General features: G+C 36.5%; 7 protein-coding genes and 2 long non-coding RNA genes across 10 annotated transcripts in view; 6 read left to right on the top strand and 3 right to left on the bottom strand.

The window, feature by feature from the left end:
• Window positions 1–6,679, bottom strand: part of LOC129805033 (jerky protein homolog-like) — a 6,961-nt gene extending 282 nt beyond the window's left edge. The window contains exons 1-3 of the mRNA XM_055852840.1: window positions 6,415–6,679; window positions 5,327–6,354; window positions 4,785–4,911 (exon numbers count right to left, since the gene is read on the bottom strand). Coding sequence (XP_055708815.1) covers window positions 4,785–4,911; window positions 5,327–6,354; window positions 6,415–6,679 — 1,420 coding nt within the window. The remainder of the gene's footprint in view (window positions 1–4,784; window positions 4,912–5,326; window positions 6,355–6,414) is intronic.
• Window positions 6,680–6,887: 208 nt separating this feature from the next.
• Window positions 6,888–7,480, top strand: LOC129802320 (uncharacterized). Its single transcript, XR_008751785.1, has 2 exons — window positions 6,888–7,093; window positions 7,310–7,480. It is a non-coding gene; the product is annotated as an uncharacterized LOC129802320 (long non-coding RNA).
• Window positions 7,481–8,287: 807 nt separating this feature from the next.
• On the top strand, window positions 8,288–19,306 carry LOC129802300 (putative ATP-dependent RNA helicase TDRD12). The gene is made up of 8 exons (XM_055848015.1): window positions 8,288–8,523; window positions 8,596–8,811; window positions 8,879–9,122; window positions 9,180–9,720; window positions 9,847–10,026; window positions 14,466–16,302; window positions 16,379–16,559; window positions 17,729–19,306. Exons 1-8 carry the CDS (start codon window positions 8,359–8,361, stop codon window positions 19,186–19,188), a joined length of 4,824 nt encoding a protein of 1,607 aa, XP_055703990.1. The 5' UTR covers window positions 8,288–8,358; the 3' UTR covers window positions 19,189–19,306.
• Window positions 19,307–21,740: 2,434 nt separating this feature from the next.
• Window positions 21,741–22,787, top strand: LOC129802315 (nucleoporin Nup37). The gene has a single exon (XM_055848038.1). It carries the CDS (start codon window positions 21,816–21,818, stop codon window positions 22,767–22,769), a length of 954 nt encoding a protein of 317 aa, XP_055704013.1. The 5' UTR covers window positions 21,741–21,815; the 3' UTR covers window positions 22,770–22,787.
• Window positions 22,778–32,776, bottom strand: LOC129802302 (neurofilament heavy polypeptide). The gene is given in 7 exon segments (XM_055848017.1): window positions 22,778–23,153; window positions 23,155–23,236; window positions 26,535–26,780; window positions 26,847–27,125; window positions 27,784–28,265; window positions 30,839–32,139; window positions 32,467–32,776. Coding segments are annotated over 7 exon segments (2,628 nt in total). The 5' UTR covers window positions 32,657–32,776; the 3' UTR covers window positions 22,778–23,105.
• Window positions 32,777–34,787: 2,011 nt separating this feature from the next.
• Window positions 34,788–35,443, top strand: LOC129802321 (uncharacterized). The gene is made up of 2 exons (XR_008751786.1): window positions 34,788–35,195; window positions 35,269–35,443. It is a non-coding gene; the product is annotated as an uncharacterized LOC129802321 (long non-coding RNA).
• Window positions 35,444–41,572: 6,129 nt separating this feature from the next.
• On the top strand, window positions 41,573–45,553 carry LOC129805031 (uncharacterized protein K02A2.6-like). Its single transcript, XM_055852839.1, has one exon. It carries the CDS (start codon window positions 41,573–41,575, stop codon window positions 45,551–45,553), a length of 3,981 nt encoding a protein of 1,326 aa, XP_055708814.1.
• A 4,493-nt stretch (window positions 45,554–50,046) lies between these two features.
• LOC129802303 (cysteine--tRNA ligase, cytoplasmic) lies at window positions 50,047–58,751 on the top strand. Its single transcript, XM_055848018.1, has 4 exons — window positions 50,047–50,437; window positions 50,578–51,785; window positions 56,803–57,573; window positions 58,645–58,751. Exons 1-4 carry the CDS (start codon window positions 50,259–50,261, stop codon window positions 58,701–58,703), a joined length of 2,217 nt encoding a protein of 738 aa, XP_055703993.1. The 5' UTR covers window positions 50,047–50,258; the 3' UTR covers window positions 58,704–58,751.
• A 3,755-nt stretch (window positions 58,752–62,506) lies between these two features.
• Window positions 62,507–63,506, bottom strand: LOC129802319 (uncharacterized). Of its 2 annotated transcripts, none has more exons than XM_055848042.1 (4): window positions 63,201–63,506; window positions 63,076–63,133; window positions 62,814–63,004; window positions 62,507–62,755 (listed from the first exon to the last, which is right to left on the bottom strand). In XM_055848042.1, exons 1-4 carry the CDS (start codon window positions 63,417–63,419, stop codon window positions 62,699–62,701), a joined length of 525 nt encoding a protein of 174 aa, XP_055704017.1. In that variant the 5' UTR covers window positions 63,420–63,506; the 3' UTR covers window positions 62,507–62,698. The 2 variants fall into 2 exon arrangements, with proteins under 2 accessions (XP_055704017.1, XP_055704018.1); XM_055848043.1 differs by having other exon boundaries at window positions 62,507–62,752.
• Between the last annotated feature and the right edge of the window lie 7,002 nt (window positions 63,507–70,508).

Genomic DNA, 70,508 nt, shown 5'->3' with positions numbered 1-70,508 from the left:
TGGGGGAATAATCTAAATCTAAATAAAAGTTTCCTTTTCATCTTTCGTCCCGTAACTGATTTTAGGTTTGTTTTTCTTGCATCTGCGGACCCAATTTTATAGCGTGCCACATCAAAAGTGAGGGAAATTATTGGAGTGCGCAATGAGATGGAGGGAGAAGGTGCTGGTCAGGAATTGGGACTTCTGGGCAAGATCAAGAATCTTTCAAATGTTTCAAATTACGTAAAATGGAAGAAAAACTGTTGAGGGTGCCAAAAAATACAAGAAATTAGTTAATAAATTAAATAACAATTCGATTGTTAATTTCAATTAATTTCAAGATGATAGGGTAAGACGGGGTAATTTGGAATTATGTCTAATTTGGAACTGTGGGATTTCCTAACAGTTTTAGATGATAAAAGGAAAAAAAACAACGAAGAAGTACTCTCGAATGTAAAGTCTTGTACTTCTTCGTGGTATTCTTCTCTTTGACCATCTGAAACAGTGAGAACATCTGAAAATTCTAAGATAGACATGATTCCAAATTACCCCATCTTACCCTAAGAAGGGTTAACACCTTAATTATTATATGATAAGCTTATCTCTAAAAAAATATTTCCGAGTGATTTAATTTAGTATCATATTAATGCTCTACTAGTCGCTACCAATTAACTCATTTATTTGCTGGCCTACAATTAATAGGAACATGTGCAAGTCTTCAGAATGATGATGAATTTTTGTTGTCTTTTCTGTGTAGGTAGAATAACGAAATTTCATAACGATTTTTTGTCATTTTTGCGATATTCTTCAGTGACTCTTGGGTGATTTGTTGGGACTCATCCAAGCTACTAATGAGGATACATTGGAGACATTCACTTTCTAATTTCTCGTAGCATCCGCGCAAGTCTTAGCTATGTTTCTTTTTTAGAAAAAAAGCAATTTTTTGCATAATTCCTTCGACCTTTTGTGTTTGTTCTTATGGAGTCATGATATCCTTTTAGTTAAGGAGCAAAACGAGCAAAATGAATAAATTTTATATCGCACTTCCGTAATTTTAATGGCACTTTGAGTCTGAGTATTATATTAAGATAAACGCCATCAAATAATTAATTAATGTTTTTCATATATATTAATAATTAAAATTTCAAGTGGAACTTTATATAAGTGACATGTTACGTTGGAGCAAGCTTAAAATACTCACAATAAAATTAACACAATTTTCGCTTTCAAAACGTTTATTTTTCCGTTTTTATTTTTAAAGTGTTACTATTATACTTAATTTAAGTCCCTGTCATTTGTTTTATCTGCACTGTTGTAGGTCAAAATTCTGTCAAAACGCGATTTTTGACGAAAAATGTTTCACAAAATGTGTAGAGGCCAGCTACTATTACACTTGAGGGAGTATCCTAAAAGGTAAAAAGAAGCCTATATTTTTTATTGCGTAAATAGATAGATAAACTATATAAGAACATACCATAAAAATTTTAGAAGCCAATTAGAAATATTTCCGAAAACACAGTAACGAAAGCAATGGGCATCGACTTTGCGTTTGGGCGAATACTCAAAACCTTGAAGCTCATTTTATTTATTTTACATTTTCACATTTTTACAAATGGGCAGGAAAGATTATGCAAAAAACTCATTGGCCGAATGAATTTAATAAAAGATTATATTCTTCAGAATTATATTCTCTTCTAGTTGAACCTAAATAATCTTTAAAAATCTAATTTTTAATATTTTTTACAGCGTGTTAAAGTCAATATTTCGTCACAAAATATGCTTTTTTGAAACCCTCAAAAGAGTTCTTATTTTACTATTTTCTCCCATTCTTTTTTTGTTTATAAGATCGTATACGGTGACATATTGAAAATTTCCTTGTATTGAGTCCATTGATGAGTCACACTATTGTAGATCAAACTTTACGAAAAAAATACTTAGAATCTCATCTCAGCATGTCATCGATGTATAAACTCTTCGGACTCTTCCAACAGAAATAGGGGTGGTTCGCACAGTGTGAACCTTCAAACGACGCTAATTTTCCCTTTGTTTGCAAAGAGCCAGTTCGTAATTTCTTATCTTATCTTATTAGGTTAATAATTATCTATCTTATGGCTATGAAATGAAGAACTAGCTCTTTGCAAACAAAGAGAAAATTAGAGTTGTTTGACGGTTCACTATGTGCGGACCATGCCTACATTCCCCTACCCAGATTCAAAAAAAAAAACACCGAAGCTGTTTACAGGAATGTCTTTCGGCTCCATTTTAATTTGTCTTTCCATAAGCCAAACAAGGATTTCTGTTCTACGAAGTCTGATGAAGTTGGGAAGGATCATCTGAAGATTCACAAAAGCATCTAAGCAATAATGCACAAGCAAAAGAATATAGGGACAAAGGCAGAATGATGGATCAAGAGACCACTCTGGTCTCATATGATCTTCAAAACACCATTCTACTACTCAAAAGCTTTGTAAGTACTTTCTATTACAAAAGAAAATTTAATGTATAAAATCAAAATGGACGATGCAACCTAAATGATGTTACCTACTGTGCAATATGGAATGAAACGATCGACAACACTGCTACAGATTCTTTACGACAATCCAAAGGACTAAACAGAAGTTTTCCGAATCAGGCCATTCGAGGATTCAAGATGTAGACGCTGTCCTTACTGTTCTCGAGCGCAGTCTTAAACATCACGAAATTCCCAGTCCAGATAATCTTATCCATCGCACACACTGAACTTCCCAAATATGCAGCTTAAAATATTGCAAATGGAGGTAAAATTACTTGAAAAAATTTTTTTTGTCATTTCCTGGGAACAGTTAATACATTGTTAGTTATTCTTTCAATATTTGTAATTTTAAATATATTACAGTAGACTCTCGCTCAATCGGCTCTTTCTCAATCGGGCGTCAAATTTTGTTGGCAATTTTCACGCTTAATTATGAAGCTAATTTGCTCAAATTCGCTGTAGTTCTTCCTATTTTATCGTGATCCTTTATAATTGAGCGCTTTTTGTGGAATTTACAAAGGCTTTGACTCCCAAATCTATCGATAAACCTGATGACATTTCACCCCATATTCCCGATTGAGAGAGAGTCTACTGTATTCGGCGCTCATTTTTCACAAACAAATGATTAATGTTAAAAAATTGTCTCCTGAAAAGTAGTCAAAATGCAGTTGGCACCGAAAATTTTATGAAGCTTTTGGTCCCTTTAATCTATTTCTTGTTTTTCAAAGAAAATCATGAAAAACAGCTAAGCTGTGGCCTCCTAATTCAGGCTTCCTTCTTAATATTTCTGAGGATGTAACTCAGATCTATCGTAAATGTGACACATTGCATAGATTATTTTAACAATATATTCTTTTAAATTAATTATAAAAAGATTTTTTTGTGCTTATCATCTTTTATTATCATAGTGTCGCAATAGGCAAGACCATTGGCTCTTGGGCGGTGAGATCTCTGACTCGACCCTCACAGCTGTGAGTTTGGGTCCCGCTTGGTGCAAGCAACTGAATGTCGAGAAAAAGACATTTTTCACTGTAATAAAAACGTAATAAAATGCACCGCCTCTGCCCAAAAAAAAAAATTCAGGAGCATGAAAAAAGCCTTCCTGGGCGATCTACAATCAGCAGATTCTTCCAACAAAAGGGGCACCTTGTAATGATTACATTGTAATAGCAATAAAGTGTCTCAATACGATTAATTGAATGAATGAAATTTTATTGTACAGCAGCCATACCCGGCCGGCTATCTACTATGTACAAACTCAGTATAAACTGAGTATAATACTTAGTACGAAACAAGTATACCCATACAAAATACATAGTAGATTTTGTATGAAATGTCCCAAATACTCATCATTAGTGTGCGTGAGTCGACATTTATACTGAGTATATACTAAGTACATTTACTTTGTATATACTTGATTTTCCTCATTAATTTTCAACAAATTTTCCGTGTATTTTTCTAATATTTATACTAAGTATTTTTCGTGTATTGGTACTGAGGTGGTACCTAGTATTTTTCGGTTATTTATACTAAGTAAAAACTATATTTTTTTTTTTAATTTCTATAAATATTTATTATCTGAACTTTTTTAAAATACATTTTTTACCAAGTATCCACAGTAGAGTAAACCTTGTAGACATCATTACAGAGGACTTCCGGTAACTGATCTCCGTGTAATGGTAGTTCCGGGACTGTAACAAACCTGGCGGATCTAGCAGAAACGTGATGCGTCTCAGCAAAGAATCTCGATCTTTTAATATTCTGGAAAAGAATGTAAACAAACAGGACGATAACGTACAATTTTTCAAGTCTAATTTAAAATTACTATGCTCAAGAAAATGAGAAAAATGGGAAATTTTCAACAGATTCTTAAATATATCTCTGTATATCACTTTTAACAAATACCGAACCCTGTCTAACAATATGTGGTTTATGATTTGATCCTCCAAAACCATCATTATAATTTCTCGCAGAATTTTCTACACGCACAGAATGATCTTTCAACAGAGATTATCAACAATACGACATTTGTTTTCCGTCTTAATCCCTATCATCAAGATGCTTAACTGAACGCGAAGGCTAAGTACATTGGATTCGAATGGTTTCCAGAACGAACATCAAGAAGCTTGAACACTTTTTTTCACTAAAAATGACATATATTTTTTCCTCTAATTTGTTCACGAAAACTACCGCGCATACTTATCTCCAGATTGTTTTTGTGAAATGGAACTGAGAGGCGTCCCTTTTGATTGAATTAACTGAAAATAACTAATATAAATTAAGGAAAACTTACCTTTTTCCACTGAGCGACGCAAATCTTTCACCATCAGACACGTCACAACTTTGTCAACTAGAGAGAAAATGGTCGACGGACACACCGACACAGCAAGGTTGTGTACAGCAGACTCTTCGATATCCGGCTGATTGGGGGACAAATGACATTTAGATTTTTTCAAACTGTTAACGGTTTTTATATTTTGTGCTCGTGTGCGCATTTCTTGTCTGTTTTTAAGAATAAGTAACATAATTAATGATAAAGATCAATTGTGGTGAAACAAAAACAAGAACATATTTATAGAATTCTTATTAATTGCATTTATTATCACTTTTACTTCAACAAATTCGTGTATATTCAATAACAATAATATAATCGTATCAATATTTCAGTGCTTTCAGTCTCAGAAATACATAATTTTGATATCTTTGGATAAATCAGCCTTTGATTTAAAGATTTCTATATCACATGTCCCGTTAAAGGTCTGTGTCGGTCACAAATTCTACAATTTGAGAATCACGGAACTCTGGGTTAGGATCACGATAAAGCCAGTCTTGCACCTCTTCTAATGAAATATGTTCAGAGATGGGCAAATTGTTCAACAAATGTTGCAAATTTGTCAAGTCCTCCATCTCTGCCACACGGTTATCACATTCATTGATATCATTGTCATCATCTGGTTTATAAGTTGTAAGAAAGAGTCCTTTCCAACTTCTTGCAATGGTGCTGGCATCCACATTATTCCAGGCATCAGCGCTCCAATGAATAATATTTAAGATATTTACAGACTTGATAGCGCTCCTCACATCCCTGTTATCTTCCAGTTGCTGGACAATAAACTCCAGAAAATTACGTCGATATTTTTGTTTCAAATTTTCGAGGACATTTTGGTCCATGGGTTGTACTGTTGCTGTGACGTTTGGAGGTAAATACAAAACCCTTATTCCTCCAGATACCAACTCCTTCTCATCCGGGTGGACTGGTGCGTTATCAAGAAGGAGCACAGCTTTCTGTGGCAAATTTTTATTTGCCAGATATTGACAAACCTGCGGGACGAAATCATTGAAAAACCACTCCTTGAAGAGATATCTGCTCATCCATGCGGATGGTTGATGCCCATATTTTACAGGCAGGTCAAACTTATTCACATGTTTGAGTGCTCTAGGCTTTTCTGACTTTCCAATAACAAAAAGGGGCAGCTTGTGATAACCTGTTGCATTAGCACAGGCAAGAATTGTGACCCTCTCTTTGTTCACTTTGTATCCGGCAGTTCTTTTTTGGATTTTTTCTGCCAGTGTCTTCTTTGGAAGTGTTTTGTACCATAAGCCAGTTTCGTCGGCGTTATAGATTTGTTCATAGCAGAGATCCTCTTCTTCTATCAGTTGTTGAAATTTCTCCATAAAAGAAGGGAGATTATGATCTGCTGATGACAGAGCTTCTCCAGACACCGAAAGAGCACGAATGCTGTTCCGCTTCTTCCAATGCGATAGCCATCCTTCACTTGCACAAAAATCTTCCGGGCCATCCTTGAACTCTCTGAAAAAGGCTAATGCCTTTGCACGAAGCATTATTCCATCGACTGGCATTCCTATAAATTCACACAGCTTCCAGTGAGTTAAAAAAATATTATAAAAACTTTTATTTTCACCTTTTTCTCTCATATAAACAAACCACACAAACAAAGCTTCTGATGTCTTAGGATACAGTGTCGATGATTGTATACGAGTTCTATTTGCATTATTTAAATGAAGAGAGCTTTCCTTGAGCTGCTCATATTGTTTCAGCCAATCCAGCAGTGTTTGCCTCCCAACATTGTAGGCAGCTCCAACAGAAAAAAGTGATTCTCCTGCCTGGAGGCGTTCGACAGCTCGAACTTTATCGAGAATTTTTGTCGTGGTGTGTTTACGTTTCATTTTTTATCACAATTTTGCAACAATTTTATTTAGAAGTTTGATAAAATTAAAATAACACTTCAATAAACACTGGAATTATACTTTCTCAGAATGTAAACAAAATTTTGAATTCTTCAACCGCCAGTGTTTGGCAGCTGTCACCCGGATATCGAAGTGCCGGATATCGAAGAGTCTACTGTAGTTGTAGGGACTTTAAACCAGACCCATCAACCCATCGATCCTCATCGAAAATTTTATCGGCATCGTATCGATTTTTCGATTAATTTTTGCCGCACTTTAACGGGCTTTCTCGAGGAACTGTTAACAGGAAAGCAAAGTGCGAGTGGAAACCGCGAGAGCGCGTTAGTTGCTCTTAACATTTGGAGCTGAGAAGGTGTTTTCCGTGGTGCTCTGTGTTTTCTTCCAATTTTTAAGGTAAGTTTTCCATTTTCATTCGAGTAAACTAGTGAAATATGTTACTAAAAGTTTCTCAATGTGGTTCACAAAGATATTTTTATTGTGAAGTGTTTTTCCTGCATCAATTTCGCGAGTAAAAATACTTTGTGCAATTTTTGACAGCTCGCCATCTTTATAATTTTCCGCTTGTGAATTTATTTTCTACAACTTTATTTTTACGTTTTGTACTTTCAGAAAGTCATCATCATCAAGTCCAGATGAAGATTCCTGAGCGTAAGCTTCCAGAGATGCACTCCCACTAGAGAGACTTTACATGGAGCAATCGTAATCCCAATATCCCGAGAGGAGATGTGTTGAATCATGTTGAAATATTATTAAAAATAAATCTGTTTAAATTGAAATAAAGTATTTTTCTAATAATTTTGGGGGCGTGGGGAGTGAAATATATGCGTAGACAGGCTACTGAAAGTCTCAGCAGATTTTCAGACGTTGTGTCTGCCTTAATACGCAAGAGACATACGCATAAAATCTGCAGACATATCTGCCGACTTTTAGAACAGCGTCGTGTTGCACTTCGAGAACAAACGTCGGCAGATAATATGAGGACGGTCGGCGTATTATCTGCCGACGCGCCGATTAAATCTGCCGATTTCGTGACGAAATCAGCAGACTATTTTTGATGGGGAAATACAAAGTTTATACTCGATATATTCCGGGCACTTCTTCAACATAGTATTTTTTGCGTAGAGATACAACGTATTACTTGACTATATATTTAAATTTGTATATCTTTCACGTAAATACATAGTATATACCTAGAAAGTATGGAAATTAGTACTTTCCTCACATAACTACGCTGTATATACTCAGTAGGATCTGTAAAGTCAGTACGAATAGCCGGCCGGGTACGGCTTAATGTATACTGTGCAGCGGTAACTGTTTAAAAATTCCATATTCTTTTTATAATCTTTAGAAGAAAATCTTGATAATAATCATAATCCAGGCTTGAAAAAATCAATGTTTTTATCCCAGCTTGGAAAAATCTGGGATAGAACAGGAATCACAAAATTCTCGTTCTAATTCTGTAATAAATCAAAAATTGTCAATGCCACTCAAATCGCGGAAGTGCGAAGTGCGAAAAATAATATTTCTGTTAGGCATTTAAATTCAAAATCTTCGCCGCGAAATTCGAATTTCGAACATGACATAACCTTAAAAAATCTCGCGGAGATTTTTTTAGACGCTGTTCAGTGGTGCTTGGCTTTTGTGATTTTCTCAGAAAAATGGAAAGGATTATCATTACTCACTTTGTTGATCCTCACAGGTTCTGGTTTCGGCTCGATGAGCCATTCCAGGACCAGGGAGAATTGTTGGATTTTCGAGCAAATTTGAACAAAGCAATCCAGCGAGCTGAAAAAAATGAAGGATGGACGCCGGCTGTTGGAGAGGTGAGAATTCTGGGAACTTGGGGGCTCTGTTGTGGGCTTTGTCTATTTGTTTGTCATTGTCTGGTTTGGTAGGTTGTAGCGTACTTCTATAAGCATTCAGCAATGCTCGAGAGGGCAGTGGTGAACAGCATTGGGTTGAATGGGGAACTGACGCTGTGGCTTGTGGATATTGGACATCCTCAGCGGGCAAGGAGGGATGAAGTCAGACCAATACCAAAGAATGTTAAACTGCCGGAGAAGAAGACTATTCGCGAGGGAGGAATTTTTCAACTTGCTCCTGCTAAAAGGGTAACAATGGAGTTTTTTTTTTTGTATACTGAGATTGTTCTGAAAAAGGGGATTTTCCGGGTTTTAGAAGTTCAATCTTCAGACGCTGAAGGTGGAAATGGTTGATTGTGGGAATATTTGGTCCCAAGATGCCATTGAGCTGATGAAGGAAGCTATAGAATTCGCAGAAAGCTTGAGATTTGAGGCAAGGAGCTTTCCGGACGACAATTTTGTGTTCGGTAACTTGACTTTTGTCATGCCAAATGGCCGGAAGTTGTCTGCAGTTGATCTCTTGGGAGACTACAGTCGCAGATCTGAGGACTTTCTCGAAAGTAAGTTGATTTACTCGCCCGCTGGAAGGATTTTTTTCTGAAGATTGACATTTTCAGTGATTTCTCGGAATTTGTGCCCAAAGCTGCGCCTGAAGAATTCCGGGAACGACTTGGAAGCTGTCCCGGCATCGCAGGATTACGTGAACAAGTGGATTGAGAAAGTGGTCGATGTGCAAAATGATAATTTTGACGAATCCGTAAGTACTTTTCACACTCCAGCCGTTCCAGCCACAATCCCAAAGTGTCCGGAAATGGACGAATGGGATCACATGGACCATCATCGATCGCGTCCTGCACACAAAGTCAGTGAGATTCTGGAGGAGGATGAATTCTCGAGTGTCCCTTCCAGTCACCAAATGAACGGTCGACCGGGAAAGGTCTCAGTTTCTCCATTCAAGAGCTCCTCTAGCGCTTCCGACGGCAAAAGTCTCGTGGAGGCTCGCAGAGCGCATTCTATGAAGCTCCTCGAAGAGAGTCTCAGTGAGAAGGATCTTGTGGTCCCTAGTGGCCGTTCCCAGCTTGTCCCTCAGCCAGCTGGAATGGTCAACTCTAAGGATGTCCCAATCATCAACAGACCCAAACGCAAGAACTCAAAAAGGTATTAAACAATTTTAATTTTAATAATTTTTCCTTGTAAAAAAAAACTCCCATTTTATTGTAATTTTAATTGTAAAATAAATCATTTCAATTTTACCTGGATTTTTCATTTTTTTTTCTTTTATAGTCCTTTGGAAGTGGAAAAGGGGGATCCTCGGGAGAAAATCAGGGCTCTGGGCGACGTTGCAATCGCCCCATCGGCCAAGAAGAGGTACCAGAGGCTTCTGGCCCATGGGGAAAATTCTGTGAAAATGATCGAAAAGATCAGCGACGTACCCTTCCGGCCAGAAGTTCATGCGAAGCTCAAGTAAGTTTTATTTTTAGGCTAAAATATTTTTGGTAAGTATTTTGGTAAAAACGGTAAGTTAAAAATTCACTTGGTAAGTAAAACATCAAAATTGGTAAGCAAAAAAAATCAAAAATGGTAAGTAAAAAAATCTAAAATAGTAAGTAAAAAAAACCAAAAATGATACAAATGGTACAAGATAATATTTTATAACTTTCCAAAATTTTCTCTTTGCCCAGGAAATTTGCTTTTGCTTCACAGGGTGAAACTAATAATTTCTCAATACATAGAAAATTTCCCTTTGCCCCTCTAGGGGCAGAACTAATAATTTCCCAAAACATAGAAAATTTCCCTTTGCCCCAAATGGCAGAACTAATAATTTCCCAAAACACGGAAATTTCCCTTTTCCCTAAAGGGCAGAATTAATATTTTGCCAAAACACGGAAATTTCCCTTTTCCCTAAAGGGCAGAATTAATATTTTGCCAAAATACAGAAAATTTCCCTTTTCCTTAAAGGGCAGAATTAATATTTTCCCAAAACCCGGAAATTTCCCTTTTCCCCAAATGGCAGAATTAATATTTTGCCAAAACACGGAAATTTCCCTTTTCCCTAAAGAGCAGAATTAATATTTTGCCAAAACACAGAAAATTTCCATTTGCCCCAAATGGCAGAACTAATAATTTCCCAAAACACAGAAAATTTCCCTTTGCCCCAAATGGCAGAACTAATAATTTCCCAAAACACAGAAAATTTCCCTTTGCCCCAAATGGCAGAACTAACAATTTACCAAAACACAGAAAATTTCCCTTTGCCCCAAGGGGCAGAACTAATAATTTCCCTTTGCCAAAAATGGCAGAACTAATAATTTCCCAAACCACAGAAAATTTCCCTTTGCCCCAAATGGCAGAACTAATAATTTACCAAAACCCGGAAATTTCCCTTTTCCCCAAATGGCAGAATTAATATTTTGCCAAAACACGGAAATTTCCCTTTTCCCTAAAGAGCAGAATTAATATTTTGCCAAAACACAGAAAATTTCCATTTGCCCCAAATGGCAGAACTAATAATTTCCCAAAACACAGAAAATTTCCCTTTGCCCCAAATGGCAGAACTAATAATTTCCCAAAACACAGAAAATTTCACTATACCCCAAAGGGCAGAATTGATAACTTCCTAAAACACAAAAAAAATTTTTGACTCATAAATTCCCAAAACACAGAAGATTTCCCTTTGCTCCAATAATGGGCAGAACTAATAACTTCCCAAAACACGGAAATTTCCCATTGTCCTAACAGTGAAACATTTTAACGTTTTTGATTTTTTTAACTACCAATTTTGTATATTTTACTTACCGTTTTAGATTTTCTTACGTTACCATTTTAGATATTTTTACTTACCATTTTAGTTTTTTCTTACCAGTTTTCATTTTTTTCTCACCATTTTCGATTTTTTTTACTTACCAAATTTGATTTATTTACTTATCAATCTTGATTTTAACTTACCAATTTTGATGTTTTACTTACCAATTTTGGTTTTTTTACTTACCAATTTTGATTTTTCACTTACCAAATTTAATTTATTTACTTACCATTTTTGATTATTTTACTTACCAATTTTGATGTTTTACTTACCAATTTTGGTTTTTTTACTTACCAATTTTGATGTTTTGCTTACCAATTTTGGGTTTTTTACTTACCATTTTACCAAAATACTTACCATTCTGCTGCAGCCTTTTATTTAATTTTATGCCCATTTAAATTCAATTATTATGGCTCTGGCACACCTTTTAGATCAGGAAAATTTCATGAAGTCTAAATTCGAGTTCCTTTCTGTCTCATACGGTTTGCATATGTCTGTCTCATTCTTTCAAACTCTTCTTCTTCTTTTAAACATCACTCCAAATTCAATTTAGCTCAATCAAATTTGGAGTACGAAAGAATGGGATAAACATATGCAAAACGTGTGAGAAAGAAAAAGATGTGAATTTTGATTCCATGAAATTTTACCGATCTAAAAGGTGTGCCGGAGCCATTATGAGCGAAATTTGTCAAGAGTGATATGAAAATAAGGAAGAGGGACATTTTGATCCTTGGGTTCTTGGGAAAGTGATACGAAAGCGATATAAGGGTCAAATTCTGGTTTTGAATTGGTAATTTTGTCGCGGAAGGGATGTAGCAGGTAACGTTCGATCTTCCTCTTCATCAGATTTCGAATTGAAACAGAAAAGGGGCGGTAAAGCATCCGGATTTGCAAAATGCTTGAACTCGTGACTTAGTTAGATGCTGTACCTCAGAAATTACTTTCGCATCATTTACCGTTTACCGGTTCTCAACCGATTTATAAATGACTCAAAAGTTCCCACAAAATAATTTTAAGAGTATAATAAAATTAATTTTCTGACAAAAAATTTATCGGTTCATTACCGATTTGAACCGATTTATAAATCACTCAAAATATTTGATAAAACACACCTTAGGAGTAATGTAATTGAATTTCGTATAAAAATTATTTATCGGTTATGAATCGGTTCATTACCGGTTTCATAACTGATTGGATTTGATTTGGACTTCTCACAAATTCCAAGACCTTTCCAACGAGCCCAAATATGATAGCATTAGGTTGAGAAGTACGCTTTCTAGAGCCTTTTTAACTTTAGACCTTGAGAAACCGTTTTAGGAAGAATTCAATGGAATTTAGATAAGGACTAAATGTCCGCCTGGACAACCTCTAAAACTAAGACATATCGTCGCGCGTCGTCGGTTGTATCGACCGTAGCAAGAACAGACGTCTGTATTCTAGCTTGCATCAAATGAAGACACAAAATAAATGCAGATACGACAACGATCGATGTAACCGATGATATCCAAAAACCAAAAAAAATGCAGGACACATTTTCGAGGCTGGAGAGGGTTCCAAGTCCGAAAATGACTGAACAGACTTCTGTTCGGGTACGTGATCCCAAGAAATTTTGTGTTTGTGCACAGAGAACGACAATCAAAACAAGTGAATCTCAACCCACAAATTTATCCCAAATAGGGACAGGGAAAAATCCCTGCCTCCATTGAAGCTTTAACTGAGGGCCTTTCGCTGTCTAGGCGAATGCTCTGCCAACTGAACTATAGGGGCACTGGCTCTGATTGCCTTTGCCACTGATCTTAACCAATTGCCATGTTGCCATAAGTTCCCCTCCCATCTTATATTCAAGTGAGTCCTTCCTGGCCCACTTGTGACGCAGATGGAAACAACTTACCTCTGTTTTAGAGGGATTTGGCTTTAGTTGATTCTCCTTGTAGAATTTGGAAAATTCCACAAGGCAGGTCTCAAGCTGGGACTCCACGTTTTGAAACGTGTTTTCCTTAACAGCTAGAGCCAAATCATCTGCGTACAAGAAGGCCTTGGAAGGAGACGGCAGTGGCTAATCATTTGTTTAGATATTAAACAAAGTGGGAGCCAGAACACTACTTTGCGGTAGGCCATTTTTTTTTGCATTCTCCATCTATTTTTCTGACTACGGAACTCAACAAAGAATCTGCGATTCTCTAAGAGAGCACCAATCCTCCGTGAGAGAACGTAGTCATTTATCAGGTTGTAGAACTTGGAAAGGAAAATTCTGTGGTTTACTGTGTCAAAGGCTACCGAGAGGTCAACCAAGGCAACACCTGTGATTTTGCCTCCCTCGAAACCTACTTACTTACTTATCCGGCGCTACAACCAATTACTGGTCTTGGCCTGACTCAGGACCCGTCGCCACTCGAGCCTGTTACGCGCCACTGTTCTCCAATTCCGCACCCCTAATGAGCTGGCGTCCTGGTCCACTTCGTCGGTCCATCTGAGGCTAGGTCGGCCTGGCCTTCTCGTAGCATAAAGTCCGCCCCTAAAGACTTTCCAGGCTGGGTCGTCCTCATCCTCAATACCATCTTCAATAAATTGAGTGAGGTTCAAAACTTGACCGAAGCTGGATTTTCCAGAAAGGTACCCAGCTTGGTGTCCGATCAGTTTGTCCTCTACGGCAGGTGCAATCCTTTTCAACAGCATACTTTCAAACATTTTTAAGAGATGGCACAAAAGAGAAATCGGACGGTAGCTCCTCAGATCGTTGACATCTTTTCCAGGCCTTGGAATTGCCACCACATGAGCTTTTCGTCACTCACTCGAAATCGGTTTATCGGTTAGAGGTCCTTTGCATAAACTCCCTTTACCTAATCCTTTGCTGTTAAATTGGAGGCGATGGAGGCTCAAATTTTCGACGATCAGACTGAATCTATTTAGGCCTTTAGATCCCATAAGCTTATCCTTGGGTTTATCACTGGTTTTTACCATACGTGATTCGTTAATGGGTTGTTAGTTCGTTGAATTCTCTGCCTATTGAGCTTCTGAGATCACTCAACTTTGCTAGAAAATTTTCATTTTTTGATGGGATAATCGAAACCGTTGAAATGATTAAAACGACGATTTCCAGGTGTGGCGATGTTCATCGCGTTCAGTGCCTTACATGGCCCCATATCTTCCGCGGGGGCTCAGTTGTAGTTATCGGACACAAGAGATCCGGGAAGACATTGGCTTATCTGCCGATGCTCTTCACTCGCATGATGAACGATAAAGAGAAGGAACAGGCTGAGATGCAGATTGGAGCTCGTGCCATTGTCATTTGCTCCTCCAGCAAGAATGTGTACAAGACTAGTAAAACCTTTGATGGTTATAATGACAAACAGAAGATGAAACTATCTGTACTGCCATCCTGCAATCCCCGGGACACTCGGAATCACGTCATTGAGTTGCAGAATGGCGTGGACATTCTGTTCACAACAGCTCCCGGATTTAAGAGACTATGGCAGTGTGCACAGAAGGAGACTGTGGATTTGCTGACGTTGGATGAAGTGAGGTATCTCATTGTGGATGACTACGATGAGATTGTCCAGCATTTCCGCAGTGAATTGAAGTTTGTGATGGACACGATAATGTCCAGGGTGGATGAGAATGATCTGTGCAGGGCTGAAGTTATGATAACATCGAGGAAGTGGATGCCGAAATTCAAGGAATTCTGGAAGAAATTCGACAATCCCATGTTGTGCATAGCTTCAGGAGTGGAAGCAGCTCTGTACGGAGGAGGTAAGTTTACCCTGGACATAATGGATACGGAGCAAAAGGTGGTGGCTATCAGAGAAATTCTGGCCACTGAGGAGTATTTCATTGAACCGACGATGATTGTCTGCAATACGGCAGATGAAGTTAACTATCTGGCGAGTGATTTGAGGAAGAATTCCGTGTCGGTGATGACATTTACGGAACCGAGTAGAGAGGAATTGATGGTGAAGGATCAGTGCGTGATCATCTGCACTGATGCTAGTCTAATGGACATCAATATGAGGAGAATACAGAATCTCATTCATTTCTCGCTTCCGGAGAAATGGAGCACATTCGACAGGCGTTTCGTCGTCTGCTTCGATTACTACGAAGATCAGGTAGTTTGCGAGGATGTTACAAAGTCGCCGGTGAAGGTGCACATCTTCCTGGATCAGCACAATGACAAGCAACTGCCCAAGATGATCTACTTCATGAAGACACGCTTCAGTAGCGTGGATATTTCCAATGAGATCCTCGAGTGTGCCAGAGCCACGGTAATTCGCCGGGAAGAGGGGAAGGTTAACCGGGGAGAACCTCTGTGCTCGGCCATGATGGAATTTGGCGAGTGCAAAGTTGATCAGATTGACTGTCCGTACAGGCATCGATTCAGCATTGACGATGCCCCGTCGGAATTACTGCCCAAGAAAGGCGTTGTACGCATGAAGATTCTGGCTGTCATGACGCCGCTGCACTTTATGTGCAACATCCTTCACTCCATGGAGTCGTACATTGATCCTTACGAAAAGTGGATCGTGGTGAATCAGAGCAATCGATTCAGTGTCTTCCAGAATGATCTCAATCGCCATATGATGACCAAAGAAAATCAGCTGACTCCTGCATCGGCAGATGTCCAGGAGCATGACATCTACCTCTTGCCATTTGATTACAGTTTCCTCAGGGTTCGCGTACTTAGTGTTCTGACAGAAAAGGGGCAGACATTTGTCTCAATCACCGGCGTGGATATTCACAAAGTTGTAGACAGGTTTCCGGCACAGGAACTCCTTGTTCTGCCAGAAGAATTCAGGGATTTCCCGCATCAGCTGATAAATGTGAGACTGTTTGGGTTGGTGCCGAATGACCACGAAATGATGTGGGATTCCAGATCGACGAACACTGTCAAGGATCTGGTGAAATCCGTTGAGGAGTCAGATAAAAAATTCTTCATTGGCGAGGTATCTCAGATAATCAATTTCATTAATTTTCTCAACAGCTGACTTCATGATCTTCCCTGGAACTCATTTCTTGCAGGTTGAATTGACACTGAAGAATACCATTTACGTAAAGTCGCTCCTTTGCGTAGAGTTCATCGATTCCACGCAGACGAATTTTGCACAATTCTCGCTAAAAGGCCAGATACTGAAGGACCAAATTGCCGTGGAGGGCGATAAGGATAAGATTCAGGTCATCAGGAAGCTGGCACAAGTCGCAGGTTAGTACATTTTCTGCTTAGATTTTTCTTTGGCTCGAACTCAAAAGCTTTTATTAATTAAAAATAGTTAATCCTTTAAAAAGATCATCCTTCTATTTTTAAGAATTTGCCTATGGTTAAAATGGTTAAAATATTTCCACACTTTAACTCTCCGGAGCTTCCTCCATGTTGACAAACACACCTTTAATTAGTGATGAATTGAATTAAGACTCCCGGACAATTGCTTTCCGGAGCTTCATCCTCAACAACAAACCTGGAATATATAATTGTTGATAAATACCCGGATCGAAGACCGAAAATTTGCCAGACACAATTTTCTTTCAGCAGCTAGATAGATAGATTTAACCAACCCTCCAAACTCGTGTCCACCCTAACCTGTCCGCTGCATCTAGGCCTTCGATTGGGCCTCTTATGCATCCCCTCTTATAGTAGACCCTAAATTAAGGCTGAAGGACTTAGGCTCCTCGTAATTGATTTTACCTGGTTTTGGAATAAATACTACTCGCGCTCGCCTCCAAGTATGCGGTACATACAGTAATAATTATAAGACAATGAAACACGAGGTGTTCAGTCCAAAGAGTCTATAATTCAACTTCGTGAATCTCTTGCTTCCGGATATTCTGGCTACAATTTTATCAAGAGTTCTTAGTGGAAAATGCCTTCGTTTGATATTCTTATTGACATCCGTTAAATCTATGCAAACTCTGTACTCATACCCGATGGCGAGACATGCCCTAAAAAGGTTCCTCAGCAGCTATATTTTTCACAAATCTCCAGAAAACATTCTTCTTCTTCTTCTTCTTTTTGAATCCTTTTGACATTTAGAATTCTACAAAACTCCATCTAGGTTTAAACTCTTGAAACTCAAATTTAAGTTATACAACTCAAAAATTAACTCATTCTACTCGACTTAATTAACCCATTAGACTCAGTTAATCTCTAGTGATGAAAATAAAAAAAAAATAAAGATACTCATTAATAATCTTATCTGGGTTTATCACTGGTTTTCTTAAGGCTATCATTATCAAGCCTTGGTCTCTAGCCCCAGGAACAGCCCTGATAAATTTTATCAGACTCTAGGTCTTTTGTTTGAGTTCGAGGACCCAGGGAATTCTTCTTTATCAATTTGAGGAAGAAATGCTTTTGATGTCAGTAGATTTGGTTTGCAGGGATCTTTGTGTCAGAGGAAGAGCAGGAAGTGAATGTAGCGGAGGAGGAGACGCCGCAGGACAGTAAGAAAAAGGAAGTACCGGATACTGAGGGAAGGGTTGCACAAGTTGAGGAAAAATGGATGTCTCTGCCGGAGGAATCCCTGGTAAATGTGAATATTCTGCATTTTGCATGTCCGGGAGAATTTTACGTGCAGGATTTATCGAGAGCTGCCGAAATGCGGGAGTTGTATGGGAAGGTGAGGGAATTTGTGGGGACTGCTGAGGATTTGAAGTCTCATGAAGAGTGGAAAGTTGGGGATCACTGTTTAGTTCTGATGGAGAGGAGTTATTTTCGCGGAAAAGTGTGGCAGGAGACTTCACAGGATGATGAGTATCATGTTTTTCTGGTGGATGAAGGTATTATCAGTATCTTCAGTACGTCAGAGATGTATGAAATAGCCCCATTCCTGGTGAAGGAGTATCCTTTTTATGCCATTCGTTGCTCTCTCTTGGCGGTGAATGAGAAAAGTCCAAGGAGCTGGGAGGAGGAAGGCCAGGAGATCTTTGAGAGATTCCTCAATGGCAGCAAGAAAGTTGAATTTTATGCTTATGCCCAGGAAAAGCGTACACTGAGACGAGGTGAATGTTGGAAAATTAAGCATTACTCGGTGATTCTGGTCAGAAGGGCGAGAGATCTTGTTGTGATCAATAGAAGGCTCATGGAGGAGAATTATGGGGTGAGGAATGAGGAAAAGTGGCATTTTATTGAGAAGTTCATTGAGAATATGGACAGTATGGCGGAAATTGCGCAGAAACCTCTTCCGGATTACGATGAAATTATCCCAGTGAATGCAGTGAAAGTTTCCGGGAAGGAGGCTGAGCAGGAACAACTGAGCAAAACTCAGTCGACTCTGGATTCCGATGATACAGCCACTCCAGAATCTGCAGGATCTCCTGGATGTAGTCTCTTCCATTTGGAGTCGCTTTTCCCACCTCCGTCCATCGAATGGCGCCAGACGGATCGAGAATTTGTCCTGAACGTCAATGCCGTGGACATGAAAGACTACAATCTCTCAATAAGATCGAAATTCCTCACCCTCACGATGCTCTTTGAGGATAAGCCTGAACATGGATGTGTGATCAATTTCTTTGGGTGCATTGATCCAGAAAAGAGTTCTGCCAAAGTAAGAGGAAATACTCTCAGTATTCGGCTGTGCAAATCAATTCCCGGAAGGGATTACAAATGGCCATGTCTCAAAGATCCTCCTGAGAAGGTTTCTTGGCTCAGGGAAGCCTTGGACATTCCCAAAGGGGATCTAGAGTCGGATTCAGAGGAGTCAGGAGTGAAGGAACCTACTGAACGACTGGCGCATTATGCTGAAGAGGATGATGAGGGGTACGAGTATTCCGAGAAAGAAATTGACTCGGATGATGACAACGAACTCTGCTACGCTGGACATTTTCCTGTCACGGATTAAAGTTTTCCCTCATCATTTTTTTCGTGCCTACATTCTCATTTTACGTAGAATAGAAAGTAGAGAATTTGAAAAATTTGAATTTACCATTTTATTTTTCAATAAATCTATTTGACGTTAAGTATTTTCGAAAATTTGAATCTTTTTCGAAAACCCGGCTGACAAGCTGGCGTTTTCTCCCCAACAGCAGAGTCACAGAATGTTAACGTTAACATTGTTGTTACCAATTTCATGTAAGTGGTAAGTAAAGAGGTGATCATGAATTTCAGCCACGGCGGCCACGGCTGTTAACTTTTTCAGTTATTTCAGCATAGCAAGTGGACCATTGCGAAAATATGCCGTTTTTTTAGCTGTGACGCAAGAAATATTTGGAAGTGGAGAAAAGATAAAAAAATATCAATAAATCTAACGGTGCTATCACACTAGGATTTTTCACAATTTAATTTTAAATTGAACTCAGCAAATTGAGCATTAAAATTGCGAGAATCACTTGAAATTTCTCATAGCCAGGACACATTTTTGCGAGAAATTTGCTAAATTCAAAAAAGTTGCGCAAAGTTATTTTATTTTGTCATTTGTGATATTGTTAGATTATTAGAAAAATGAGTGAGTTCAATGATGTGGAAGAAATTTTCCTACTTTATATAGAATACATGTTCAATAAAAATGTGTCTCAGGGTAAAAGGAAGAGATTGTGGGCCAGAAAATGGATCCAAGAGAGATCTGCCCACGGATTCATTGAAAAAATGTATGATGATATCGCAACTGGTGATTTTTTGGACACAACAATTTTCTTCGTATGGCTATTGAAGAATTTGAGGAACTACAGTAGAGTCTCTCAAATCTGAATCTCTCAAATTCAAACGACGTTTGGATTCAAAATGTCAATTGTGAGGTTATGTTAAAAACATCGTATTCTGGATGAATGAAAATCATATTTATGTGCTACTTCTTGAATTTTTACATACATTATGATCGTATAAAATGAAAAGGAAGTATATTACCACTAAAGCTTGTGAGAAAGTACGAGAATTTGATTCAAAGTACAATTTAATCCCACATAAATTTCGTTAGTTTTTCATAACTTCATAAGTTTTTCATAAATTTCGTTAGTTTGACCTCATTTGAAGAAAGAAACAACAAAAATGAGGTTGCCTATATAGCCTAAAATTGTAATTGTTGAGCAATTTTAACATTTTAATTTGCTGAGTTGAACTTAATTTGAGCAACCACATTCATGCAATTTTAGCATATTTAAAGTATTAAGTGGGCCAAGTATTAGTTTATATCAATAAATAAGCGAAAATTTATTAATTCAAATGATTTTTAATGCAAAATAATGCATAGGAACAATTCATCTGAAAATTAAATTGAATTTACAAATTGAAAAAATCCTACTGTGATAGCACGGTAAGGGCTAATTAATGAGGTAAGTACCTTATACTGGATCCATAAAATCCATAAAATGTTACTAAAAAAATCAAAATAACTTGCTTTTAAACTTGGTGTGTAAATTCTAATGATTATTAATTTTACATTTTTCTAATATTTAAATTTATAAAAAAAAATATTTAACACTTTAAAACTCAAAGTGGCATTTTACTCCAATTTTAAGTTTGGAGCTTCATATTAGGAATTTTATTCAATGTTACGCTAAAGTGATAACATGAATGTGTAGAGAATTTAATTAGCTTCCGTTTAGTCGAAAAAAATAGTTGATAACTTTTTATTATTTAAAAAATAGGGAAAAAACTAAAAAATTGGCTTAGAATACCAAATTGACGTAAAATGCCACCTTTTTTTATATGGAGTTGACGTTAAAAATGGACATTTGAATGACTTATTCTACATAACCTGAAAAATGTGCACATTTTTTGAGATTTGCCACGATTCGAAAAAATCGCAAATATTCGTGTAAATGTTAAAATAATAATTAAAAATTAAATAATATAAAACCTAGAATTGTTGTAAAGTAGTACTGTAGAAAAAAATAATGTGAAAATTCACTTTACGCCTTGTTTTTCTTTTTCGAATTCCTGTTGGAATTTCACATACAATTTTCTTTAAAAAAAAAAAACGCAAGCTATTGAAAATTCTACAGGAAAATATATTGATATTGGTCCTAAAATGCTTGCCAAATTGCTAGAAAAAATGAAATTCAAAAAATTCAAATATAAATTCAAAATAATATAATGATATAATTCAAATATAAATATAAATTCAAAATTCAAAAATAGGCATTTTGTTACGAGAATCTGTAAAAACTCACTTTAGTTTTTTTGTCAATCTCATAAAATTTATATAAAAATTACAAGAAAATGGAATCATATTTATTGGAAAATGAATTTATGAGTCCTAGAACTGCTGTAGAAGTCTTACGGAACGAAAAACTATCATAAAACTTCTTTTTTGTTGAAAATATCAGCACTGGCATTTTATGCCAATTTGGTATTTTACGTGAATTTTTGGCTCGGGTTTTTGAAAGTGTTAAAAAGATTGTTTTTTTATTTAAGATTTTTTGTTACTTGGGTATGTGTTTAGGGTGTTTTGTTTGCTGTGAAACCTAACCTCACTTTCTGTTGTTTTGCCGCATTTCCCGCTGAGAAACTGATATTCCGGGCGATCTTAGCATGGAGCATTCAGCCCCATCCCATTTTATCAACTTCAATGACCAAATCTCCTGCTTTGACTTGTCCAGTCACGATTGGTCCCAGAATTTGTGCTGTGTCGCCCTTTCCAATCGCATCATCGTGGGCTTGATCCGGCTGCCCGAGGAGTCGCACAGCGACAGCTTCGAGTGGCAGGTACTCAAGGAGATCCATCATGAGACCCGTTGCTATGCCTTGGCCATCGCTCCGGAAACTTCTCTCTCTATAGTGCCGAAGAATGTCGTAATTGCTGCAGCTGGAGGGGACTTCAACATCCGCATCCTGCAGAGTGACCTGGAAGATAATACTAGCGTCCGGATCCTCAGTGGACACACCAACTACATTAATAGCATTGCATGGGACTACGAGGGGGAATTTCTGGCATCTGTGGGAGATGACTATTCGTGCATTCTCTGGGATTGCCGGAATGGCTTTGAGATCGTCACGAGATTCTTCCTGACAGCAGCTGGGATGAGTGTTAAGTGTCATCCTGAGGAGAAGGATAAGCTCCTGGTGGCGGCCAAGAATGGAATTATCAGTTTGTACAGCATGAAATCCGATCAAGTTGTTCTGACCATTGAGGCGCCAAAATTCCCTCTCATGAGCGCCGACTGGTCCACAAAGAATCGCCACTGTGCTGTGGCCCTAGCAGCTGGAGAACTCTTCGTGTGGGACCTGCGGAAGCCCAGCCGACCAGTGAACACAAAACAATTGCACGAGGACGGAGGATTGACGGTGAAAGTGTCTCCGGCAAATGAGAATCTAACAGCAAGCATCGGCCGTCCGGATCTTACGCTCAAAGTCATTCACGCAAAGGCCCAACTGCCCCAAATAACAGCTCCCCTGAAGCTCTTCGGGGGCCTCTGCTGGCTAAATCGCCACGTAGCAGCCGCCTACGATCGGAAACTCTGCCTTTGGAATGTTCTGACCAAATAAAAGCCACATTTTTTTCAATTCATCTCTTTATTCTTAAATTTTCTTTCTTTTTTTTTGGTAACAATGGTCGTTTTCTCTCTTGAAAAATACCCCATCTCAACTATCCCAAAAATATTACATAAAATCTATTAATATCTTAAGAAAAAAATAAGGAAAAACTTTGAATTTTTTGTACGATCTTCACACAAGAAAAAAAGCTCATCTTTGTAAAAAAAAAAAAAATTCACGGAATATTTTTTGGAATTTGTTTTTTTTTCTTATTCCTCCAGGTCCAAATTATCATGGTTTTTTTTTAATCTGTGCATTTTGTTGTGATTTTGTGGTTCTAAAGATTGGTCAAAAGTCACTTACCTCTCTCTTGCTATCTGGCTTCTTGTGCATCATTCAAATGACTGTAATGGCACTCTGAATCTTCACACTTGCCCATGAGATCAAACGGACAAACCACGGCGTCCGGATTGGCAGTTCTGGAAAGGAAAAGCACATAATCATCCTTGAAATTCAAAACTAGAAATAAATATTCGAAAACAAAACTCCAAATTCGATATTCGAAAATTTGAATTACTGAAATTGCATCATTCGAAGTTTAAAAATTCGAAGATCCTGTTTCGAAAGCCAGGAAAAATATTTTTACTTCTCGTTTCGTCCGTGTGGTGGCCGAAAGACTTTCTATTTCGAATTTCGAAGTGTCTCGAGTGTCAAAATCTATCGGTTTTTTGCTTTGTTGTCAATTAATGTAAACAGAGTAATACTTTTAACAGATTTTTGGAAAGGTTTTTCACAAATTTTGAAAATTCGAAACTGAGATTGAATTTTTCGGAAATTAACGACCTGCAAATAGAAAATTTGAACACCTTTTCAGAAGAGCAATGTAGCCCATGTAGCCGATCCGCCGCAAACTTTCACAGTAACAGAAAAATCCATGGAATTTATCCTCTATTTTTCCGCGAGAGTTTCCATGGAAATAAACGCTAATATTCCGCTTGGAATTCTGCGGAGTTATCAGACTTTTCGGGTGGATTTCCTTGAAAAAAAAATCCGAGGTATTTTCTTGCAACATATCTGAATGAGGGAATTTCCTGGAAATTGATTCAAAATTTCCTTTCAATATTCCGAGTATAAGAGTATAACTTCCTTTCCTTTTCCGACTAAGAATAAGAATCCACGGAAGTAAATGCTAAAATTCCGCACTTGTTTTTCACCCTAACGCTATAATTCTTGCGAGGTAGACATACTCAAATGTACGATATGGTAGCAGTATTTTCAACTCAAAAGTTGAACAACTGAGTTTTTGTCTGATAGATGAACACTCTCCAAGTTCCAAGTTGCAAATTGGCACTGATCCTCCATTTATTTGTGGATGTTTCTTTTGTAGAACTTTTCTAATGAAAATTTCCCCGTCATTTTTAATCAATTTTAGGAATTATTTTTAAGAAAAATATTTTAAAAAATCCATTGGAAAAGTCAGGGGCATGACGTTTTTCTATGTTTCCCATATGTTTCTAGCGTGCCGAAAAAACTTTTGAGTTTATTAGCTGTTTTCTGTCATTGTAGAATGAATTAGCAAATAATACAAATACAAAATAAAAGCCAATTTAATATAGAATAGGCAACCGAGAACTACAAATTGGCAACCTACATAGTTTCGGAGATATCTCGTGAAATTTGTACGAAAACGGGAAAAAAATGTACACTATAAAACTGGTCGCATTTTTTAGAGCTAATGGCACTCCCCTGAGAAAAGTCGTGGAATTCCGTATTATTTTTTAAACCATGGAAGCTTCTAAAGGCTTCTACACACTAGAAACAATTTCTTTAAAAAATGCAGTTTTAAAGAAAATTTCCGCTCTCCTAGGCAGAAACGTCAGAATTTAAAAAAGGCAATTTTTGACGAAAATTGCTTCTAGTGTGTAGACACCATAAGGCCGTTGCATGGGAAATTCCGCGGAGAATTTCGTGGAAATATTAGAAATTTTTCCGAATTTTTAAAGGGCTGACTGCCGATTATAGCGCTAATAATCCATAGAAAAAGACGTGGAAATATTTGTTGGAAAAGTCCATGGAAACTCACGGACATTTTTTAGACGGTCCTATACAAAGTTCCGCAAATGTCCATGGAACACCAGAAGGAAATTTAGCGTCAAATTCCTCCTCGGAAACCTATCCGGATTTTGAGCGGTAAAATCCAGGGAGCTCCACGCGGCTTTTCGTTGAATTTTCATACAAAATTTCTACAAATAAAAAAACATCCATAAATAAATGAAGGATCAGTGCAAATAATTGGGATCTTGAAACTAAGTACCCCATAGCAAACGGGCGCGGAAATTCCATTGGAAATTTAGCGTCAAATTCCGCTCATTCCCACAGAATTTGACGCTAAATTTCCGTAAAGTTTTCTATGGCATATTTCGTAGGAGAGGCCATGGAAAATTTGCATTCCACGGAAAGATTTGAACAACATCCAATGGAAATCCAGCGTCACTTTCTAGTGAAAGTCCATAGAAGATTTGCATGGAAAATCTAATGTGAAACGTCCGCGGATTCCACTGGAAAACTCCATGGAAAATTCCAAAATTTTCCTACGGATTTTCCATGGATTTTACTGCAACACGCCCTCTTTTTTGTATTCCTGCTTTTTTCCTGACGAAAATCCAAGGAATAATTTCACGGAAAATTCCACTACCTTTCCACAGTTTTCTAAGAAAATTACCCCATAGCAAACTTCCGCAGAAATTCCATTGAAAATTTTGCGTCAAATTCCGCTCATTCCATGGAATTTGGACGTTAAATTTCCGCAAAGCCTTCCATGGAATTTTTCCAAGGAGAGGCCATGGAAATCCAACGTCACTTTCTAGTGGAAGTCCATGTAAAGTTTACATGGAAAATTAAAGTGAAACATCCGCGGATTCCACTGGAATTTTCCATAAAATATTCCAAAAGGTTTCCGGATTTTTTCATGGATATTCATGCGGAAAGAAGATGATGACAACGGGTTTTCCCATTGAGAGTCTCGTGGAAAAACAGCGGACAAATTCCATGGATTTGTCTTCTACGTAAAACTGCGGTCGATCGACTACAGGGATATTCCAATAAATAAAGACTCCCATCGGAAATAAATATAGGGAAATTTCCTCGGATAAATGTGGAATTTTCTCTTAGCACTCCCAAGGATATTTCCATGAGAAATTTCCCCGGTGTCAAGAAAGTCCCAGAAAACAACCTTAAAAGGTCGATAGGGGCCTGGGAAATCTCCGCGGAGATTTTCCAGGCTTAATTCCAAGAAACGTCTCTGCGAACGTTTCTTGAAATTTTAAAGGAAAATTATTTTATTTTATTTATTTTGATGTACCGGGCTTTTATTGCCATTTTGTACATTGTTTAATTTACGATGTTTTATTCGGTTTACATTGTCGAACTCACAATTGTGACAGTCAAGTCGGGGATCACACCGCCCAAGAGCTTAACACACTTACCAATTGCACTATGTACCCCTAAAGAAAAATTCACTAAGAAATTTCTGGTATTCGAATGTTCAAACCTTCCCTTCTCTCTAACTTTGTAAGGAGATGGTTATGTGTTGCTCGCATGAATTATAGCCTTAACGTGAAAACCCTATTATTTTACGTCTGAAGATTTTGCACTGTTCATAAGTTGTTGTTTTAACCTCGATTTAAAGATGAATCTTCTCGTTTGGTCAATTTTTTGGGAGTTTGTGTAATTTTTGACAGATGTCAAAATTTAAAAAATAACGGTAAAAGTACTTACGGATGGGAATTCATGTGATCCAGCGGAGACTTGTAAGTATTTTGCGAATTTCCCGCTGTAAGAGATTGTTCACTCGATGTCACATCATTCTGCTGATTCTCGTCAATTGTGACCTCGTTGGAATTTCCCTGGTCATCCTGGGAAACCTTTGAGCCATCCGTTACTTGAATCTCCTTGAGACGCTTTGTCTCCACAGCCAATGCTTGAAATTTCTCCATTAGTTTCCTTTTTGTGTCACTCGGAAGTCTGTTTCGGGAGAAGAAAATTGTGTAAACTGTGATTTTTGGATGATTCCCACCTCAAAAGACTCACCGATACTTCGTCCCAACGACAATTTGACCCAATTTCAGGCACATTTTGTTGAGTGATACACATTTGTTACGGTATTTGAGGATATTTTTGTGCTGAAAGGTCATTTTTGGCGTTAGTCTCTGCACAACTGTCTTCTGTTGCGCCAGAGAATCCTCCACAAGCTTCACTTGCTTCTTAAGTCGCGTCAGTTCATCCTGAAGGCGATACTGCTCAATCTTTTCACTCTGGACCCTCTTTACCATCACCAACAGACTGTCCAGGCCCTCGAGAAAGGTTGCACTGCAGAGAAAAGGAGAAAAGGCAGATTTTTTCCGCAGCCCTATAGCCAAAAATGCTCCGCAAATGTCCAAATTGCTCCGGAAATTCCGCTGGAACTCTTCATTTTTCTTTAATTTGAGGTTAAGTGTGACCTAACCTCGAAAAAATACCGAATTGAACCAATGGGAATTTTTAAGGAAAAATCCGTGGATTTCGTAGGAAATTCCATAGAACCCTTCATTTTCCTTTAATTTGAAGTTAGCTATGACCTAACCTCGAAAAAAAAAAAACCGAATATTGAGCTAAATGGGAATTTTCAGGGAATAATCCGTGGATTTCGCAGAAAATTCCATGGAACCCTCCATTTTCTCTTTAATTTGAGGTTAAGTGTGACTTAACCTCGAAAAAAAGACCGAATTGAGCCAAATGGAAATTTTAAGGGAAAAATTCGTGGATTTCGTAGAAAATTCCATGGAACACTCTATTTTTCTTTAATTTGAGGTTAGTTATGACTTAACCTCGAAAAAAAGACCGAATATTGAGCTAAATGGGAATTTTAAAGGAAAAATCCGCGGATTTCGTAGAAAGTTCCGGTGGAATTCCAATGGAATTTCCGAGCTGTTTGGCTACAAGGACAAGAAAGGCTTAAAAATCCAGCTACAGGGTTCAATGTACGCACCTAGTTTTTGAAAAGTGCTTCTCATAGACCTCAAGAGCTTTGTGCTTCTTCTGATCGGGCATCTTGGAGATCCTCTTGAGGAGCCTTTCCAGAACTGCTTCCTCTTCATGTGGCCCCGAATTTGACACTGGAACTTTCCTCTTAGCCCCTTTTTCAGGCGATTTAATACCATTTCTGACACCAATTGACTGAGCACTCTTCATCAGAACCTTCTTTCGCAATGGCTCATCCTTCCTCATCACAACTGTCAGCTCAGCTGCTTCATTTTTCGCCTCCTCAACATTATTCTGTACAACAATCTTAATGTTATTGGACGTTTTTAAAATGGCCTTGTCGGCAGCATCACTTCCCGCGGAGCTCCTTTTGGCTGCTGGAAGATTTTTCTGTTCCAACTGACGTTTCTTCTGCCTCTCCAGATGATTCATTCGTGCCACGAGACGTCGATATTCCAGCTGCGACGATGCAGGAAGATGCGAGAGAGCCTGGAGAGTGGAAATGAGTGAGTTGTCGAAGGATCCATTGCAGTTGGCATGATCTACTTTTAGATCAAAATGGGAAGATTGAAGGTGTTTCTGCTGAATCTTTCAACCATTTCCTCGAAGCCCTCGAAGGCATTTTATGCAGATTAATTGTCCAAGATGAGACGAAACTTGATGCAAATGAAGATTCAAACCTTTTCTTCTCCAAAAAGGACTCCAAGGGTTCCAAGACACAAACCAATTTCGAACAACAAATCAAATAGCCAAACGAGCCAAACTTATGAAGAATTTTAGAATGAAAAGGATTTTTTGGCGAAAAATAGAAAATGTCGAAAGTGTTTTCGAAAATTCGAATCCTTTTTCGAATAGGAATTTCGAAGATAATTTTACGGGAATACCTCGATAAGCCTAGACAACAACATCAGAATATTCATTTTTGGACATGAAAATTCGTTTATTGTGATCGGATAAGAAACTTTCGAAATTGAAAATAATTTTCGAAAATTGATAACTTCGAAGAAATTTAGACTTGTAATTCAGAAGTAGTATTCTTAGTTTTCAATTATTCCAGGATGAGAAAATTGCAGTCTTACTAAAATAATTTTTTTGAATAACTAGAAAAGTGAAAAAGAAACTTCGAAGGAAAGTCCGAAAATCGAATAATTCAAAAAAAAGATTTTAAAATAACAAAAAGTTCTATCAGCAAGAGGACAAGAGAGGATAGGTCAGAGAAATTAATTTTTCAAATGTCCATTTTCGAAAGTACAGTTTGGACATATTCACTTCACCGAACAGAAAATTCGAATATCGATTTCGAAACAGAAATTTTTGGTTTTTCATAATTTCGCAAGGTAGTTCACGTATTCCATTGGGTGCCGCATGTACACTAAAAGATAAATGGGACTCAATTTGCATAAAATGTCATTGGTGTTCGAAAATATTTTGTTTACGAAAACCAATTTGAGTGTAACACGGCTAGTGATGTGTAAGGTCCTAATTCATATCTGTTATTTATTTATTTAATTACTTATTTTTACCAGTTGATATAGGAAAATTTTTTTTTTTATTATTGATCGACGATTTGGTATTTTTGAATACATGGATGAATGTATTTCGGTTCTCTGAACATTTGATTGTGGTCAAAATAGGCCTCAAGGCCTAAGACCTTGGTAAGGGGGGTAGGTAAGGGGGGAAACAAAAAAAAAAAAAAAAACCAATTTGAGTTATCGAACTTTAAAGGTATTTTAGTCAAATATAAGTCCTATTTAGCAAGTTTTAGATGCAAAGCAATGGGTAGCTTTAAAGGTTTATTGAAAATCTCAGACAAGAACCAATGATTTAAATTTTTTAGGGGCGTGGTCAACAGGATTCTTGAGATCTGTCACTGATAGCTTGAACAGTTGGTTGGCTCTTGAAATTCATTTCTCGAATGTTGATGTTCGAAAGCCCATTCGAAGGTCTCTTTCGAAAATTCAAAATTATGCCAGTATAAGTAAATTGCAGTTTTAGCAAAATAACTTTTTTAGATACTAGAAAAATCGAAAAAAGAAACTCTAAAGGAAAGTCCGAAATTCTACTAAGAGATTCAGCAAGAGGAAAGAGGCGACAGGTCAGAGAAATTCATTTCTCGAATGTCTATTTTCGAAAGCACATTCGAAAGTTTTTCCGGAAATTCGAAATAATCCTAGGGCAGATAGTAATTACAATCTTACTATAAATATCTTTTTACCACCATGCTCGAAAAGCGAAAATGAATTTCGAATGAAGGGTTTTTCGAATGTTCATTTTCGAAAGCCCATTCGAAAATTTTCTTTAGATTCGAAATTATGCTAGGATAAAAACTAAGTACAGTCTACATGAAAATACTTTTTTAAGACATGTTCGAAAACAGTGATCTAACATGACCTAAAAGCGAAAAAAGGTTTTTGAAGATCACACATCTTGGAAATCCTGAATTTCGAAGTTCTTAGACAGAAAATCCTGGACAAAAATCAATAATTTCGAATTTTTTTAGGGGCGTGGCTAAGAAGATCCTTGATATCTACCAATGATACAAAAGGATAGAAAAGTTGACTTCTTAAAAGTTGGCCATATAACTCTTTGAAATACATCTTTCGAAAGCCCATTAGAAAGTTTTTTTTAGGACTTTCCTGTTTCCGGAAATTCGAAATTACGCTAGGACAGAAAGTAATTAATTGAAGAGTTGATTTTTGAAGAGTTGGCCATATAACTCTTGATATTCACTTTTCGAAAGTTCATTTTCGAAAGTATTTTCGGACTTTCCTGTTTCCGGAAATTCGAAATTATCATAGGACAGAAAGCAATTGCAATCTAAGTAAAAATAACTTTTTACCACATGCTCGAAAACGAAAAAAAAGGAATTTCGAATGAAAGTTCGAAGTTCAAAGTTCGAAGATCGAAAAGAGAGATTCCGAAATGAAAAGAGGAAAGGTGAATCCAGCAAGAAAACTATCAATCTCACCCATTTTTCTCTAGCACCAGAAATATCAAACAGTGAAATCTTTTCCGGAAGATTGTCCGGAAGGAGATTCGCAGCCATTTTTTTTTGTACTTACTAGCGGAGTTTTGGGAAGTTTAATGACTTGAGTCTTTGGTGTTGGCACTTTTTGCTTTTCCACCGTGCTCCTGGCTTGCTTCAGGAAGAGATCCAGTTTTTCCTGGAAGCCCTTTGTGGGCCCTTTCTTGGCTTCTTGGGACTGAGCTGGAGGAGGCACTTGAGGACTAGCTGGAGAATCACATGGACTGTCCATGACTAAACTCGCTGGACTTTTGTTATCTACTTCCAATTCTGCCGTTTCTGGACCATCTGCCAGCCATTCATCGCTGTCTGAGTCACTCTCCCGGAGACTTATGACTAATGGTGAGACTTTAATTGCCGGAAGATCTGTGACCATTTGGGACTTTCGCTCCACAGTCTTCTTAACTCTCTCCAATGGCACAATTTCTGGGATGGGCGGAGATTTTTGCGGTTCGGAGGGCTCTTCCTTCTTGGATTTTTTCATTGTGGACAGCAGGAGACTTCGTAGACAATCCTCCTCCAGACTCACTTCCATTGGCGACTCTAGGGGCTTTTCTGGTTCCGGAGGCTTCTTAACTGTGGACAGGAGGAGATTTCTCAGTGCCATTTCGTCTTCTGATTCCACATTTTCCTCTTCCAATTTGGCTTCCTGCCCAGGAGCATCATTTGAGATCTCCATGTCGACTACCACGGGATTTTCCGGTGGTATTGCTGGAGAATCCAGTGGACTGATGTCCATGCTGCATTCATCAGCTTTCGCTGGAGAATTCACCATGACACAGTCCAGGTCATCCGTGGGAGAATACGGACCATCTTCTTCCGTTTTGCGCTTCTTCCTGGCCTCGTGCTTCTTCACAATGGCCGATTTTAGAGCAATTAGTCTCAGTTCTTGCTCCTCAGACTCCTCCTCCACCTCTCCCTGACCCTCTTTTCCCGGCAGAATCCCCTGTAGCTCACTCTTAATCTCTTGCTTCGACTGCAGAGCCTCCAGACGAAGCTTCAGAACATCCTCCTCCTCGTCATCATCAATTGTAATCACGGGAATCTCCACTGGCACCTCAATCACATCAAAACGCGAATCAATTGACCGATTGAGAGCTGCCCTGAGCTCATCTCTGTCCAATTTGCAATCATTCTCGCTGCTCGATTGCGATAGCCGACGCTTTTTCCTCTTCCGTGTCTTCTGGGCCTTCTGCAGGCGTCTCCGCCGTGACACAGGATGAGTATGAGTGGCCCTTGTCACTGGCCGACGAACTTTCTTTGGTGTCCTCAACTCCTCATCCGATCTGCTGCGGAATTTCTGCAGATTCTCCTTCCCCACGCGTTCCCTCCCTGTACCTTCTCTCAAAACACATTTATTGCAAAAAAGATCATGTGATACCACACTCCTGCAGAATTTACTGGAATCCCCCAGCCTCCTTCGCTCCAGGGCATCCCAGAAAATTCCACAAAGCAACAAGTGCCTCACAAAAAAAAAAAAAAACATAGAAAAAAATGTGCATTTGCAGCGCTCCTGAGCAGGATCCTGGGGAAAAATTCGATGTTCTCCCCACCATCCCACTTTAGAACCGCTGACGTCACTCTTGTCATTTTTGCACGATGTGGAAAATGCCTTTTCACGGAAAACCCCAACTAAATTTTCCCCCCACGTTTTTGTCTACTCACTCAATTCATATGGATTCGTGGCAAGGCCTGAGATATTAGCAATTTGCTCAAGTTCGAAATTTCTCGCCTCGAGCTCCTCAATTCTCAGGCGCAACGTGAACTCTTCATCCGACGATATATCCTCATATTCAGTGCTTTCTACAATCTCTCCCTCTTCGCGTTCACCCACGGCGTCAACAGCAGTGGCCATTGGCGCTTGTGGTAGCACATTCAGGGTCAAAAAATTGCTAATTCTACACAAAAAAGCACTTTTTCTCAAACGCAAACTGCAATTGTCACTCCACTTGCAAAAAAAAATCACTGTACTACCAGCGCCCCTTATGTTTCGACGGAAAGTTACTGTCTGCAGCCAACTTCATGCCTCGTTTCAAATTCAAATTTTCATGATTTTTTTTACATTTTAAAAATGTATAAAAATCATTCTTGCCTTTTTGCAAAATAAAAGTAATAGAATTTTTTTTTCATAAGTTATCTACATCCTATTGTAAAGCTGAATATCTTCAACAAATTGTTTTTCTGTTTTCCTTACATAAAAGTTCGTTAATTTCAAGTGTAGTGTTGAATATTTTCTACTCTTTGGTGTATAATAAGGACACTGCAATGTAATAAAATAAAATTTAATGTTATTTCGAGTTATTTAATTGTTTAAAATTTGCAGAAGGTAATTTGGATGAAGACTGTTCAAGATGAACATGCACGTTCATACAAATAATTTTCAAATTAGGATTTTTTAATCTTTGAGGGATAATAATGGATTTTAATTCATATCAGACTAATTTTGAATAGTTAAATCACCAGGATATTCATCAAATGTCCTCACATCCTAAAAATGATACGAATAATAATAACACTAAAGTTGGACTTTGGCTTCACCAAGACTACAAGGGTTTTTGTTACCCCTATTTTTTAAGTCAATGACTTATCCTTAAAGGATTTAAGGACTCATTATTTTTAGATACTTTTACTACTAGGAATGTTTAACTAATATACGGATTTTAATTTTGGCTAATTCGGCTCATTTCACGAACTATATAAAACAAGCCTCACTTTAACGGCAAATATTAAAGAAACTAGGATGCTAAAAGAACCTAAACTTTTATTATCCTATTTTCTATATCCTTAACTCTATCTGATATCAATTTGCTACCGTTCTAACAAATATTTTCTATGAGAGATTGAAAATTGTCAAATTCTTATTGAAATTAGGTCGACAGCTGCCAAATTGGCGGTTGATGTATTCAAAACGTTTTTTATGTTTCAAAACGATAATTATGATAATAAAAAACTTAAACACATCATGAAGGAAATCCTCTTGTTCTTCGACAGAGAACAAATTCACGCAACACAAAATATAAAGGGGTGGCAAAGCGTCCGAGGCTTTGCGAGCTGCTCGAACTCCCGAGAAAGAGCTGTGCCTTATATACCTTTTCACAAGCTTTCTGATGTATAGAAAATTATTGTTGAATTAAGTTTGTCTATAAATCACCACAAAACCATCGAGAAGTTGAAAATTGTTCAAGAAGAGGGTTTCAAAAAATCATTTAATCTTTTAATTAATTAATTGGACAAATCGGGTGAAAATTAAGCTTTGACCTTCAATAATTCAAGATGGCGAATTTTCCGATGATAGGTGTCTAAGGACGAAATGTTCAGCTGGAAGACCGCCAAAACATATCCAAAAATGAACGAAATCGTCAGGGCCAAGTTTTTACAAGGTCAAAAAACATGTTTTTTGGAGGGTTTAGAAGGGGTGGCGAGTAATTTGGGTAAGTTAGTTAGATAGAACGTATTGACTTGTGGGGGGGTCACCTAAGACCGGAAGTCAATATATCTTGCCGTTTAGCAGCTAGGATGGTGAGAATTTGAAAAAAAAGTCAATTGTGAAAACTGCTCTCTCTCTTGGAGTTAACCAGATTGTTGACCGGATTCAAAAAACCTAAATATCATTTTGTCCCCACACGTCAGCCGGATAACGAAACAGTGTATTCGAACACTGCTAATTGACATTTCGAAGAGAGTTAATTTTGTAGGCTAAATGATAATCAAAGAAATCTCTCAGTGAGAACTTCGAAAGGGCAGTTTCGAATTAAAAGTTCCCCCTATAAATGCCAACTAATATTGTTCAAATGCGAAGGGAAAGCAATATATCCAATGAAAAGAAGAAGGTACAAGTTCGACTGATATGAAAATTTGTTATTTGATAGCACGTGTAAAAACACACAACGTGTAAATATTTTTAAAGTCACGACAGTCGTGATAAAATAATAAAATTTAGTGTAATCACGTGCTTAGCCATCTCTGTGCTTGATCGTTGCACTGGTAAAAAGTACAGAAATATAAGCTATGAATCGTTCTTCTATGAGGGTTTCAGTTAAATTGCCATTTTTGTGACTTAAATAAAACCAACTCATAATGGAATTTCTATTAAAATTACAATTTATTCTTATTCTAATTCTGTCTATTGGAAAATCTGGAAAATGTGTTGACCAAAAATATTCCACAACTATCACAAGTAGTGAGTTTTGTGGCAAGAACATCTGTTGCATGAAATATTTCGATATCTGTTATGAACTCTATGAATTTCCAACTGAAGCTTTTTTTAATTGTATCGAAGACTGCGAACAAAGTGCCGGAGTAACTTTACCTATATTACCGATATGTCTAGATCCAGTGGAAGAGCTAAGAAGGGTTGATATATAAGATGTCCGTAATTTTCAGTGAATCTAGGGGTAGGTTGCTGTAAAAATGATAATTTATATAAAATTTGAAAACAAAGTTTGATGATAATGATTTATTTTACAGATCAGTGGAACCGTGGAACAAATATTGGATATGAGTGACCCAAGTAAAGTACTACGTTCACTACACAATATTAAAAATTTGTTTCGTGCCTCACTTGAAAGATATCATTTTTTTAAAATATCAAGAATTAAAAAAGATGTATATATTTTAAATAAAAGTTTTAAGTTTGACTTCAGATGTAAAAAAATATACTCCCTCCGTTCCGAGAGGCCAAAGAAGTTCTAGGTAGACTTCCACATAATCTGTGCACTTTTAAAAAACCTTCCGGACACTAATATTCATTCCATTTCATCACCATAAGTGTCACTGACTGGAAAAAAAAATCATTTTTATCCTTCTAGAATTGGAAAAATTTCATATCCTTTGCATTATAAGGATTGTAGAATAGTTTCCTTTTAGTTGTAGAGGAAGAAAACAATAAATCACTTCACTGTCCAATTCTTTAATAATTTTTAATGAATTTATTACGGAAATTTGCTTACTTTCCGTGCAGAATTGCGTAAAAAACATCAACACAAATTTCGCTAAGGGCACCGTCCGCCATCTTCTATTTGACAACTGAACCTTCTTGGTGCATTTCTTCGAGCAAAACAAGCACTCTTTAAAAACATTTTCTCGAGGATTTTCCACGGACATTTGAAAAAAAAAAATATAGTCACAAATGCATCCAAAACTCACCAATTTTCTATTCCAATTCATAAACCTCCGATATTCCACATGATTTTCATAATTTTCCACGAAATATGAAATGTTGCAAAAGTCGTTGGGCGACCCATATTTAGTCCATTTTTACTATAAAATCACGTCTTTTAACCAATTCTATGCCACTAAACTAATTCTAAAAGCTATTACCTTTATGAAAACATCAATTTTCATTGAAATTTCGTTATTTGAAGTTCACAAATTGGCTTTAAAAAGCAATCTTGGCGACATTTTTTTTTAATCCTGGCGACCACCACTACAAAAGCAGAAAAACGACTTTAACCTTATATGTTGGTTCCTCTGGTCATTGCCGCTCTGAATATGGATAGGGAAGTGAGCGTGTATGACAGCCTGCTGATGAGATTTTGAGTTAGTGTGCGAGTTTTAGAATGCTCAATTGTTTGCATGCGGGATGCTCCCACATTTTCTTAGTTTTTCCCTATTTTCTTAAGTTTTTGTGAAAAAATAACATTGAAATTACTCAAAACAAGTGGCTTTTTAACATATTGTGATGAAAAACGAGTGAAAACAGTCCAAGAAATGTTTAAAATCGCTAAAAGAACGAAACATAACCTAAATTTTGAAGTGTCAAATGGACTCCGATATTTTACTTCGAAAATGGGGCCTAAGTTATTAAATGGGGCTTAGAAATCGGTAAAACTTGGTTCTATGATTCATGTGCAAGTAGTTTTCAGTGATTTTTACTCGAAATTAAGTTAATTTTTAATAGTTTTAACGCAATCAAAATACACCAATAACTCCTTGATAGTTAACTCCCGGACGGACTTTATGGAAGAATGGGGCCTCTTTTTTTTAGTGGATTGTCAATAAATGTTAGAAAAGTGATTCTTTCGATCATCTAAAATAGGTCCTCAGTAATTTTAACCAGAAATTAAGTGATTTTTGTGTAGTTTTGAATGACACAAAATACATGAAGAACTCCCGGATAGTTCATTCCCTGACATTTCTTTTCTACAAGATTGAAGCACAGTTGCACAGTTAATCGTGATTAAATGTTGGAAAAGTAAATCTCTGGATAACCTAAGACGGATTTTGTGATAAAAACCAGAAATTCAGTGACTTTTTTTGTAGTTTTGAATGACTCAAAATACGGGAATAACTCCCGGATAGTTCATTCCCTGACATTTCTACAAGATTGAAGCTCAGTTGCTCAGTGATGAACTGGAAAATAAATTGGGGAATATCGCAAATATTCGGAATGCAATTATAAATTTTTTTTTCTGTGGATGGTCATCTCGCAAATAAACGAAAGTAATGTAAACCAATAACTTGTGGACTACGTAAGGAAGTACCAAGAAATGTTAAAAAGTGATTACTTGACCAGACGGTCTATCGATGATCTCGCCAGAGATTATGTTGCAGGATTTGCTTCTCATTCGACGATAAAACACGTAAGCTGCCAAGGATGTATATTTCTTTGCGAATTTGCTTTTAAGCAATTATACAAAAAATTTGAACTCCTGCTTGGACGATAATAACTCTGACAAAGACAAAAAGTCTACAATTTTCATAAGTAACGATAGTTTTTTAAATAAAACTTGATTTCATCTCTACTCAGATTTTTTAATATCTCCATTTTGCATTTCTTTTACAGCGTTTAATCAATTTTTGATATCTACTAATAGAATTTAATTGAACTAATGCTTAAAATATTTAATTGATTAAATATTCAACTGAATAATAAAAATATAATACTAAAGTAAAAATATCTAAAACGTATAATGCTTTAAGATAATAAATTTTGATAGAATTCGAAAAGTCTTATGATATAGTCACATTTCATCTGGGAAACACGAAAATTATTATTTTATTTTAGGAGAAATTGCGCTTGCAATAAATGATAAAAAGCATGGAAAAAATTTAAGGAAATCCCACAAAATTATCTTAAAATACTTTTTTTTTTTAATTTTAAACAAATTCCAACGCGAAACGCATTGTGCTGCTGCACTGAACACCTCAGAGCGGCAATGTTCGCTTGCACGTATGTGTGTTAGTGTGACTTTGGCATCAGCAGGCTGTCATACACGCTCACTTCCCTATCCATATTCAGAGCGGCAATGCTCTGGTCAAGAAAAGAGCAATTGACCGGGTAATTGTTTTTTGCTTTTGGTTCAAGGTATTTATATTTGGCCAATTTTACTAAAATATCATATTCTTTTTGAAAAATATTGTCTCAGAGAACGGAAAAAGATCAAATTGATGCAAAAATTGGTTTGATGTCTCAATTTTTTGAATATTTTTTCCACGTGTAAAAAAGCAATGAAGGAGTAAAAAAGCAATGACAATGTAAAAAGCCCAGTCTGCTGGGCTGTGATTCCGGCAATTATTTTATGCATATCGCACATTGAATATTACAACGGTGGATCTTGGTTTTTGTCAATTTTGAGATATTGTTGTTTTCTGATAGGAAATTTATTATATATTCATTATATTTAATAATCTCAACAACTTTGTTAGAAATATTTTTCATAATTTTGAGTATTTGTCAAGCTTGCAGAACAAAAATAGCATAAAAGTGGCGTATAATTATTTCCCTGAGTGTTCTTAGTGTTACAATGGCGTTATCTGAGGAATCATACGCCACTATTCCACTGACCATGAATCCTACGCCACTGTATCACTAAACGGCATTCATTTTTTGTCATTTCGAGGAATAACAGTGATAACATAACCTAGTTCGCTCGTGCAGTGCAGTGGATTGTTTTGTAGAGAGAAATTGCAAGATGGAAAAGGTTTACAATGGACCACTGCTTCTAAAAGACACAAAGAAACGTGATCTTATTTCTTTGTGTGAGGGAAATCTTATTCCAAAAACGCACTACACATTTTATCAAAATCTTGACTAAATTGTAAATATTCGAATCTTGACTTTTTTTTATATAAAAAATGTCAATTGTATATAGAGTACAAAGAGATCTGAAGAAATGAAATGGATTCATGGACAAATAAAATGAAATATAAATAAAATACACAACTTTTCATTATTTATTTTTAATTTCAATGGGTCTTTGATTTTTAAAATTAATTTATGGTCGAACAACAAAAGAAATATTGTTCAAATCCAATAAAAAATAATTCTATTAAAATTTAAATTACTAAACAAGTGTCGTATCTTAAAATCCTTGTCTGGATTTTTAGTATTACTGTTTCGGCTCCAAACAGCTGAAAAGCCGAAGCTAGAGGAAGAGAATAATCCGAATCCCGTCAGATTATTCCCTTGCTCTGGTGAGAACTTCCTGGGGAATTCTTCCACTGTTTGGACTGACTCTCGGCTGTTTTCACGGCCTCTAGTAACGGCTCTTTCGAGCCACCGGGCTTAAGGCAGTAATGCCCCCATGTGTAGGCTACCCCCGGGGGTGCCTCGAGAGAGTTTAACCAAGGTTAGAAATAAATTTCCAACCTTGCAGTCCGGCAAATGAATGCCTCTAGGGAAAAAATCCTCCAGAAATATTCTCAAAACCTGCCCTAGGTCTTAAGGCTTCTTGAAGAGAAGCCGCTGTTTCCTGGCAGTAGGGAGCCAATTGGCCGCTGGTAATCCTTAGGCAATAGGATGCCGCTGGTCTTGGGCCAAAAGGGAGATGCGATTTCTCTGGAACAAGCACTCTCGTGCTGCTAGAAGTGAAACTCAGGAATCTCTATCGCAATCTGATTTATTTAACAAAAATTAACCCTATTTATACAAAATCATTTTTACCCCACCTAATTACTAAGGTGAACTTCGTGAACCCATAATGCGTCATTGCAAAAATTGCACATTCTTTATTTTGCTGACGAAAAAATGCTGATCAAGAAGTGAATGAACGGGTGTCATTAGCACTAAGCATAATGACCTACTTTCAAATTTGACAATTTTCAATCTCTAATATCATAGAAACTACTTGTTAGAATGGTAGCAAATTGATACCAGATAGAGTTAAGGATATAGAAAATAGGATGGTAAAAGTTTAGGATCGTTTAGCATCCTAGTTTCTTCAATATTTGCCGTTAAAGTGAGGCTTGTTTTGTATACTTCGTGAAATGACTCGATTTAACCAAAACTAAAATCCGTATATTAGTTAAACTATTCGTCTCTAATTGAAATGACAAGACATTCCTAGTAGTAAGAGTATCTAAAAATAGTGTAGTAGTCCTTAAATCCTTTAAGGATAAGTCATTGACTTAAAAAGTAGGGGTAACGAAAACCCTTGTAAAGTCTTGGTGAAGCCAAAACTTTCAACTTTTGTGTTGAATAATTCGTATCCTTTTTAGGATGTGAGGACTTATGATGAATATCCTGACGATTTAACTATTCAAAAGTAGTTCGATATGAATTAAAACCCATTATTATCCCTCAAAGATTAAAAAATCCTAATTTGAAAATAATTTGTATGAACGTGCATGTTCATCTTGAACAATTACAGTGACGTATAATTTTGGCAATTTTGCCGCATAAAGGTGTCTACACATTGGAGCTGATTTCATCAAGAATTATTTCAAGAATTTTTGAAAGAAAAATTCATATTTTTGAAGGAATTTTTGAAGAAAAATGCCTCCACATTGGGTTTTTTATTTTCCATCAAAAATTTTTTTGACAGATTGCCATCATTTCCAAGTCTCTACCTCTTCTGACTGTTTTTCACGAAAATTTGTTGTTTCACTACTGGAAAAAGTGAGAAAAGCGTTTAGTGAAGTTCCTTGAGATAGTATTTAGTGAATTTGTGAAGAAAATCTTCTAAATATGCAAGGGAATAGTGTTTTTCTTGAGATGTCGTTCCTGGTGGAATCCAACCCAGCCTTGAAGGAACATTTCCTGTGATTTTCCTCCAGAAATTGCCGGAAGTTAATTCATCTGTGTATTCTTGAGGTGTTCCACAGTACAGTGGCCTCGTACTCCATGGATTGCAAGATGGGAGAAAATTTACGGGCACTTTGGAATCTCTGCCTTGGTTACCAATCAAAACAAGAGCTAACCAGAGCCACCGAGGAGATCTCAATGCAAACGAGAGCTGTCCGGAGCTACCAGAAGCCATCACTTGAACCCCCAGAAGAACATCAGAATGATCTTTTATATCATTCACTTTCTCAACCACTAGGAACTCTGTGGGATTGCTTCCTTTCGAGAACATCAGAACTGGATAGCCACATGCCTTCAATTCCTCATGTCAATGGAACATGGAACCCAGTAAATAAATCAGTAGTGGAATTATTTTGGAATATCCATGGAATTTTCACAGGAATATTCTTCTATTATATTAATTTAAAAAAAACTAAATTTTTTACATAATAGAGATCCTTTATGTATTTTTTTTATTTATTAAGGGGTCCATCTGGAAGATGATTGCCCCGCCTTTATGTAATTTCTAATGATTATTTATTAAAAATTCCTACTTTTAATAATATAATGCAATGTAAAGGACTTTTAATTTAGAAGATTACGTGGATTTTTAAATATTTAGGTTTGCTTATTTTTAGTAGTAGAAAATGTAAGATAGTTAAATGTAATAAAGAGGGCGCGAGTTGATATTTGATGAATTACGCAACCACACGTGTTTCATTGTGCTCTTCCCGATATCCCTCTACATGGTGTCAGAAGTAGTGAACAATGCCTGATCCACCAGCACAAGACAGAATGGGAAACGCGCAATCAGATACTGATAAAAGAGTCCTGGTCAAAGCCCCTCCTCCGATCGAATTGGGTGCAAATAATAAAGCAGCATGGGAAGCCTGGGAGGATGCATTCAATTGGTATGCAATCGCTGTTGAGCTTGATAAGCAGAATGGCAAGATTCAGGTGGCTGTCCTGATGAGTGCCCTTGGCAGCTCAGTGAAGGATATCTTCGAAAATTTCGGGCTGACTGACGCAGAGAAGTCTAACCTCACTTTGGTGAAGCAAAGATTTAGGGATTATTTTGCACCCAGCGTGAATGAAGTTTACGAGTCTTTCCGATTCCACAACTTGGCACAGGAGGAGGAGGAGACCCTAGATGAGTTTGTTACTCGTGTTAGGGTGCAGGCAAATAAGTGTTCCTTCCCGGCGAATGCCAAGGAAAGATTGATCAGGGACAAAGTAATTCATGGACTGAAATCGAGTCACATTCGAGAGGAGGTTTTGAGAAAGCGGACACTGACGCTCGATGAAGCCATTGCAATTTGCAAAAGTTGCGAACAGGCTGAAGAGCAGTCGCAATTTATGACACTTGGGGCATCCGGGAAGAGCGATGTTCATGTTGTGAAAAAAGTGAAGTCCGCGAAAAGGGAGACAAGTTCCTCCAGTTCCTCTGAAAAAGTTCAGAAAGACTTTGAGTGTGATCGATGCGGGTATAAACATGCCCCAAAAAAGTGCCCGGCAAGTGATAAGAAATGCAATAAATGTGGCATTAAGGGGCATTTCGTTTCAAAGTGCAAATTGAGGAAAACTCAGAAAAAAGTGAAACAAGTAGATACGGATTCTGACAGTGAAAGTGTTAGTGACACCTGTGTTGATGAGCTGCGAGTATTCTCCGTTAATTGCGGAAAAGGAGACTCCTGGGAAGCTCAAATGACCGTGGAGAAGAAGAAAATTGTGGTTAAAATCGACACTGGAGCTCAGTGTAACGTTATTACGAAATCGACGCTCCAGAAGCTGCAAGACTATGAGATTCTTCCATCCAGGGTTAAGCGCTTGGTCGCATTTAATGGGGGACACATTAAAGTTCAAGGTCGTGTCCAGCTTCAGTGCAAAATTCGAAAGAAAGTCATCCCATTGTGGTTTCAAGTAATTGGTGGTGACAGAAATTGTATCATCGACGGAAAATCAGCTGTGAAGGCAGGATTGATAGCCAAAATTAACGAAGTGGCAGTTGATGAGAAAGTGTTTTCCGGCCTTGGTCAATTGAAGAATTTTGAATATGATGCAGAGCTGATCGAGAATCCTACCTTTGTGATCCATCCAGCACGGAATGTGCCGTACAGATTGAAAGAAGACGTCAAAAAAGAAATTGATCAGATGGTTGAAATGGGAGTTGTAGAGCCATGTACAGAAGCCACAGATGCCGTATCTCCCATGGTTGTGGTAAAAAGAAAAGGCAAGTTGAGGATTTGTGCTGATTTGACTGATGTCAATTCAAACATTAAACGGAGGCACTATCCACTTACAGGGATTGACCAGGTAGCTGCTAACGTTTCCGGAAGTCGTCATTTTACAATCTTGGATTGTAAAAAAGGTTTCTGGCAGATACCACTATCGAAAAAGACATCCCGCCTTTGTACATTTGCAACTCCCTGGGGACGATTCTCATATCGAAGGTTACCTTTTGGACTTGTTTCGGCTCCGGAGTTGTTCCAAAGGGTTATGATGGACTTACTAGGCGATCTGGAAGGTGTTGAAGTGTCTATGGACGACATTTTAATTCATGCAGAAACAGAAACTTCTCTCAAGAAACTCACTGAAAAAGTTATTCAAATTCTCAGTGAAAATGGATTGAAACTTAATCGAGAAAAATGCGTGTTCAATCAATCTTCTGTGATTTTCCTGGGTCACAGAATTTCTGCGGATGGGCTTCGTCCGGATGAGAGTAAGTTGCAAGCCATAGATCAATTGCAGGTCCCCACAGATAAAAAATCTCTCCAAAGATTCCTGGGAATGATTAATTATGTAGGAAAATTTATTCCCAATCTTTCTGATCGAACAGAACCTTTGAGACAGCTGTTGAAGAAAGACTCTTCCTGGGTATGGACAGAGTATCAGCAGCGAGCTTTTGAAAAACTTAAGATGTTTTTGAAGAATCCTCCTGTGTTAGCTTTTTATGACGTTAAGAAGCCAATCGTCATGTCAGTAGATAGCTCTTCAAACGCTTTTGGAGCTGTTCTTATGCAAGGGGGAAAGCCAATCGCCTATGCCACAAAGTCATTGACCAGTTCGGAGAAAAATTGGCCCCAGATAGAGAAAGAGGCCGGAGCAATTCGTTTTGCTTGTCAAAAATTTCACGACTACATTTGGGGTCAAAGTGTCTGTGTGGAGTCCGATCATAAACCTCTGGAGACAATATTTTCCAAATCACTAACAAAAGCTCCCCCTCGATTGAGGAAAATATTGCATGAGGTTAAGGCTTATGATATAACAGTCAAATACGTTAAAGGGACACTCATCCCAATAGCTGACGCACTAAGTCGTGATTGTTTTCCGGAGCCAATTGACAATGACGAAGAGGATGAAGAAATCGAGATCAACGCAGTTACGTGTTTGACAGATGATTGTTTGGACAGATATAAGATGTCAACTCAAGAAGATCCTGTTTTGAATAAGCTGATAAAATTCATTATGAAAGGGTGGCCAGAAACCAGTGATGAAGTTCCCAAATCAATCAGAAACTATTTTACATTCAGAGAAGAATTGTCGTTTACGGAAGGATTAATCTTCAAGGGCGACAAAGTTGTGGTTCCGGAAACTGAGCGAAAGGGAGCATTGAAAAATATACATGCCGGTCACATTGGAGTTCAAGCATCACTGCGACGAGCCCGAGATTTCCTTTACTGGCCAGGAATGAACTCTGAGATTACAGATATGATTGGAAAGTGCCTTATTTGCGAGAGAAATCAGCGAACAAACCAGAAAGAGACATTGATGATGAAAAGGATACCTGAGTATCCATTCGAAATCATAGCCACGGATTTATTTACATTCAAAAAACAGGAGTACATACTCATGGTCGATTCTTACAGTGGATATTTTGATTTCAAGTGTCTCAAAAAGACTGGTAGTAGTGCAGTGATCAAATTTTTGAAAGATAAATTCGCTGATCACGGCATTCCACAGGAGGTACACAGCGATGGGGGTCCTCAGTTTGCTTCCAAAGAGTTTAAGAAGTTTGCTAAGGAATGGAAGTTTGATCATGTCCAATCCAGCCCCTACTTTGCACGCTCCAATGGGCTAGCTGAACGATACGTCCAGACGGCGAAGAAGTTGCTCAAAAAATGCCGAGAGGATGGTCAGGACGTTAAATTGGCTCTTCTGCTTTCTCGAAACACTCCAGGAGATGGTTTAAAATCACCAGCTGAAAGGCTTTTTAGCCGAAAAACGAGGAATCCCTTGTGCGTGAACCGAAACTTATTGATGCCGAAAGTTGTTGAAGATAATTCTGAGAAGTTGCAAGAGAAACGTGAGCAGCAAAAGAAGTATGGAGACATCGGAGCCAAGGATTTCGAAGAACTACCCGAAGGTGAGAGAGTTCGGGTGCAAGAGAGAGACAAGTCTTGGAGTACCGGAACTATTAAGCAGCAGAAATCAGGGCGCTCTTATATCGTTGCTATGGATGATGGAAGGATTATATGGAGAAATCGGCATTTTCTTCAAAGGTCAAAATTGGAAGAGTCTCTTTTAGCTTCAGAGACGCAATCTCCTGTTCATGAGCCAATTGAAACATCTTCTGACAGAGCGATAGTAGATGTGACACCGTCTGATCCTTTACCTAAACTAGTTAATGACACACCCGTGCAACTTGCTGAATCGTCTTCTTCCGCTGGGATTCAAAGTCCTGCAAGAGCTCCAGTTATCACTACCAGATCAGGAAGGGTGGTGAAGCCACCAGACAGGCTAAATTTGTGAATTAAACAATGAAGTTTAAAGTATAACTTTTTGGAAATATCTAATTGATTCTTTTGAACTTTAAATTAAAATTATTATTTGAACTACTTAAAAATAATTATAAAAGGGAGATGTAAGATAGTTAAATGTAATAAAGAGGGCGCGAGTTGATATTTGATGAATTACGCAACCACACGTGTTTCATTGTGCTCTTCCCGATATCCCTCTACAGAAAATATATCTGATGTGTTGATGTTATAATATAATACAAGCGGTTTAAAATAAATGAACTAAAAAAAATCTAGTTATGTTAAGAGCAGTTTCCCAAAAATTAAATAAAATTTATTTCAATTTTAATTTCGCATTAAAATTCAAATAAGAGACAGCCTTTGAAATTTATTGTCTTTTTTGATCAGTAAAAAGTTTCATTCAAGTTTTTAACGCTTGTGGAAAGGATTTTATCAATATCAGGAGGATTTTTTTATGAGATCTTAAGAGTATTTTCCAAAAATTACACTTTAAGACTCCCAAAAAATCTAGTTTTGAATCTAGTCCTTAACATTTCATTATGTTATTAAAAGTAGGAATTTTTAATAAATAACACTGTGCGACACGTTGTGGGTGTCTTTGACGAGAGTGCCAAAACTTGTTAGAGGGTCATTTAAGGACCTCAAATCTGCAATCTGTTTGTCCGGGTCACCTCTAGATTTTTTTGGAAAAGCATTTTTTGTTTTTTGCTGTTTTCTAAAATTCAAAAATTCATATCTCCGGTCCTATTTATCCAGTGGTAGTCACATAAAGCTAAAATGACGCGTAATTTCATCCTCTATAACTTTTGTGAACATATCAAGAACCTACGATGAAAATGAAGTATACTTTTTAAAGATTTTTTGAAAAAGGGCACCTAAAATGGTGCATTTTTCTGTGTTTTTTCCATCTTCTAGTAATTTTCCCACTTTAATAGAGCATTTTATAAGCCAACTACTATGCCTAAAAGTGAGTAAATTTAATATTCTTTCATATCTTTTTGGTTTAAATTTTCTATCCTAATTCGTTTATTCACAATAATTTATTGAAAATAAAGTGCATTAAAATCTCTTATTATATATAATTATTTGGTATCTTTGTCTAACCCACTGAAGAGCATTCTCTTTTGCACTCTCACTGACATATTCCATATGAAAAGAGCTGAAATGAAAGAAAGAGACTTATATAGAAACAGAGAGAGAAGAATAGTTGTTTGGCACTGATAACAACTATTCTTCTCTCTCTATTTCTATATATGTCTCTTTCTTTCACTGCACCTCTTTTTATATGAAATGTGTAAGTGAGAGTGCAAAAGAAAATGCTCTTCAGTAGGTTAGACAAAGATACTAATATAATTATATATAATAAGAGATTTTAATGTATTTTTATTTTCAATAAATTATTGTGAATAAACGAATTAGGATAGAAAATTCAAACTAAAAAGACATGAAAGAATATTAAATTTACTCACTTTTAGGCATAGTAGTTGGCTTATAAAATGTTCTATCTAAGTGGGAGAATTATTATAAGTTGGAAAAAACACAGAAAAATGCATAATTTTGGGTGCACTTTTTCAAAAAATCTTTAAAAAATACACTTTATTTTCATCGTAGGTTCTTGATATGTTCACAAAAGTTATAGAGGATGAAATTACGCGTCATTTTAGCTTTATGTGACTACCACTGGATAAATAGGACCGGAGATATGAATTTTTGAATTTTAGAAAACAGCGAAAAACAAAAAATGCTTTTCCAAAAAAATCTAGAGGTGACCCGGACAAACAGATTGCAGATTTGAGGTCCTTAAATGACCCTCTAACAAGTTTTGGCACTCTCGTCAAAGACACCCACAAACCGTGTAAACAGACGGAATTCCCACGGGAATTCCCATGATATTTTCCATTCCGGATGGTAATTCCGGATGGAAATTCCCATATTGAACTGTCAAATTTTTACCATCCGCTCTATGCGCCTCTGGTGGACTTCAAGCGCAACACAAAAATGCTCCGAAGATTTGAATTTCAAATTTTGTTTTTTCCGAATATAAATAACGGAATGTGTATTTAGAAGATATTTTACGTCCTTTATTTTATTAAAGTGGCTTTATTATACCACAAGGATATTAGTAATATTATCTATTAATACATTTCATGGAAAATCTTTTAAAATTTCTCGAGAAATGATTAGAAACGTTGTTATAGCGTAAATATCTTGTCAAAAACCCCCAATTAAAGTGGATAAATCAACGACAGGCTTTGGATATCTTTGCTGATAGGACCTATTGATTAATTTTCGTTTAATTGTAGTGCTGATAATTTAAAATTTTATAAAGTGTTGGAAGAAAATGTATAAAATATCCCTGGGTGACCAAGCAGTCAATTCATTCGGAACAGAGATGTTTACAAAAATTAGTTAATTGTATAATAATTGAATACAAATTGTTTTAAAAAACAAGAAGACTGTAAAATATTTTAAAATTTTATTTCCAAAAAAAAGTAAACAATAAAAAATATTGAAGTAATATTTTATATCCGAAAAGGCAGTTTATATGGTTTCTGGCTATAATTTTCATCAGTGAACTTCGATAGTTCTTACTATTCTTTGTATTTCCTTATCTACGTTATAATATTCTTTACATTTTTTAATAATGGGACTTATTGAAAAAGATAAATTTTGAATCTGCCTTTCCAATCATTTAAACCTCTTCTGAAATGTTATTGATGAATATTTAATTTAATCCAGAAACACTAATCCTTTCAAAATTATTATAGTATTATTATTCGATTTCAAATTTGCTTTTAAAATCAATGTTTTGATCACTACAGGAGATTTTACATGTTTTTTCATATATTATTTGCTTAAAAACACTCCAAATTAATTTTTCGGAATTCTCCGGAAGCAAAAAGCTATCTCGAGCGAGATAGCTTTTTTCCATTTTAGAAAATTGAATATTTCACCCTCCAACGGAAAATTTCCATTTGAAATTCAAAATATTTCAAGACATTCGGGCAGTTTCGTGCACTTTTGCAGAGGGCGCTTGTATAGCAAATTTACCATTTGCTCGTGGGAATTCCCGTGGAAATTCCGTCTGTTTACACGGAAAAAGGTAAATTTTGTCGCACAGTGTAATCATTAGAAATTACATAAAGGCGGGGCAAACATCTTCCAGATGGACCCCTTAATAAATAAAAAAAAAAATACATAAAGGATCTCTATTATGTAAAAAATGTAGTTTTTTTTAAAATTAATATAATAGAAGAATATTCCTGTGAAAATTCCATGGATGTTCCAAAATAATTCCACTACTGATTTATTTACTGGGTTCCATGTTCCATTGACATGAGGAATTGAAGGCATGTGGCTATCCAGTTCTGATGTTCTCGAAAGGAAGCAATCCCACAGAGTTCCTAGTGGTTGAGAAAGTGAATGATATAAAAGATCATTCTGATGTTCTTCTGGGGGTTCAAGTGATGGCTTCTGGTAGCTCCGGACAGCTCTCGTTTGCATTGAGATCTCCTCGGTGGCTCTGGTTAGCTCTTGTTTTGATTGGTAACCAAGGCAGAGATTCCAAAGTGCCCGTAAATTTTCTCCCATCTTGCAATCCATGGAGTACGAGGCCACTGTACTGTGGAACACCTCAAGAATACACAGATGAATTAACTTCCGGCAATTTCTGGAGGAAAATCACAGGAAATGTTCCTTCAAGGCTGGGTTGGATTCCACCAGGAACGACATCTCAAGAAAAACACTATTCCCTTGCATATTTAGAAGATTTTCTTCACAAATTCACTAAATACTATCCCAAGGAACTTCACCAAACGCTTTTCTCACTTTTTCCAGCAGAAAATAACAAATTTTCGTGAAAAACAATCTTGAATCGTGATGGTTTCCTTCAAGAATTCTGTCAAGAATGACTTTGATGAATTTTATTCCAATGTGTAGCCGATAATTTCTTTCAAAAATTCTTGATGGAAATTTCCTTCAATTGGATATGATTTTTGAAGAAATTTGTCTACACATTAGACAAATTTTCTTCAAGAATCCATCTTTTTGTCAAAAATTCTCACCAATGTGTAGGCAATTTTCTTGAAGAACACTTCTTGAAGCTCATTTTTGATAGAAATTTCTTATAATGTGTAGACACCTTGTGTAAAAGTGACGGATCATTTTTTTAATTTTTTAAATAACTATATTTTTGGGTAATAAAAGTCCAACATTTCGAGTTCCGCATATGTGCTCTATCCAGTGGAATCATATACAAACAATCTTTAAAATTTGTAAATGAAAATAAGAAAATATAATGAAATTTAGTTTTTGAGGCCGTCTCCTGAAAAAATGCTGAAATTTGACATCCGCCATTGTAATATTCAATGCGAGATATTATTTTTATTAATTTTCCATTTTCTACATTTTTTACATGTTGTATTTATACGCGGTATAATAATTACATCAGTCATCCCTGATTTAACCTCACTTTCTCACTCACAAAAAAGAAAAACATCGAAAGTTCTATGAATGACGCGGGTGGAATTATCTTGACAAGTTTCTTGGACAAAAAAAGGCAGTATTTTTGTGTACGGAAATATAAGTCAACGACTTGTGCTTTTCGGGAGATTTTGGGAGTTTTGGTGAATTGGGGAAAAGTGTCAGTGAGTATCCGGGAAGAGTCTTGTCCACTTTGGTTCACATTTTGTTGAACAATGGCCAAGAGAGTCCAGCCGACGTGGCAAGCTCCTTTGGAGAAACCACGTGCCCAATTGCGCCTCTACAACAGCCTGACCAGGCAGAAGGAGCCCTTTGTGCCTCTGTCCGGCAACAGTGTCAAGTGGTACAGCTGCGGACCTACGGTCTACGATGCTTCGCACATGGGACATGCCAGGTGAGCAAAAGTAAATAAATTCCCGGAAATTGCATCAGTTTTTTTCCCGGAAGGGATATTTTGTGGGGTCCCTGGGGGAAAGAGGGATGGGGAACTGGGGCTTTTGTAATGTTGCTAAAAGGTGTTCATGTTGAACATAGGTCATACATCTCCTTTGACATCCTGAGGCGTGTGCTGATGGATTATTTTGGGTATGATGTGCTCTATGTCATGAACATCACGGATATTGATGACAAAATCATCAAGAGGGCCAGACAAAATCATTTGGTGGAGGAATATTTGGCATCAGGGAAGTCTCTGGCAAATATTCTCGAGGATTACGAGAAGGTACTGCCGACATTCAAGGAGAATCTGGAGAAGACAACTGATCCGGAGAAGAAGCAAATGTTTGAGGGTTTGCTGAAGAAGATGGCATCAGCTGTAGATGCCCTGACGGATGCCATTAAGACTGGGGATGCCAGAAAGGTGGAAGAGGAGAGAAAGAAGTTCCTGGAAGTTGTCAGAGATCCTTTTAGTGAGTGGTTGGATCGGATAAAGGGGGCAAAAGTGACTGAGAAGAGTATCTTTGGGGGTTTGGCTAGGCATTGGGAAGAAGCATTCCATCGGGATATGGAAGCTCTCAATGTTCGTCCTCCGGACGTTCTGACGCGCGTCAGTGAATACGTTCCTCAGATTGTCACGTACATTGAGGGCATTATTTCCCGGGGATTTGCCTATGAGTCCAATGGAAGTGTCTATTTTGACGTGGGATGCTTTGACGAAGCCCCAGACCATTTTTACGCCAAACTCGTGCCTGAAGCCTTTGGGGATGCCAAATCCCTGGCTGAAGGCGAGGGAGATTTGTCTGAGGATCGCGTCGGGGAGAAAAGATCCCCAAATGACTTTGCTCTGTGGAAACGCAGCAAGTCCGGGGAGCCGTCGTGGGAGAGTCCATGGGGACAGGGAAGACCTGGCTGGCACATTGAATGCTCAGCCATGGCGTCGGATGTCTGCGGAGATTCTCTGGACATTCACACGGGCGGTGTTGATCTCAAATTTCCCCACCATGACAATGAACTGGCCCAGAGTGAAGCCTTCACCGGACGTCCGGAATGGGTGAAATACTTCCTGCACACGGGCCACCTGACAATAGCCGGCTGCAAGATGTCAAAATCCCTCAAAAACTTCGTGACAATCGAGCAGGCGCTGAAAAAACATTCAGCTACTCAGCTCAGGCTTGCCTTTCTCCTGCATTCCTGGAAGGATACCCTGGACTACTCGGACAATACCATGGAAATGGCCGTGCAGTATGAGAAATTCCTCTCAGAATTCTTCCTCAATGTCAAGGATCTCACGAGGATTCCAAATGGTGAGTTTTTACCTCCCAAAACTCCCAAAAAAGTCTCTCCCGGAATTTCCTCCCATCAATCATTCTTGATATTTCTCAAGAATTCTTATCAGAATCGTCACCAATTTCAAGGGAATTTCACAAAAACTCCCTGATAAGCCTAGTGGTCTGTTTTGTGGTAAATTTCCTCGGAATATGCAATTACCAGGCATTTTTCCGAAAATTCGTTAAGCTCGAGCCAAAAGATTCAAGGGGCACTTCATTTAGAGAAAAAAGGACTTGAAACACTTGAAATTTTTCCTTTCAGAAACTCGGAAGTTTTTTTTATTTCTGATCAAATTAAAAATGCCATTCTGCAAATCTAGCGTGTTTTAATTTATTTTTCGATTAATTTTCGTGTTTCTAGAAGCTTTTTGTGTTCCTGTGAATTTTGAAGCATAGGGTGAATAGCCGAAAGAGAGACACTTAAGAAAAAGTTCAATTTCAAATGCATTTTTAAGTCGAATAAATATATATTTTTTCATTTTCTTTGCATCATGAGATTACTTGTGAAATACTGTAACAGAATCTTAACAGTTTTTAATAGATATTTCATCCAATTAATTGGAATATTCTATTAAATTAAAAAACAACACATTTTGAAAAGATGGACAAAATTCTGAAAAGCTGGACAAAATTTTTAGAAAGCTGGACATATTGATATTAATGACAAAATATCATACAGAATATGTAGAAAATCAAATGTTGAGGGTTATCTCTGTATACTTGCACATTGGATGGTAATGCTAATCCCTCCATTATGTCCGGTTAACAGTTCAGGAGCCCTAATTACCAAGAACTTCCTGGTGGTCCAACCAAAAAAAGGTTCTGTAAATTTTACAGACGCCTCGCGCTGTCCAGCAGTTACAGCTTTAAAGCAGATGCAACTCTTTAGCAGATTTGGATACCCAATCCAGCTAGGTCCTTTTCCACTTCCATTGGGAGTTCTCTGGAGGCTCCTATTTGTCTTTCTCCAGGAGTTTTTGCGATATTTACTATCCAGTCTGTCAGAAAAAGTGGTCTTCGGAATCTAGAAATCCTTGCAGCCTTTTCCAGGAGATTTTCTCCTTATCAGCTGCTAACTGCTGTCCCAACTATTTCTCTGAGTACTTAAGGATCTTTGTCGTCCTTGTTAACATGATTTCACTGCACAAAACCACCAAATTCATTCACAAAATCAACTTATCCAAGATTTCATAAAACTTGTTTTGAATGCAACACGAAATTAAATAACTTTTCTATACTTTTTAAATGTAATATTTCACAAATATTTTTTATTCACCTTTTAAATGGATGTATGTCCTTCGATTTTCACTACGGACTTAATAATATTTCACAAATTATGCCGAAAAATCAAACAAAACACTTTGATATTTTCCTAGCAACTTCCATAAGAAACAGAGAAAATGACAACTACCGTGTCAAGGTTATGAGTATCACGCATGCAATACATTTTTTAAATTCTTCTTGCAAGTCACACTTTTATTGTTTTATAACGATTTTTGCATTTTTAACTTCTAAAATAATCATAAAATTAGGTTTAATAATCTTTTTATCGAAAATTGAAATATTTAATTGATTTATTATCAAGTTTTTAAGGAGGTGTCTCACATTCCACACTGCTTTGTCCAACTTTCCAAACTGTCTCGCTTTAGGCCAATTACCCTACTTGTTGTTTCTATGTTTCTGTGATTGCGTAAATATTTTGAGAACTTTGTGTTTTATGAAAGATTCTGTGTTTCTAGAAACGTTTCTGTGTTTTTCTGTAATTTGGCGAAAGCATACAGCGTGCGTTTCTGTTTGCAAAGTATTTTTCATGCAAATTCGCTCAATAAAAGTACACTCAATACCGGTATTATGTACATTTTCGGGACCGAAAAAAAACGCGCGAAATGGCATTATGCATCGAGAAAATTTTCATATCTGCAGGGGCTTTCTTTTGAATAAATCGGGCATAGAACGAATTTCGCACAGAGTAAAAGTAGTTAAAGCAAAAAGATTCAACTGTTTAATAGAAATGCATTAACAAACAGTACAGTAAAAAATAATTACTATGATTATCGCGTGTAATAGGAGAGGTTTGATAATTGTAGTAAATTCAAACGATTATCGTAGTAAGTAAAGTTGAAAAGCAAACAAGTTGAAATTTCCTCCAAAAGTTCGACTAAAATTATACACAAATTATAAAAAGAAGAAAAATGAGTTCCAACGAAAGTACAGTAACTCTCTCAAATTTGGGCATTTGGGACCGAAATATCATCCGAATTAGAGAGAAATTCGGGCGACAAATTTTTGAAATGCAACGATTTTTTATTCATCTGCACACACATATTGACTTTACACACTCATATATATAGTAAATTGCATTAAGGCATGAAAATGCCTTAATAATGCAAAATCACATCAAAACAAAGACAAAACATGCTAAATTTGAGCATATTTGATAATCATAATCAAATTTGAAAAAATTACAACAAACTTTTTTCAAATGTAACTGCTGCCCGAATTAAAAAGTAGCCCGATCTTAAAAGAGCCGAATTAGCGGGAGTCTACTGTACACAATCTCGGCATTATGCACTTCGGGATTATGCACCTGACGAAATTATGCACATATAATTATGCAAGTTTGCCTACCATTTGGAGTCAATTTATGAAATCATTGAAATGCGCCTGAATGAATACTATGTCGCGATGCGGGATATTTGAAAACACTGCTTATGTTTCAGAATAAAACTTTAATTTATTTTATTAAGGTAATTTTTTTTAAATATTCTAACCATTTATTGAAGAACTCTGGCCAAAAAGTACTCTTTGTTAATGCATTTCTATTAAACAGTTGAATCTTTTTGTTTTGACTACCTCCGCGCAAAATTCATTCTATGGCTGATTTATTCAAAAGAAAGCCCCTGCACATATACAAATTTTCTCGATGTGTAATGCCATTTCGCGCGTTTTTTCGGTCCCGAAAATTATGCATAATACCGGGATTGAGTGTAGTTGAAAGTTGAACTTCTTGCTGCGATAATCGGTTGATGTAAATGTTTCTGTATTTCAGAGATCCTTTTGTGTGATTTGGAAAACTTATCGGGTCCTTTGATGTCTTTGCACAATTCTAAAAAGTTTCCATGTATTCGTTTAATATGCTTTATCTCTTTTTGGGACCGTTTAAGCGATTCTTGGATGCGTTTCTCTATTTATAGAAACAATTCCGTGCCTTTCGGGTGTTTTCTGTAATTTGTCAGAACGTTTCTGTGTTTCAAGGATCTTTTTCTGTTATATGAAAAATTTTTGTGTTCCTTATAAGTTTTTGTGTGGTCTTAGAAAGGTTTTCGTGTTCCTTGGCTCCATTTCTAAATTTTTAGACACGTTTCTGCATTCTTGTTATTTTAGGGACTTTTCATGTTGCTTGGATGCTTTTGCGCGATTCTGGAAACGTTTTCGTGTATTCGTTTATTTCGTTTTTGGTTTTTTTTTTTGGAAACATTTGCACGTTTCTTTAATGCGTTTCTGCATTTATTAAATCAATTCTGTGGTTTTTGGATCGATTCTTTAACCTATCAAACGTTTCCGTTTTTCAAGTATCTTTTTCTGCGATTTTGAAATTTTTTCGTGTTTTTTTTTAGATTATTTCATTCGGTTCTAGAGGCGTTTTCGTGGTTGTTGGATTCTTTTGTGTTTTCAGCGTTTTCAGAAACATGTGCGTGTTTCTTGGATGCGCTACTTGAAATTATGATAAAATTTTTCATACACTCGACTCTTCGTTATCCGGCTGACGTGGGGACAAAATGACATTTTGGTTTTTTGAATCTGGTCAACGTTTTTTATATTTTCTGCTGTGGAAATTTGTTTTCTGTCGAAAAACAACAGAATTTTCTTTGTGGTGTGTTTATGTATTATTTTGTAGCACGATTGTGTGTCAAAAACTTGGATAAAATGAAAATAACACATTAATTCACTCTGGAGAAACTGCATCTATCGTAAAAAATCGTTTTGAATACATCAACCGTCAGAGTTTGGCAGCTGTCACCCGGATAACGAAGTACCGGATAACGAAGAGCCGAGTGTATTTCTTGACTGACTGCTTTTGCGTGATTATAAAACGTTTTTTGTTTCTTTTAAATATCCTTCTGTCTTTTTTACAAGCGAATCCGTGTTTTTTTTAGTTTGAATATGTAAATTGTTGAGAGTTTACGTGTTTTTCGAATGCGCTCATACGTTTCCAGAACCTCTTCTTTCGCATTTTAAAAATATTTTGGTTTTTGGTTTCTGCTTCCGCGTGTCTGATAACGTGTCCTTTTTTGGAGATTTTTTTTGTGATTCTAAAAACTTTTACAGTAGACTCGCGCTCAATCGGGCGAAAAATTTTGTTGACCATTTTCACGTTTAATTATGAAGCTAATTTGCTCAAATTTGCTGTAGTACTTTCTATATTTTATCGTGATTCTTTATAATTGAGCGCTTTTTGTGGAATTTACAAAGGCTTTGACGCCCAAATCTATCGGATAAACCGGATGACATTTCGCCCCAAATGCCCAATTGAGAGAGAGCCTTACACCGTTTTCATGTTGGATCGTTTTCTAGGTTTCTGAAAACTTTTGTGCATTTCATAGAAGATCTCGTTTCTAGAAACGTTTATGTGTTTCCTGAATGCGTTTCTGCATTTTTAATAGCAATTCGAGCAATTCTGTGTTCCATGATGCGTTTATTTCTGGGATTGTAGAAACATTACTCAGCCAAATGGCATGCGTTCTCTCAATGATTTGCCCCTTAGAACTCGGATCTTAAGGAGCTTCCAATGCCTCTCAATCCTCTATTTCTTAGAAATCACTGCCCTTATGGAAGATTTTTTAGATTCCCTTCTGAGGTAATTCCCAGGCAAGATCCAGAATTTAGACCACTCTCGTCAAGATCAGCCTCTGAATCGACGTTCCTCCGGCTAACAAAGATTTTCCACGGAATTGCTTTCATTCTGTGAAAGTTCTTTCTTTAATCTTCCCAGATGACCTCGCCAGTGCCCAATTTGATGAGTGGCATCAGCCGGAAAGTGATCTTCAGGCCAAGCTGAGTTCTGTCCGGGAAGCTGTTCACGAAGCCCTCTGCGACAACATTGATACGCGTACTGTGTTGGATCAGCTGCGCAATCTTGTAGCCCAGAGTAACATCTACATCCGGGATAATCCCCGGAAGCTCAATCGCAGCCTGCTGCGCCGGATAGCCCAGTACATCACTGACTTGCTGCACATGTTCGGGGCAATTTCTGGTCCTAGGAGCGGAATAGGTTTCCCTGTGTCCGGAGGGGCAGCTGGGACGGACAAGGAGGAGATTCTAATGCCTTACTTGAAGGTTTTGGCGGATTTCAGGAGTTCCGTGCGGGATAATGCGCGGCAGGTGAAAGCAACTGAGATTTTGAGGTTATGTGATGCCCTGCGCGATGAACTTTTGCCGCCACTCGGTGTGAGACTGGAGGACAAAGAGGGGGCGCCGACTGCTGTGAAATTGGTGGACAAGGATGTGCTGCTGAAGGAGAGGGAGGCCAAGAGGGCGGCTGAGGCGGAGAAGGCAAGGAAGAAGGCTGAAGTTGCTGCAGCTGCTGCTGCCAAAGAAGCTCAGAAGCGCATCAATCCCAGGCAGATGTTCCTTCGGGAAACCGACAAGTACTCAGCTTTCGACAAGAATGGACTGCCGACTCATGATGCCAGTGGGAAGGAATTGAGTAAGGGGCAGCAGAAGAAATTGGCAAAGGTGCAGCAGGCCCAGGAGAAGCGTTACAGTGAGTACATGTCATCTTTGATGAATGGTGCAGCCTGACATCAGGCCCCCCAGGCTCGTACAGCCTATTACGATCCTCCAGGTTATCATGATCCTCCAGTCTATCACGATCCCTACTACCAGGCTGTTCAGTTCAGAGAAAGATATTTGTACAGTCTCGAAAATTATTTATTATCCCGACCCCGTCCTCGTCCTCCTCCAAGACCTCGTCCTCGCCCACGGCATTTTATTTAATTCTCCCCCTGATATTAATCTTATTAATCTGCTTGGTATCCCATGGACGTCTCCTGGAAGTTTTTCTTAGCCTCCCGCGAACAAAATTCCGGAGATCTTTTTAATTTAAAAGACTACTCTTACATCAGTCTCTTATTCTAATCAGGAGTAATGGTATCTTTATTGTCAGTGTTCTGCAGAGTTGAATTGAATAAAGTGAAAGAAATAGTTTTTAGTTTTAGAGTCAAATAAATGGTTACTCAATAAAATGATTTTTCTTCCTGAATTTTGGACAATTTTGCAAAAGAAATCAAGAAAAAGCGAGTCTCTTATTTTAAGATTCCTGCTTTAGCGTGAAGCATAAGCTTCATGGGCGTAAAGCAAACTTTTAAAGCGTAACCGTTGAATTTTACAGTATCGACCCAAATAATTGCATTCAGTTCCATTTAATTATTTACAGTAGAGTCTCAAATCTGAATCTCTCAAATTCGATAGACGTTTGGATTCAAAATGTCAATTGTGGGGTTATGTTAAAAAAATTCGTATTCTGGATGAATGAAAATCATATTTATATGCTTCTTCCTGAATATTTGCATACTTCATGATCGTATAAAAAATGAAAAGGAAGTATATTACCACTAAGACTTGTGAAAAGGTACGGGAATTTGATTCAAAGTACAATTCAATCTCACAAAAATATCGTTAGTTTTGAAAAAATCGTTCGAATTTGAGAGGTGAGAAATGTCAAAAATACCCCCCGAGAGTTCGAATTTAGGAGACTCTATTGTACATTTTTTTCGCTTATGGATAAATTTCATTTTATACAGAATTTGCAAACAATTTGTTTTATTTATTACAGATTCATCTGAAAATCTCCCACCAGAATTGCTTGGAGTAGCAAAAAATGAGCAGGAATGAATTACATGTATTTACGATGTGAAAGAATAAATATATTTCTTTTCTAAATAGTTTTTTTTATATGGCGGCTTTCCTTTCACCCATTGTCGTATTTGCATTTTAATTCATTTTGATCATCGCTGGGTCTGGAAAACTGAAAGTCTATAGGGAAGAAAAAAAAACAGATTTTCCATTAACAGGTGAGTAAAGTGCATGTTGGAACCAAGGGGATTTGAAGCAATTACAATCAGCCTTTGCGGAGCCTAGGACCTGGTACCGTTTACCGGTATTTAATCGATTTGAACCAATTCATAGCCCACCCAGCAAATTCTGCAGAAATTCGTCAGATTTGAAAATGTAACTGCCGAAAATTCTTCAGAATTTTGTTCTAAAGGTGGATCCGATTGTTGTATGAAAATTCTGCAGAATTTCAACAGAAAATTTTTCGGCACTTTCCTCAAGATGTCGTTCTGTCAAAATGGACTTGGAATTTCTCTGAAATTATTTATCAACTTGGTAGAATTTATAATCACAATTTTCATGATATATTATATAAATATAAATACTGCGAGGGTATGCTGTCTATAGAAAAGGATTAAATAGCAGTATTAAACATACTCCCGACCGAAAATTCTGCATTTTTAAAAAAAAATTGTAAAAGAAATTTCTTGAGAACAAAAAAAAATTTACGATGTGATTTTCAGCTGTGGCCTTTAAAATTATTTATTATTTATGAAAAAATTATTCTTTTCATTTCATTAAGTATATTTTCGTCAATTTTTCTAATAAAATGTATAGATTTAAAATAACCGTCTCTGAAGCAGCCATTAAGTAACAGGTGTGAGATTTCGCTTATTCGAAACAAATTTTGATAGCTTTGGTTATTTGCCGTTACGATCGCTAGTGCGGTTTTTGAATGATGACCGTTAAAAAAGGAAGAAGAAGAAAAATTGCGGAATTGCAGAACGAAGTTTTGCTGGGTTGTCGTATCTGCATTAATCCATTTTGAGTATCGATAGGTCTGGAAAACTGAAAGTCTATAGGCAAGGGAAAAAAAACATATTTTCCAATAACAGATGAGCAAGGCACATATTTTAACCAAGGCTTTTGGAAAAAGAATTGAATTGGAAATTGAAATTGAATAACCTCCTTTTTTGTTTTCTCAATAGCTCCGCCCCTATGGCATCGTTAGGGCTCAAATTTTAGTATGATATAGCTGGAACTTAGAGTTTTCGATCAGTACCAAATTAAGGGTACCCTGACCCCCCTGACCCGAGCTATAGGGGGCCAAAAAAATTTCTCAAAATGCCCATAACTCCGGTTCTAATTAATTTTAAAAGAATTTAAAAAGTGAGGGCGTTTTGGAAAGCTTCCATGAAATGCCACTTTTCTTTCTAACATCGCAAGTTCATAAAACTACCGCTAGGGGCGCTATTATTAAAAAGAAAATTTTTCAATTTTCTAAGTTAAATAACTCAAGAACTCCATTGTCGATTGGGCTCAAATTTTAGTATGTTGTAGCTGCGGATACCTATCAAACAAAAAAAATACTTAAGTCGATCGATAACCCCTGACCCGAGCTATAAGGGGTCAATTTTCGAAAATTGGTTGGCTTTTGGCTTCTACTTCCGGGTCTAATTAACATTTTAGATCAAATTTTGGGTTTGTGGTTTCGTCTCGATGAGCACTTTCAGATGGAAGTTCAAACTTATTTTCCTCAAAAACGCCATTGGGCATTTTGATCAAATTTTAGAGTGTTGTAGCCTAGGCTATTAAGTTTCCAAAAAGTGGCATGGGTTCGCTGTGGTTAAAATAGAACCGAAGATATGAGTGGTCAAACTTCACGAAATTTAGAACGTCATATATCCGGTTCTATTTGACCGAATTTGATGAGTGGGGGCGCAAATTAAAGGTCTCGTACAGAGCTACAATTTTAATTTCGTTTGACCAACTTTAGGGGTGCCACAGTCGAAAACCAATTTTCTTATTACATAAACTCAATTATCTCGACTCTTGCTCAACCGATTTTGATTATTACTTCGGCATTTGTAGAGAACATTTATATCTATATTTCATCCAACGTCATTTTTTGCTCAGACTATGCTATATGTCTGATTTTGTCATTTTAGTTTAAAAAACATGTTTTTTCCCACAATAAGGCTGCGAAAGTACGCAGGTGCTGATATGACCGCTTTTACTCGACTTATTGAAAATAAGGTTTAACCCTATAAGGACGAGAGGGTCAAAAATCGGGGTTCAGAAAAAATAACTTTTTCTGAATTTTTAGAGCAAAGCATACCTTTAGACGGCCGTAGGAAAAATTTCATTTTTGAGTCACCAGGGACCCAAATCGTCCTTAAAGGGTTAAAAGAATGATCAATTCAATCATTCTTTGATATTGCTGTAGTTCGTCATATGGACAAAAGGCCCGCTGTGGTCAAAAAACGTGTTCCAAAACAAAAATTGAATTATATCGGCTACCGAGCAACCGATAAGATCAAGTTTTGAGGCAAAATACACTGGTGGGGCTACTTTGAGCTGTTGGGCTATGTTATTATACGATTTTTCGCATATTTCTAAATGGAAACTGGGTCTTAACATGATGTAATTTCGATAGACAACATAATTGTGGATCTAAATAAAATAAGGACCAACTTCGTTTAAAAATAGGCGAAAAATTCGTAAAACAATCTAACGCCACAGCGCAAAGTAGCCCCACTTCCCCCTAATATCTCTCATCTTTAGTACCAAATCTGATTTGCATGCAATCCGAGTTTACTCACGTTACGAATCTCATTTACGATAAGCTTGATCTAGACTTATCACTAGCTTTATTCCTTAATTTAGTAAGGGGAAGTGGGGCATCTTTGAATTGGGATACCTTTAAAACAGGGTTTTTTCTCCTATTTTTAAATCGAACTAGACCTTTCAACGATATAATTTAGCTCCTCAAACGAATTGTGAAGGTAAACTGCGTTATGACACGGTCCAGTTTCATTTAAAAATAGGAGAAAAATGACCGATTTTAAAGGTGCCCCAATTCAAAGGTGCCTCACTTTCCCATAGTGTTTCATTTTGATACTTAAATTAAAATGAATACACCGTCTGTGCTCTATTTTAACCGTTTTAACAAATTTTTCATTAAAATCTACAATCCAGTTGACCACGGAGAACCCCCTCTTCCCTTAAGATGATTTCGATTAGAACGATATGACCTTAATTTTTTAATTACTAATAATATACCTTTGTTGCAGTTCAGTGTTCAGTCAGATTTGGTAAGGTTGACAACATAAAAATCGTGAGTTCATAATTTCGTGTGTTCACATGTCACGGAAAATTCGTGAAAATTTTTTCGGAGCTGTTACTACCTCATGGAGTTTATACGTTTCTATTGTCTACCTTGTGGAAGATACTCTGCAGAATACTCGACCTTCTGATTTTGTTGCTAGGAAAAAAAAACTTCCTATCAATTCTCAGATAATTTTAATACAGGATTATTAAGAAGACAAATTTTTTAAAGAGCATAAATTTCTTTAATTAGTCTGTTTTAAGTTTCTTTTTATTTGCGAAAGATCAGGATGCTTACGCTTCTTTCGGTTTCTATTTTTGGAAGTTTCTTTTCTTGACCAAAATATGTTTAGAATTGATCTACTGTGTATCTGAAACAGTATGGACTGTATTAATTATCTCATACAACACACCATTCCTCTTTAATCCGAGACACTATTTTTTAAAAGAAGCAGAGAACCTAGCTTAACACGTCAGAAACAAGCCAAAATTTAAATGGATCTCAAAAATTTGACGACCTTTACTACAATTAAAAATTTGGTTTTCCTAAATTTATTTCCATCAGTAATACATTTAGTGGGAAAAACAAAATATAATAGATTGTAAATAAAATATTGACAAAACAAAACCCAAGCACAAATACCAATCCACTGATTTTATTATTAATATGGTTGTTTTACCATTTTTCTTTTATTTTTTTTTTAATATTTCACTCTGCATTAATTCCATTAATGATTGCAAATCACTGGAAATGCTTGATGAGTCTCCTGATATTTCTGTTGCTGCTGAGAAAAGCAAAATTTTATTTAAAAAAATTAAATAAAAGGACTAATAATGTTTTACAGGTGGAAGTCCATGTTTGCAGGAAGTATCAATGCAATTCCTAAAGTATTTGTAACCAAGAGCGAATTTATGAGCACAGGATTTGAAGTAGTAACGGCAGCATTCGTCTTTGCAGTAGACATTTTCCATCCTATTATTATATTCAGAGTAGCCAGTATGCCCATAACTTGGTTTGGTATAAACCGTAGGTCCTGCAGGATGACATAATTGCAATTTAATAGGATAAGATATAAAAGCATTGTAATAATCTTCACACTCCCACCTTTGTATTCATGGTAATCATGAGAATTATCAGGATAATCAGTAACTTGTTCATCGTCCTGTAAAACGAATTTAAAATAATTTAAAAAACAATAACCAGTAATATTAAGTGGGTAATATCCTTACATCACAGTCTTTAATGCACTTGTAAAAGTCAGGAGATTTGAAAGAGTAAAATTTGCAGCATTTGTAGAAATTGTCAAAGCAACATTCGTCATCCTGCGTCATGCTCAAACAAAAACCCTCACTGGACGCTGGGCAGGTATTGCCAACAGGATTTCCAAAGGATTTCCCAATAAACACAAACAATAAAAATAATTTTAAATACTTGATTAAAAACTGCATATTGAAATTCAAACTTTATTATTAAATTCTTTTTCAAACACTTCACTTATATTTTTAAATGAATTTGCGAAAGTGAAAATTTCTTGCAGTGTTCTGCTGTATTTAAGTTATCAAAATTATCCAATAATAAAAAAGATTACTTCATGTGCTAACGTAAAATTAATGGTTTTTCTTTTATTGTCGGCGTGCTACGGTAAATCTTTAAAAAGTAATAATACGGGTGTTCTAATTAACCCATTAAGACTGGGTAGTAGGTCTGCTATAGTTTGAATTACTGTATGATTAGTAAGAGTCCAACTTGTTGCCACGAATGAGACCTATACTATCGAATGGATATTGAGGTAGTAACAACTTTTTTTGCACCGGGATCAACTCTGTAGGAAAAGCACTAGAGAGAGCATATAACATATATATGCTTAGAAATGGGTTGAATTATTATACAAAATTCCTGTTTTTGAAAAAACATTTTTTGTTGATATTTTTTTTACAATGTCTAATGGCCTCTACACATTGGGAGCAATTTTTGTCAAAAATTGCTTTTTTGAAGGAAATTCCCTGCAGCGTTGTAGGGATAAACGTCAAATTTCTGTCAAAAACGCAATTTTTGACGAAAATAGCTCCCAATGTGTAGACGCCTTAAACGAGGACTTAAGAAAGATTTTCCCAGTACAAATTATAACCCTATTTTAAGGCGTCTAGACATTGGGGGCAATTTTCGTCAAAAATTGCGTTTTTGACAGAAATTTGACGTTTCCCCCTACAACGCTGCAGGGAATTTCCTTCAAAAAAGCAAATTTTGACAAAAATTGCTCCCAATGTGTAGAGGTCATTAGACGATTTCCCATCTTTTAACTTCTTGTAACTTGCCATTTTAATCCAAATTATAAAGTTACAAAAATACATAATTTTATTATTATTTATCATCACAGCAAACCCACCAATTAAATTAAATGATATAACTTCAAAATATAAGAGGAATAAGGGCAGAATCATATTGACTGTAAAATGCTTACCATATTTCGTTAATTTGCGCATTTTCATTCCAATTCTTACGCAAATTTTCCATTACCATATTACCTTATCTCATACTCGGTGGCACTAGGTGAAAATAATGAAAGAACATTGATGAAATAAAACGAAAATGGGATAAACGGTGAGCAAAAAAAACTGTACGACTAATTTCTCTTACAGTTTTTTTGCTCACCGTTTATCGAATTTTCGTTTTACTTCTTCAATTTTTTATATTATTTTCACCTAGTGCCACCGAGTATGAGATAAAGTAATACGGTAATCGATAATTTGCGCAAGAATTGCAATAAAAATGCATAAATTAACAAAATACGGTGAAGCTACGGCGAGTATTTTATTGTCAATGTGATTCTGCCCTAAAAGAAGTTAGTTTTACATACAGTGGCGGCCAATAAAATAGAATCATTGCTAAAAACTTCAGTTTCTTTTATTTTGATAACTTTTTTTCTAGTATGTTTAAAAAATTTTAATTTAGAAATTGTAAAGTAATTGCCTTACGTCGAAAAAGTACAGTTTTCATTTATCCAAACTTGGAAAATTAATTGTCAAGACACTAAATAGTTACTGATATTACACTAAAATTTTGTTATTTTTTAAATACTCGAAATGAATTTCAATTTATGATTATAAATGAAAGTGATTCTATTTTTGTGTCCCAGCAGAACATCACTTTTGACGCATTCTGAGTAAAAATACAGACCTTTTGTGGCCAGAACTGTACTTTTTCGACGTAACGCAATTACTATAACATTTCTAAATTAAATTTTTTTAAACATACTTGAAAAAAGTTACCAAAAGTTAAAAATTCAAGCTTTAAGGAGTGATTCTATTTTATTGGCCGTCACTGTATTTGACCATTTTGAGTAAATTTTACGAACGTGTCAACAAACTTTTGGCCGAAGAAAAAATATCAATTTTGGAAAAACAAATATTTATTAGTTATCAATAATTTATTTGCAGATTGTAGAGATTGTTGAATGTCTCCTAGGATGGAATGCAGCCACGTTGAGCAGGTAATGACCTCAGTTTGTCTAGATATTTAATCCCTAATCCCAATTTCGTTTACTACTCCGCCGATCCAGAAAATGAGTAGATTACTTAATCGGATAATCTGAAAATCCTTGAAGTCTATGGTGTTTTGCCCAAAAGTTACGCGTTTAAGTGAGAATATAGCGTTGGATAGTTTCCTAGAAAGTGCTCCACTGTTTAATGTACACCTTTGCATCATCAACATATCGGACGGTCAACCAGGTTCATCTTAAATAGATGGGCATCCAGACAGTCCAGATAGTGTCCTGTAAGTAATTCATCGATAATTCTTGTTGATTTTCTGAGAAAGTCCAATATATTGATCAAAAATGTCCATTGAATTTTCTAACAGAGCCTTTGTGGATCTGCAGACATTTGTGTTTTCCCAATATTTTTTGTGTTGATGATGCAATCCGAACATCTTTAACGCCAGAAAAATTCCTTGTAACCTAAAAGGGTTTCGAACCCGGGACACTTGCATCATAGAGCGAGTGCTCTACCACTTGGCCCATTGAGTGCTCAATGATATTTCTATACCTTTCTGAATTAATTTTGCTGTTTTTTGATGCAATTTTAAGGTTAGATTTCGCTTAAACAACAATTTGTTTTAATTAAGCCACATTCTGACAAGTAGGAGAAAGTGCTCTGCCTTCGAACGTACATGTCCTCGAATAACGTGAATTCCTTTTGTTTTTTTTGTAAGAGATTTACACTAAATTATCACGGACTTATCAACAACTGATGATAAGCCAACTAATATTTAATAGAAATGTGTAAGTCTCGTAGGAAAACTAAAAGAAAATTCACATTATTCGAAGGCATGAACGTTCGAAGGGAGCGTACTTTCCCCTAGTCGACATTTTTATCAGTAAATTGATTAATCCACGTAGGGATGAACTATTTTAAGTTTTTGGTGTATTTATTTGGAGTACATTTTTGGTCCTTTGCGGTGAGAAGCGGCAAGAGACTTCTAAAACGATGCGTATCATGCACTCATGGCCGATAAGGTATTTTTAGGTTAGAATTCGACGTCAAATTAATATTTTACGACAAAGTGTATACGAAAATACTGTCATCTATCGGTTTACAAAAAATTTAGTTAACAATAAGAAATTTAAGATATTTGGGCATCGTTCTCAAGGCCTGAACCTACCATATCATATTGATATAACCTCACTTTGCTATAACCTCTGTCATTTAAAGGATTTTCGTTAATTTTTAAATTTTCAGAAATACATTATTTTGAATGGATGATATTTGCGTATGAATAACATAAAGAAATTCTGAAAAATATTTTTTCTTTGATGAATTTCGTCATCAATTTGAATACCATGAGACGATGATGAGTAATTGAGTCCATTAGGAGAAGAGTCGCCTTGTGCAATCTTACCATGAGCCAAGAAGAGTGTGCAATTAATAATGCATGGACAGTGTTATAAAAGAGGAGTGAATCTTGGTACTTTTTTTCTCGCTCTGCCCACAAATGAGAGTGTCATTGGGAAAAAGAGTCTTCCACCCTTGCGACAAGAATTCCTCATTTATGGCCTCGATGGCGCAACTTTTCATTCCTTCTCCGCGAAAATTTTGCGGGGGAGACGCAGAAGAAAAAGTTAGATGGGTGGCTAAAGGAAAAAAAAAAGGAAGATGTGAAGAAAGAGTCTCCAGGAGGAGCAACTTTTAATTTTTATTGCACCCAGATAGCAACATGGTGGAAGATTCTCTTGTCTCATGAGGCTTAACTCATTAAAAATTCTATTCTTAATCGCCCGGAAGCGATTACTTTTATACATCACTCGAGCATTTCTCCACAACCACCATCACTTTCTTTTTTTTTTTCTTCATCCGCGCCCAAAACTCACCCTTATCGTCCTTTCGCGGTGGTTTGGCGGCTGAAGAAAAGTACCACCCTCAAGATGAAAATGAGACGATGGCTTGGGATAAAAAATACTCAAGTTTTCATATTACTACATATACTTTTGTCGTTGTGGCGGCTTCCCCAGGAACAAAAGGAGGGAAAATCTGAGACTGTGAGCAGCTGAATTGGACACAGACGAGCAGGAAAATTGCTAGATTGAGATAATCAAGATGCTGAGCTCATGCCACTAATTTAACTCTCAGTGATTTTGCCCACAGAAAAAAGATTTTTCTTCCTCTCTATTGCAATCTTTAGTCTCACGGACGATTCAACTTGAATGGTATTCATGAAGTTGACAATTAAATTTCTGTGTAGGACAAAACACAATTTTCTGGGCCTCCTAGACACCTGAGAAGACGCTTTGAATGAATATTTTACGCCTTATCATACATGTTGTTTACAAAACTTAAGTAAAACTTAACGAAAGTTGTCTATAATGATAGATAGAAGTTGCTCTTTAGGACATAAATCTAGTTTATGAGTTTCTTTTAATGATTTGTTGCTGTATTTTGACTTAACGAAACTCAACGAAAATGATCTATTTATAAATAAGTTGATATGTTTACCTATTACCGTAAAAAATTATTTAGAGTAAATAATTTAAGGAATAGTCAGTGATTAAAACAACGAAAACTAGAATCTTTCGTCAAGTTTCTATTTTTTGACATAATTTTTAATTTTGAAGGGATATATCAAAATTATTTACCATATTTTAAAGCATGACACTAATGTAACAGCTTGCTGCAACATTTTTTCTATTTATTACATATGGAAATGAAGTTGGAAAAATATTTCGTTCAAAACGAAGTACACGATCAATGAACCAAATTTTGAGTCCTGTTCAATTTCTCGAAGTATGAAGACGCATTTTTTCAGCTGTGAAGTCATATATCATAGAATTAAAGTTATTTGTTAAATTAAAAGAAGCATTACCTGAAAATTCAACGCTTTTCCGAATCCTACATTACATATCTAAACTTAACGAAAATTCCTTATTCATTCAAGAACTTAGAAGCATACTCATAAGTTTGAAAAAATTATTTGGAATAGATTACTTGGATTTATTGAATAGAGATAAGAGCAACAAAAATACAATAATTCGTTAAGTAAAAATGAAATTATAAAATTGATGAAAGAATTCAGCAAAAATATTAAATGGTCATTTTTAAGGTAGCATTAAAAGGTTATATAACTTATTTTTAGAGTTTCTTTTAATGGTTTATTTACAAACGACACATCGTATTTATAAAACATTCAGAAATGACAGAAAAATTAAACTGAAACTAATACGCTTCGTTAAGATTCTAGTTATTCCACTCAATTTCTATTTTAAGTAATACTGATATTAAACTGCCATGTCAAAAGTTAATATTAAATTTAACGAAACCTTATAATTACTGTTTATAAAGAAATTCCTTACCGAAGCAAAACTTAATGAACTTACTGACTTAGTCACTTAATTAAAGTTTGTTTATTGAAGAAGATTAGGCTAATTCAGGATTTTCTTCGTTATTTTTTTAATATTATTAAATTCAACAAAAGCCAATAACTACTGTTTATCAAATTTATTTTTGGGGCAAAAACTTGACGAATTTAGTGACTTAGTTATTTAATTAAGCTTGTTCTATCCAAGAAGATTAGACTAGTTTAGGATCTCCTTCCTGTTCCCTTTTAAATGTTATTAAATTCAACGAATTCAACGAAACCCAATAAATTACTATTTATTGAATTGCTCTTGAGGGAAAACTTGACGAATTGAACCACTTAAATGTGGTTTGCTTGTCCTCCTTTTCCTAGTACATAACATTTATGGTGAAAATGATCACTGTTTATGTAATTTTATTTTGAGGCAAAACTTGACGAATTTAAAGACTTAATCACTTAATTGAAGTTTGTTTATTAAGGAACATTAGACTAATGTAGGATTTACGTTGTTATTTTTCTAATATCTTATTAAATTCAACGAAACCCAATAAACACTGTACATGAAATTTATTTTTGAGGCAAAAACTTAACGAATTTAGAGACTTTATCACTTAAATAAGCTTGTTGATCTATTCAAGAGGATTAGATTAGTTTAGGATTTCCTTCATGATTTTTTAAATGTTATTAAATTCAACGAAACTTAAAAAAGTATTACTGTTAATGAACTTTCTCATGAGAGAAAACTTAACGAATTGATGTACGTAATTGAGGTTTACATATTCAAGTAGGTTAGATTTATTTGGGATTTCCTTGTTGATTGTTTTATATATTCTTAAAATTCAACGAAACCTAATAATTACAGATTAGATTTATTTAGGAGTAGGATTTCCTTCGTTATTCTTTTTTATATTTACTAAATTAAACGAAAACTAATATCTTTCGTCAAGCTTCTTTTTTAGAGTTAACAGTTCTAAAATTCAACGAAAACTGATAGTACTTAAGTGTACGAATCATTTTATCTAACATTTAGACTACGTGTAATTTATTGCCTAGATTTGATCTCCCTTCGTGTTTTTATCATTTTCTTGGGGGCAAGAAAAACACAAAACTCTGGGAAACCCCTTCAGCTGAAGAAGAATCTTCCACCTTTGAGGACGAACAATTCCCTCCCATACTCACAACTCTGAGGGGCTAAATCTGAGAAAGGTAATTTCATCAAAAATTTGATTACTTCAATTAAACTTTGAATACAACGCCTCCATCCGAAACGACGTAAAAGGTGAGACACAAGCAGAGATTTTGTCGCAATTGGAATGCTTGAAAATTAAGGAAAAGTTGCAGGAAGTTTTTCAGAGGGTCATTTATTTCTACATTGAAAAGAAATTCGTTTGAGGCTAAATATAAAGCATTTTATTTCTCAGTAAGTGTTAATTTAAGACCTTGTTAGAATTTTTTTTGGGAGTAGCGGATTGAAATAAGAAATGAAAATGAAATGGAAGGTGTATGGATTTATACATTGTAGAGGAATCTGTGAAATGGTAAATATTACACATTATTTGCAAGGTATGTGTTGATTCAACACATAATCAAAAGAAATTGCATAGTTGGAAGCGGGGTATCTTTGAAAAAGAGTAACTTTGAAATTAGTCCTTTCTCCTATTTTTAAATGGAACTGGACCTTATACTGTTGT

This window comes from Phlebotomus papatasi, chromosome 2 (genome assembly GCF_024763615.1).
Source record: "Phlebotomus papatasi isolate M1 chromosome 2, Ppap_2.1, whole genome shotgun sequence".
Lineage (NCBI taxonomy): Eukaryota > Metazoa > Arthropoda > Insecta > Diptera > Psychodidae > Phlebotomus > Phlebotomus papatasi.
The sequence above is the reverse complement of the archived record's forward strand: the minus strand, read 5'-3'. Positions and strand labels throughout refer to the sequence as shown.

Bases quoted from the DNA above. Each gene is read 5' to 3' on its own strand.
- LOC129802300 (XM_055848015.1), top strand. From the start codon at position 8,359: ATGGAAAGGATTATCATTACTCACTTTGTTGATCCTCACAGGTTCTGG. The intron at 8,812-8,878 runs GTAACAATGGAG...TCCGGGTTTTAG, and splicing joins AACTTGCTCCTGCTAAAAGG to AAGTTCAATCTTCAGACGCT. The intron at 16,560-17,728 runs GTTAGTACATTT...TTTGGTTTGCAG, and splicing joins GAAGCTGGCACAAGTCGCAG to GGATCTTTGTGTCAGAGGAA.
- LOC129802315 (XM_055848038.1), top strand. From the start codon at position 21,816: ATGGAGCATTCAGCCCCATCCCATTTTATCAACTTCAATGACCAAATC.
- LOC129805031 (XM_055852839.1), top strand. From the start codon at position 41,573: ATGCCTGATCCACCAGCACAAGACAGAATGGGAAACGCGCAATCAGAT.
- LOC129802303 (XM_055848018.1), top strand. From the start codon at position 50,259: ATGGCCAAGAGAGTCCAGCCGACGTGGCAAGCTCCTTTGGAGAAACCA. The intron at 50,438-50,577 runs GTGAGCAAAAGT...TGTTGAACATAG, and splicing joins TCGCACATGGGACATGCCAG to GTCATACATCTCCTTTGACA. The intron at 51,786-56,802 runs GTGAGTTTTTAC...TAATCTTCCCAG, and splicing joins TCTCACGAGGATTCCAAATG to ATGACCTCGCCAGTGCCCAA.
- LOC129802319 (XM_055848042.1), bottom strand. From the start codon at position 63,419: ATGCAGTTTTTAATCAAGTATTTAAAATTATTTTTATTGTTTGTGTTT. The intron at 63,134-63,200 runs GTAAGGATATTA...TTCGTTTTACAG, and splicing joins AGTGCATTAAAGACTGTGAT to GACGATGAACAAGTTACTGA. The intron at 63,005-63,075 runs GTGGGAGTGTGA...GTCATCCTGCAG, and splicing joins TGATTACCATGAATACAAAG to GACCTACGGTTTATACCAAA.